At 41.4% G+C, this 72089-nt stretch overlaps 1 protein-coding gene and 1 pseudogene across 1 annotated transcript; both read left to right on the top strand.

The window, feature by feature from the left end:
• Positions 1–26280: 26280 nt before the first annotated feature.
• NIPA1 (NIPA magnesium transporter 1) lies at positions 26281–68889 on the top strand. Its single transcript, XM_059055012.2, has 5 exons — positions 26281–26453; positions 42103–42150; positions 43115–43205; positions 60231–60391; positions 62846–68889. Exons 1-5 carry the CDS (start codon positions 26291–26293, stop codon positions 63355–63357), a joined length of 975 nt encoding a protein of 324 aa, XP_058910995.1. The 5' UTR covers positions 26281–26290; the 3' UTR covers positions 63358–68889.
• Positions 51988–52464, top strand: LOC136793658 (large ribosomal subunit protein eL21-like; annotated as a pseudogene).
• Positions 68890–72089: the final 3200 nt, after the last annotated feature.

Below are 72089 nucleotides of genomic sequence, written 5' to 3'. Positions count from 1 at the left end.
GGAAGCACGGAGTCCTAACCACTGGACCGCCAGGGAAGTCCCTCAGCTCTCTTCTTTACCAACAGTTACTCCCTGGGTGGTGTCATCTAATCCTGTGGCTTTCAATGTGCAAATAACTCCCCGGTTTGACATCTTTCATTAAATCTAAGATGTGTTGATGCCATTATTTTCTTAATCTTACTAAAAGGTGTCAGAGAAGATGTCATAACTGAGTCACAACTTCCACTTGTCTGACAGCCATTGATAACAGGATGCATCCTGATTTCAGAGATATTAATACAAGGGAAATGTGTACCTCAGAATTAAATGAATAAGATGTATAGATCTCCAGTTCTAAATTTCACAGTCCTACATCCAATGACCCATTTGGAAGAACAATATGTATCTCAAATTTAACATGCTCAAAATTGAATGTAGGGTCTCACCTCTCCACCCACTACTCTTCTCAGTAAACAACCTTTCACCCAGGTGCTCAGGCCAAAATTTGTTGCAATAAAAATAGAAGTCAAGGGGTTTTTTTCCCCTGTCCTGAGAACAAGGAAAATAAAGGGCAGAGTGAACAAGCTAGAGAAGAAACATAACGTGGCCTGAAAGAGTTAATCACTCCTAGTTTTATTTTAACCTTCACTAATCTGTAGTGTCTGTAACTAGATTTGTACTCCCTGACGCTATGTAAATTACATTCTGCACCTATCACCCCTGACTCTGTGTGAGTTACATCCTGTGCCTGTCACTCCCTAACCTTATTACATCCTGGCGCGCGAGTACATTCCCTATGTCCCCTTGTAACAAATCCCTGCCCTGTATGTAGCTTTTGCGTTTCAGAAAGAGTGTCACCGGCCCATAAACCAGAGACAAACGGACCCAATTACCAGGCTGCCAGACCCCAATTACCAGGCTGCCTGACGCCAGCTATGACTGTTTTGAAGTAATGCAAGGGAAAAAAAGAATGTAAGACCTTCACTACTTTGATCCTTATAATATACCCGGGACTGCAAGCCCTGTGTATAAAATCTTCTCCGATTCCCAGAGGAGGAGGGCACAGTTCTTGAGGTGCTAGCCTGCTGTGTCTTCCCTTTGCCTGGCAAAGAAAATAAAAAGCCTCTCTATTTCTTATCCTCCAAATCTCTGTCTCCGTATTTCTATTCAGCATCGGTGCACAGGGAGCCAAAACTTGTTGGCAACAAACCTTTGGAATCATCCATAACTCCTCTCATGTCCAACATCCACTCCAAGAATAAATCCCATTGGCTCTATCTTGAATTAGATCATTTCCCATCACCTCCACAATAATGTGATCCAAAACGGCTATGTATCTCACCTGGACCTACACAAGAGCTTCCTAACTGCTCCCCCAGCTTCCATTTTTGTGCCCCTATCATCCGTTCTCCACCCAGCAACCATATGATGCTTTTCAAATATGCTTCAGATTACCTCTCCTTGACCAAAACCCTCTAATGGCTTTTCATCATACTTCTAATAAAATCCGAGGTCACTAGCATACCTACAGGCTATACATGATTTACTCCTGACTCCTTTGTCCTTTCTTCCTTCCACTTTCTTCTTCACCCACTTCACTCCAAGCACAGAGGTCTTCTTGCTACTTCTTCAACATGCCAAACATGTTTCTGTCCCAGGGCCTTTGCACTTGCTGTTCTCTCTACTTGGAAAGATCTTTCCTCAGAAATTTGTCTGGCTTTCATCTGTTTATACATAGCTCAAAGACCCCCACCATCAGTCTGACCCACACCCCAACTTCCAATGTCCAAGAGAGGATACCTCCTTGATTATTCCCAGGCCATGGAGGGGGTCCCTCTCTCTTGAGGCAGGCGTCCACCCTTGGGTCAAGCATCAGAGTCAAGAGGAGAGTCATGTGGTACAAAACACCTACTTAGACCCAGTGCTTCAGCAGAAGCTATAGGTTCGATGTATTTTCAGATAAGATGCATGAGTTGGGTAGGCTCTTGTAAATGTCTATTACAATTTCTTCACCTCTCTGATTGGTCAGGTTTGCAATGATTAAGAGGAAGGGCAGTCAGACTTCTTGTGTCAAATCTTGTTTCTGCCACTTACTAGCTATGTGACTTTTGGTGAGTTATTTTGTCTCATTTTAAAATGAGGATAATAAAAGTATTCACCTCATAGCGTTACTTTGAGGATTGAGATAATTGATGCAATGTGCCTAGAACAGTACCTAGTGAGGTCTTAATTTATGTTAGCCACCATCATCATCACCATCACCATCATCACCATCATCATCACCATCACCATCATCACCATCATCACCATCATCACCATCATCATCATCATCACCATCACCATCATCATCACTATCACCAGCATCATCATTCCCCGTGGCCTCACTCTAGCTCCAGTTAGTTATTCAGAGCTGAAGGAGACCCCAAACTCCAAAACTTATCCCCAAGGAAAAGACAGAGAAGAAAAAGAAAAGATACTTTTATCCCACCAAAATATTCCTCCATGTACTGTAGAGTCAGAGAGACCTGAATTCTGAGTTAGCTACCTTCTATGTGACCTTGTGGAAATTGTTTAACCTCAGTTTCTTTATCTATGGTATGGGGGTATTACTGCCTACCTCTTGGAATGTTCAGCCAGTCAGAGACAATGTATGTGAGGTGTCAGGCAATCTGTAACTACTCAATAACCAGCAATAGCACTGGAAAGAATTCCTCTTCCCTTCCAGGTGTATGGAAGGTTGTATTTCCCCTTGAAGTGAGGTAGTGTCATGTCAATGGGTCACGGGTAGAAGAGGGGTGCATCACTTCTGAGCTGGAACATTAAGTTGCTGATGTGAGACCCGCTAGCATTCTCTTCTTCTGCATGACAATTGTAGGAGCAGGTGCTGAATTTAAGCCTTCATCAACCTGAGTCCCTAAGTGTTGTGAGAGCAGTGGTCCTACTGTCAACCCATATTTGACATGTAGCTTGACCAAGAAACAAACTTTTGTGGGTTTGTTTTTTTAGTTTAGTTAGGGATTCAAGAGTTATTTCTGCAACATATCTTCACCTATTCTGATGATATACTTTTCAGAAGAAGCCAGATAATAAGTGTAGAAGGAATGACATAATTAGGGAAGCATTGTTTTCAAATCCTAATAACATTGACTCAGGTAACTCGCACTAAAACCATTGAGTAAATGATTGGTGGGGAATTGGGCATTCCTACAGCAACACTACCAAATGGCCTTCTAGTCACAGGGGGAAAACCTTAATTGTTCTCACTGACATCATCCTAATCGAGTGGCCACTGTTAGTAACACTTATGAAAGGTCAACTAGATATTTTGAGTCTTCTGATGCAATATGAAATACACAATACTACCCATGATACATTCTAGTTGTTTTTAATGTCTTCATTAAATCTATCAAGTCTTTAGGCTCTTGTAACTTTTAATTTCATTTATTTATTTTTATTTATTTATTTGGCTCTGCTGGGTCTTAGTTGTTGTGTCATGCAGGCTCTTAGTTGCGGCATGCAGGATCTAGTTCCCTGACCAGGTATTGAACCTGGGCTGCCTGCACTGGGAGCATGGAATCTTAACCACTGGACCACAAGAGAAGCCCCATAGCCTCTTATAACTTTTGAGTTATAAGAAACATAGGAATCAGAGGAACAAGCTGAAATCATCACAAGAGAATAATTTGACCTAGTCTCATCAACAAGTCAGTGGTGTAAAGAAAGCGTCTGAATTGGATAAAAAGAGAATTAAGAGATACTTAAGTGATTTAAGAGATCAAATATAAATGCAGAGTCCTGGACTGGATACTTTTGACAATCTCCACTTAAAAGTCATTTGGAGATAAAAATAGATAGCTAGTGGGAAGCAGCCACATAGCACAGGGAGATCAGCTCAGTGCTTTGTGACCACTTAGAGGGGTGGGATAGGGAGGGTGGGAGGGAGACACAAGAGGGAGATATGGGGATATATGTATACATATAACTGACTCACTTTGTTATACAACAGAAACTAACACAACATTGTAAAGCAATTATACTCCAATAAAGATGTTTAAAAAAGAGTGATTATATGTATATGTGTAACTGAACCACTTTGCTGTACACCTGAAACTAACACAGCATTGTAAATCAACTATACTCCAATAAAATTAAAATTAAAAACATAAAATAAATGTCATTTGGAGGACATTAGGAGAAATCTGAATAAGATCTGGGCTTTAAATTATGTGAATGTATACTGATATTGGAAAGGTATATATCATTAATGGGGAGAAAACAAATTGAAAAACAGAATGTATAGGATGAAAACATTTTAGCGAAAGAGTGTGTGTATGTGTGTGTGTGTATGCATTGAAAAAGATCTGGAAATGTACATTCTAAGGGGTAAACTGTGTTAAAATTTGGACAGTGGGAAAGGATGTTATTATTTTCTTAGTTATGCTTATCTGTATTTTTGAATTTTCTAAACATATAAAGATTAAATTGTACTCTAAAAATAAATAAATAAGACTTCACTACAAAAAAAAAGAGTATAAAAATTTCTTTTAGTTAACTGGCAAAATTTTCTTTCTGGAAATATGATAGAATAGTTTTCTGAGAAAAAAACCCTGCCACTTAAAAGCACCTAGACATATTGGAAATGCTATTACAATCTAAATATAACCAAGTTTAAAAACATCAAGAGTATCCCTAGGGTCAAATGCAAATAGAAACTGAGAGCTAAAGCAATGATAGAGTGAGAAAGCCTTTGTGACATAAAAGTAGTTGCCCGTACTTGGAACCTAGACGCCTGGGATCCCAAATCTGAGAGGCAACACTTGGAGTACTGGGAATAAGTGCTTGTACTGGGAGCCTGAGTATGGGATCAACAAGTAGGGGAGATGAGGCTGCTCGCCCTGGGGAAGTTACCCATATTCAGAACTTAAACTCCTGGGATCTACCAAGGGGAAGAAACATAGGCTTGTTGCCCAGAGTAGAGGCTCATTCCCAGAGCTTAGAGACAGGGTATAACAAGTAGAGGAGACAGGGCCTTGACAAACTGGGAGGAGGCAACTCTACTTGGAACCTAGACATGTAGGACCATCATAATCTGAACCTGGAGAACTGGATTCAAACAAGCAGCAGAGACAGCTTTGGTGACCTAGTAATGGTAACCCATACTGGGAACAAGAACCTGAGATCCAACCAGGATAGGACACATGGCTTTTGTGCCTGGCTGTAGAAGATCATACTCAGAACCTGGAGACCTCGTATCCAACAAGTAGAGAAACAAGGCCTTAGTTCCCCATGCATAGAGATATGGAATTCCACAAGCAGAAGAGACAAGGTCTTAATGCCTTTAAGCTAGGTGCCCATATTTAGAACCTCTGCTCATGAGATCAAACAAGCCATAGAGAGAAGGCTTTGGAGCCCAAAGTGTAGTAGTCAACATCCAGAACTTACACTAGGAATCCAAAAGGCAAAGGGGCCTGTGACTCAGTGCCAGGATACTTTCCCATAATCAGAACCTGAGATCCACAGCAAGAAACTAACACAACATTTGTAAAGCAACTACACTCCAATAAAAATTTTTTAAAAAGAGAGAGAGAACCTGAGATCCAACAAGCAGAGAAGGAACAGTGCCCTAGGTGTACTTGCCAGCTCCCAGATTCTAGAGACTTGGGAATCCACAAAGCAGAATATATGAGACCTTCTTGCCTGGGGAAGATTTGCCACTATTGGCAACACACGGACCTGGAATCCAACAAGCAGAGGACACAAGACATTGCCCTGGGAGTAGTTGTTCGCTATCTGAACTTGGAGGCCTAGATTCCTTCAAGCTGGGGAGCCAGGGTCTTTGCACCTTGGGAATGGTTGCTTATGCTGAGATCATAGACATCTGAAGTCAGCTAAGGAGAAGGGACAGAAAGCATGGGTGCCCCTGGTGTTGTTGCCCATTCTAGGATCTTAGCAGCTGGGATCTAACAAGCAGAGGAGCCTGTGCCTCTGTGCCTGGGGATTATTTGCCCATACTCAGAACTTAAAGCTATGAGATCCAACAAGCAGAAGAAAATAGACATGGTGACCTAGGAGCATGTAACAATTTTTGGACTCTAAAGATCTGGGATCCAAAACAGCAGAATATATGAGACTTTTTTGCCCAGGTAGACATTGTCCCAACTCAACATAAAGGTCTGGACTCCAACAGGCAGAGGACACAAGATTTTCGTGCCCTGAGAGTAGTTGCCTGTACTCAGATGAGAGATCTGGGGTGCAATAAGCAAAGGATACACTGCTTTGGTGACCTGGGAGTAGTTCCTAGAAAACTGGGAATTATCAAGCAGGGAGACAAGGTCCTGTGCCTTAGAAGGTATACATACTCTAGACTTAGAAGCCTGGAAAACAAAGAGCAAAGGAGGCAAACTCTTAGTATTGTGGGGGTAGCTCCCTACAACCTGAACTTAGATAACAGGATTCCAACAAGCAGAGGAGATGTGGTCTTGGTGACCCTAAGGTTATGTGCCCATACTGGGAACACAGAGATCTGGAATCTATCCAGCAAAAGAGATGAGGTGCTGATACCCTTAGTGTAGTTGCCATACTTAGAATGTAGTTACCTGTGGATTGACATGTATACACTGATGTGTATAAAATGGATGACTAATAAGAACCTGCTGTATAAAAAAAATAAATAAAATAAAATTCAAAAAAAATGTAGTTACCTGGGATTGCAATAAGGTGAGGAGACAAGACGTCGTAATCTCATAGCAGCTGCCATTCCCAGAACTAGAGACCTGAGACCCGGTAAGGAGAAGGAAACAGAGCCTAGTGCCTTGGAAGTTGATTCTCTCACTCAAAGCCTAGAAATCTGGATTCAACAAGAAGATAAAAAATTTTTGATGCTTGGGGTGTAGTGGATCATACTCAGAAACTAGAGGCTCATTTTTTTTTAATAAATTTATTTCTTTTCTTTTATTTATTTTTGGCTGAGTTGTGCCTTTGTTACTGCACGCGGGCTCTCTCTAGTTGCAGCGAGCAGGGGCTACTCTTTGTTGTGTTGCGCGGGCTTCACATTGTGGTGGCTTCTCTTGTTGCGGAGCACAGGCTCTACGCGTGCAAGCTTCATTGGTTGTGGCTCATGGGCTCTAAAGCGCATCCTCAGTAGTTGTGGCGCACGGGCTTAGTTGCTCCGCAGCATGTGGGATCTTCCCCGACCAGGGCTCGAACCCATGTCTCCTGCATTGGCAGATGGATTCTTAACCACTGCGCCACCAAGGGAAGCCCTAGAGGCTCATTTTTAATAAGGGTATTTGACCAGGTCTTTGTGCCCCAGGAGTATTCTCCCAAACTTGAATAGAGACCTGAGATTCAATACAGAGGAGACAAGGTCCTGTGGCCCATGATTGGTCCCTAAACAGCAGATATCCAACAAGCATAATAGAAAACGCTTTGCTGAGTTGAGAAAAGTAGCCCATATTGGAAACCTAAAGTCCCTCTACCGAAGAACAGACAAGGCCTTAGTCTTAGAATAGTTGCCAATACTTGAAACCTAGAGGCATGAGGTCCAACAAGCAGAGGTGACCAGTCTTTGTGTATTCTGGTTTGTCCCTCCACTGTGAACCTAGACTTTGGTACCAATAAGAGAGGAGGTCAGCCCTGGGCCCCCAGTGAGTAGTTGTCTATGCTTTGAACCTAGAGACTTTAGATCCAACAGGTGTAGATAATTATGCTTGAAATCTTGACCAACATCTTGTTTTGTGGCGGCCCCACCAATCCATAGTGATGCTGTTAGCTGGAAATGCCTGGGGCACTCGCCTGGGCCCATACCGCTTGTGGCGGCCCCACAGACATTTCCCTGATGATACAGTTGGACTGGCCCTTGTGGTTTTTATTATGATCGCAAGATGAACCTCAGCAACAAGCATCAGGTAACTTTGAAAAAGCTAGTTTTATTACTCACAGGTCCTGGAGGGAACACTGCATGTCTGGGGCCATATAGCAAGCTTACAGATAGAGAGAAAGTACATACACATGTGGGGTTTTGCCCAGGGTTTCATGGGTTCACTATCGGTGAATTTAAAACATAAGAGCAAGGATTAAAGTGCAGGAAGGGAAAATCAGGGTTGGCCAGTTATCTAGGTCACCATGGGCTTTCTACAATGGGAACTTCATGGGCGGGCTGGCTCTTTTATCTACTTGGGTAGCTGGCAATATGTTTATTCAAGATGGACGTCTTTGAAATGGATGACTGCAGTCAAAAGCTTAATATCAGCCACTTACATTACATTCAAAAAAGCTGATTGTCAGTCACTGACACTACACATCTGGGATCTAACAAGCAGTGGAAACAAGCTTTAAAGCTCTGGAAATAAGTGTATATACTGGGAACCCAGAGATGTTTATCCAAAAAGCGGTGGCCTTGCTGACCTGGGAGTAGTTTCTCATACTCAGAACCAAAACCTGGGATCCAACAAGCAGAAGACACAAGGAGAAGTGGTCATATTTGGAACACAGAGAACTGTTATTCAACAATCAGTGCGTTGGGTGCCCTGAAGGGAGTGGCCTCCCCGCATCTCACAGTCACAGGAAATGAGGTCTTAGTGCCTGGGGGATTAGTATCATACTTGAATCTTGGGATCTGACAAACTGTGAAGATATGGCTTTGGAACCTCTGATACAGGCATACGTACTTAGAACCTAGAGATTTATCAATATAAGCCAACAAAGAAGGAATAAGGCCCACTTGGAACCTAGAGATCTTGGATGTAAAAGTAGAGAGACGAGGCCTTGCTGCTTTGGGAGTTTCATGTTTCACTTCTTCATGTTCTGGAGACCTCTGAATAGTGAAGCAGTAAGGAAAAGGCCAGGGTAACCGGAAGTAATTGCCCATTCTCACAGTATATATATTTGTTTTCTACCCAACACAGGATTTAATGTCTTGGTGTCCTGGGTGAGGTTGCCCATCGCCAGAACCTAGACCCTCTGGATCTAATGCAAAGAGGAAATAGGGCTTTCTCGCCTAAGGAACGCTGGTCCAGAAGTGGATCCTAGACCCCAGCAATTTCAAGAAGAGCAGGTGTGGTATTGGAGCCCTAGCTGTTTGCTATAGATTGAATATTAGCATCCCCCACCCCAAATTCATGTGTTGAAATGATTTCAGATCTCTAGGTTTTGAGAAAACGCAGTTACTCCCAGATCATAAAGGCCTTGCTTCCTCTGGGTGTTTAATCTCAGGTTATAGGTTCTGAGTATGAACAAGTATCCCCATTGCCCAATGTGATGTTATTGGCATATGGGGCCTTTGGGAGGTGCTTGGGTTATGGGGTTGGAGCCCTCATGAATGAGATTAGTACTTTAATAAAAGAGACCCCACAGAGCTTGCTAACCCCTCCCCCCATAGAAGGATACAGCAGAAAGAGAGCCAGCTGACTTAGAGGAGGTGGACCGTCACCCGACACCCAATCTGCCGGCACCCTGGTCTTGGACTTCTAGCCTCCAGACTGTGAGAAATGAAAATCTGATAACTATAAGCCATCCAGTTTACACTAGCAGAGGATGTTTGCTACAGTAGGTTGAATGGAGTAAGACACATTATTGCCCATATTCAGAACCTAGGGAACTTGGATCCAAGAAGCAAAGGCAACAAAGCCATAGCACTGCGGCAGTAATTGCTTTTCCTCAGAACCTAGAAACATTGGATCCAACAAAAGAGGAGACAAAGCTGTGTTGTCCAGAGAAGAGTTGCCAATAGTTGGATCCTGGACGTTAGAGAAATGACAAGCAAAGAAGACAAGATTTGGTGTCCTGGGAACACTTGCTCATACTTAGTACCTATAACTTGGGATTCAACAAACAGAAGAAACAAGCCCGTTAGGTCTTGGGAGTAATTGCCCGTACTCAAAACCCAGAGGATTGAAATAGAACAAGCAGAGGAAGAATGGTTTTCTTGTCCATTACAGAGAGTAGTATTCATACTCTGAACCTAGAGATCTTGATTCCAAGAAGCAGAGGAGTCAAGGCCTTCTTGCTCTATAGTAGCTGCTCTTTCTTAGAACTTGGAGACCTGGGACCCAAAAGGGAGAAGAGACAAAGTTGTAGTGCTTTGGGAGTGGTTTCTTCTGCTTGGAACCTAGAAAACTAGAAGCCAAGAAGACTTTATCTCTTGGAGTAACTGCTCAATTGCTCATACATGCAACCTAGAAACTGAGATGCAATCAACTAAGAAAGGGTCTATGCCACCTGGAGAAGTGGAATTTAGACAACCCCCCACACACGCACACAGGAAGCCACAAGGTTTGTAGGGATTTGAGACTTGTAGACTAGAAAAATTCTGCCTGGTGCAGAAAAAAATAACAACTGTTTTAGCATTAAATTTTTAAAAAGTTTAAAATCTCATCTAAGAATTTTTTAATATAGAACTACATAGTTTTGAGGTTTGAAATTGACACTGTCTTCATGGCCTGGAAAACTGAAAGTCAAGCACTTGTCCCATATAAACAGCACCTTTGGGAGCCTGGCAGAGCCAAACCTAAGTCCTCTGTGGAGGAACACATACTATGAATTCATTGCCCTCGCTAGTCCCACAGGTCAAATCACCCAAACACAAACTGCAAAATTTGTATAATTATAAATTATAAAATACACACGGAAACAAACTACTATGCATAATTGTCCAAAGATAAACAAACTGCTGATTCTGACCATGAAAGACCACAGATATGAAATTTATCAGATAAAAAATATAAAGGAAATCTGTTTAATATAGTTAGAGAAATTAAAGTGAAATTAAAATTCTGAGGGAAGTTCCCTGGTTGTCTAGTGGTTAGGATTCTGGGCTTTCACTTCCATGGCCCAGGTTCAATCCCTGGTAGGGGAACTTAGATCCTTCAAGCTGTGTGGCATGGCCATAAATAAATAAATAAATGAATAAAATCCTGAGAAGACAAGACAGTTTAAAAATAAAAATCCTAGAAGATATGAAAAGGAATGGAACTTCTGAAAATAGAAGTGAAATCACTGAAATTTGAAGCTCACATAATGGTTTAAATGAGCAAACTATGACGTGTGGGTTGGCTGCCTATTTCTATGAATAAAGTGCACTGGCACACAGCCACACATTTTTTTTGAATATATTGTCTCTGCTACTTTTGCACTAAAACTGCAGAATTGAGCAATTGCAACTGCACCTGTATGTCTAAAAGTCTAAAATAATCACTGTCTGGTCCTGTAGGAAAAAGCTTGCCAATCTCTGATTTAAACAGATTGTACATAGCTGAAATAAACTAAAAGTTCAAACTGAAGTTATATCTGATGACAGCACCTAGTATATGGGATGGAGGCAAGGAGATCTAGGATTCAAAAGGTTAGAAAACTTTGAAGAAAAAATGAGATTGTTTAACATAGGGGCCAGCAAACTTTTTCTGTCAAAGCCTACGTAATAAATATTTTAGGGCCATATGGCCTCTGTCACAAGTTCTCTCCCCTGTTGTTGTAGTGCATAAATATCCACAAAACATACATAAATGAATAAATAATGCTGTGTTCCAACAAAACTTTATTTACAAAAATAGAAAGTAGACTGATTATGGTCAATGGGCCATAGTTTGCTGACTCCTGATCCAATACACATACAAGTGGAGTTTTTAAAAAGGAGAAAAATTAAATTAAATGACAGGCATTATTTGAAGAGATATTTGAAAATTTGCTGGAATTGATTAAAATACCATGAATCATCAGATTCAAAAAGTAAAGCAGATCTCAAGAGGAATAAACATAAAGAAACATACATTGTTGTTAACTGCAAAATATCTAGGACATAATGAGATCTAAAGCATAGCAAAAAAGAAATTACATATTATCTCAATTATGATACTATCTACTATCTCAGTGAGATAATAGAACATTCAACAACATGGATTAATTGCACAGATATTAGGTTGAGGGAAGAAACCAAATACAAGGGAGAATCCACTGTATACTTTCACTTATATGAAGTTCAAGAAAGCAAAACTAAATGATAGTATGAGGTTATAGAATGGGAAGGAACTTTCTGAGGTCCTAGAAACCCTCTATATCTTGATCTGAGCAGGCCAACAGATAGGTAGATAGATAGATAGACAGAACAAGATGTACACTTAAGAAAGATTCCTGTTAGTAAATATAGAAAAACTGATTGAATTATAAAATATCACCATTTCACCATATTAAATTAATTTCTTTATTCAAGGAAAGATTATCAGTGTTTGATACTATTAGTTGAAAGGATGATGGGGGAGCTTAGAGTAGAGGGGTCAGGTTCTCATCACCTGAACCCACTGACCTTATCAGGCATTGGGTGCCTCCAGATTTGATGCAACAGAAATAAAATCACTAGCACTATCTATGTCATAGTTTTAATATTAAAAATCAGAAATGGAATCTAATCAAACATGTAGAAGTAACATCCAGTTTACAGAAAATATGGAGGATAGAGGAACAAATAAAATTTTATCACAAAGAAACTAGCAAACTTCATTAGTTATCTATTGCCGCATAACAAATTACCACAAACTTAGAGGTTTAAAAAATATTTATTATCTCAGAGTTTCTGTGGGTAAAGACTCAGTGTGGCTTAGCTGGGTCCTCTGCTTAGGATCTCACAAGGCTGAAATCAAGATGTTGACTGAGGCTCTTTTTAACATTAGAAAACTCATCTACTTGGAATTTATTTGGCTATACGTTATGATAAATGGATCCAATTTAATGTTTTCTATATGGTCACCCAGTTGTCCTCAACCTATCTATTAACATTTTCCACCAGACAATAGTTTAGGCAGTTCTGATCAAGTTTACAGCTTGCCAGTTCTGTGTGTAAAATGAGTAAATAGTTTTTCTGAGTGAGACTTGAGTTCCTCCTGCTTTTAAGATTAGATATGTAGTTTATCTATTCAAATACCTTTTTTGAGCCTACTTCCCTGACTTTAGTTGATTTCTGGTGTGAAAGAGGCTATTACTGCAAACACACAAGAGAAAAAAAAAGAAGGAAAGAAAAAAAGAAAGGATGAAAGAAAGAAAGAAAGAAAGAAAGAAAGAAAGAAAGAAAGAAAGAAAGAAAGAAAGAAAGAAAAATAAAGAAAGGAAGGAAGGAAAGAAGGAAGGAAGGGAGAAAAGAAGAAGACATACAGGCAGATATATAGATAGAAATAGATGATAGATGATAGATAGATAGATAAAGAAACAGTCCTGAGAGAGGCCTGCTTGCAAAGTTTTCCCTTGGCTGGCCTCTGGGAACTTGGATTTAGTGAGGCCTCTCACAACTCCATTATTATCTTTTTCCCTGATAAGAGTGGTTCACCATGCCTAAACTGTACAAACAATATGGTTCATGCTGAACACTTGCTTTTCTGTAGGGAGTCTTGAATTTTGGTGTGTGACTGACCACAGAGAAAACCTCTGGACTCCTAGGCTCAGGCAAGTTTTCCTGGCAGATAGCATTTCATACATATTGTCATAGTTTATCGTTGAAGGAATTAAGCACATGCTGCATGAATTCTTTGGAAAAGAACTCTTGGAAGCTCACTCCTGGTTTCCTCCAGACCTCGACCCATGTACCTTTTCCCTTTGCTGATTGTATGACTATATGCTGAGTCCTATGAGTCTTCCTAGTGAATCATTGAACCTCTGAGTGTTCTTGGGAACCCCTGACACAGATGCTTAATAAGAATATAGAATCAATGAAAGAAGAACTCAGATATTGGATAACAAGACAACAGACAAAATTAAAAAGAAAATTTCAGAGCTAAGGAAATAAACAGAACATCATCTATTAGTGGTTTTAGACATAGATGATATATAGTGAGATAATTAAGAAAATAACAGATAAAATACTATTCAGCATAAGGATAATTGGTGCCTTTAAAATAGAGAATTTACCTGATGGAACCTAAGAAGAGGAGGGGTAGTTAGGGGATATTTTAAAACACAGTGGTAGAAAATTGCCTGAAAGAAGGAAAAACAACCTACAAAAGAAAGGATATACTGTGGACTAGGAAGAATGATATAGATTGAGCAATTCTGTAGTATGTCCTGATTGTGTTATTGAGCTTCAAGGATAAATAATTCTGGAGGCACCAAGCAGAAGAAAGACAGGTGAAATAAAAGAGAGCCTCTACTACTACCTATTTCCTTAAAATATTTGAAGCAAACAGCAAAATAATAGGATTAGATAGATTTGGAAGAATGAATGCATGGAATTTTAAAAAATATTCTCTGTACTTTTATGTACATTTGAAATATTTTATGATGAAGAAAAACAACAGATTTTTCAATCTTTCCTGATTTCTCATTTGCATTTCTCGTTTGCATCACTGCCCATGAGGGACCAATGCCCCCACCTGAAGCTGACCTCGCTCTGCCTCTCCTCTATGTGAGTAAAGTGTTCCACCCAGTGCCTATGTGAGTCCTGTCTCTCTTGGCAACCCTGACATCTACAAACCGTGGGGAGAGTAGACATCCTGGGACTGCTACTCTTGGTGGCAGGCATTCTTATGCTATTTGCTATCTTCCATGCAGTAGGACTTTTCCCCGGGAGTGGTAACAGGTGTCATTTGCTTGACAAATCCATTTCCACACATGCTCACACACTCATTTTTTTTTCCTTGTGAAATTAAAACAATCAAATCCGCAACATAATTATTTCTCCTGTAAACAAATTAGTAGTTGTCTGTAATAAAGATATTAATGTGATCACAATTACATTATATAATGTAATACCATACCCAACAAAATTAACAGTCATTCTTCAACATTATTTATACCCTATTTGTTTTCAATTTCCCCTGACTGTGGCCTCAGACTTTTAAATAACATTGAATGTCACAAGACAATGGGACAATGCATGCAAAGTTTTTAGGAAAAGAAAGTATGGTCTGGAAATATTAGACTTGTCCATTTTGTAGTTCAGGCAAACTTTCTATAAATAAAAAAAGCTCAAAGATTATAGCACCCATGGTTGTTTATTTATTATTATTATTTATTTATTTATGTATTTTTTTTTTTGGCTGTCTTGGGTCTTTGTTTCTGTGCAAGGGTTTTCTCTAGTTGTGGCGAGTGGGGGCCACTCTTCATCGCGGTGCGCGGGCCTCTCACTATCACGGCCTCTCTTGTTGCGGAGCACAGGCTCCAGACACGCAGGCTCAGTAGTGTGGCTCATGGGCCCAGTTGCTCCGCGGCATGTGGGATCTTCAAAGACCAGGGCTCGAACCCGTGTCCCCTGCATTGGCAGGCAGATTCTCAACCACTGCACCACCAGGGAAGCCCTGGTTGTTTATTTTTAATATATACTCATGGAAAAATTTCCAGTGAATTAAAGATGAATGGGAAAACTTGGTAAAAGGACAATATGAACAACAAACCCACTTTCTTAAGTGTTTAAGATAACACAAATATAGAAGTATAAATACAGAGTAGTCTCTAAATGTTATATGCCTCGACATATAAAACATTTTCAAGGAGCTGGAAAGTAAGCCAATTTCCTCACTTCTCATTGCAAGGAGTCAAATGATGCTGTCTAAATTTGAAACATGGAGTTAAGAGAAACATAATAACTCCCACCTCTTAATGTTTTTTACTTACTTTAATTATAGTGGCATCTTTTAGGAACTAATATCTCATGGTAAAATAATATTTGTCTCAGCTTTGGTAGTTTCTTTAGTTTCATTTCAGTTTTTGTTTGTTTGTTTGTTTGTCTTTATGGTACATGGGCCTCTCACTGTTGCAGCCTCTCCCGTTGCGGAGCACAGGCTCCGGACGCGCAGGCTCAGCAGCCATGGCTCACGGGCCCAACCGCTCTGCGGCACGTGGGATCCTCCCGGGCCAGGTCACGAACCCATGTCCCCTGCATCAGCAGGCAGACTCTCAACCACTGTGCCACCAGTGAAGCCCCATTTCAGTTTTTTAAATGTTATATCCAAGTAATATATATGTGCCTTCCCATCTGATAAAATGTCTATCCTCTTACCCATATACCGGAAAAATGTTTGGAGTGCAGTTCTTAATGGTAATAATAATTACTTTAGTGTGATGAAATTTGGGGTGATGTCTTATATTCTTTGGCATTTACTGAATTTATTGTTTTTTAAAAAAAAACTGAGCATGCCTCTTTTTGCCAAAAGCACTTTAGTCTTTAATTTTTTTTACTGGTGTTATTAGAAAAGTAAAACATTATGATTATGTTCGCAATGCTGTTGCTGCTGTGTCCACCTGCTTGCTTCTGCTGAGATTTATGATATGTTATTGCTTATGTTTCTAGAAAACATCACTGATGTTTAGAAGTATATTTTAAAAGAATAGGCAACTGTTTCACACCTACTAGGATGGCTATTTAAAAAAAGACAATGGGAAAATAACAAGTATTGGTGAGAATTTGGAGAAATTGGAACCCTCGTGTATTACTGGTGAGAACATAAAATGGTGCAGTGGCTGTAGAAAAGTTTGGCGGTTCCTCAAAATCTAAACATTGAATTTACCATATGACTCAGCAATTCCACTCTTAGGTATATATCACAAAAAATTTAAGTCAGAGCCTCCAATAGACACTTTCACACCAATGGTCATTGCAACAACATTCGCAATAGACAAAAGGTGGAAACTACCTAAGTGTCCATCAAAAGATGACTAGATTAAAAAAAATGTCGGAGAGAGACCTTCAAGATGGCAGAGGAGTAAGATGTGGGGGTCACCTTCCTCCCCACAGATACATCAGAAATACATCTACATGTGGAACAACTCCTACAGAACACCTACTGAATGCTGGGAGAAGACCTCAGACTTCCCAAAAGGCAAGAAAATCCCCACATACCTGGGTAGGGCAAAAGGAAAAAGGAAAAACAGAGACAAAAGAATAGGCACAGGACCTGCACCAGTGGGAGGGAGCTGTGAAGGAGGAAAGGTTCCCCCACACTAGAAGCCCCTCACTGGCGGAGACGGCGGGGGCAAGGGGGAAGCTTCAGAGCCACAGAGAAGAGCGCAGCCACAGGGTGCAGAGGGCAAAGCAGAGAGATTCCCGCACAGAGGCTCGGTGCTGACCAGTACTCACCAGCCCGAGAGGCTTGTCTGCTCACCCGCCGGGGCGGGCGGAGGCTGGGAGCTGAGGCTTGGGCTTCGGAGGTCGGATCCCAGGGAGAGGACTGGGGTTGGCGGCGTGAACACAGCCTGAAGGGGTTAGTGCGCCACGGCTGGCCGGGAGGGAGTCCAGGAATAAGTCTGGAGCTGCCGAAGAGGCAAGAGACTTCTTCTGGCCTCTTTGCTTCATGGGGCACGAGGAGAGGGGATTAAGAGCGCCGCGTAAAGGAGCTCCAGAAACGGGCGCGAGCCGCGGCTGTCGGCGCGGACAGTACAGACGGGTGTGGGACGCTAGGGTTGCTGCTGCCGCCACCAAGAGGCCTATGTGCGAGCACAGGTCACTCTCTACACTGCCCCTCCCGGGAGCCTGTGCAGCCCGCCACTGCCAGGGTCCCAGGATCCAGGGACAACTTCCCCGGGAAAACGCGCAGCGCGCCTTGGGCCGGTGCAGGGTCACGCCGGCCTCTGACGTCGCAGGCTCGCCCCGCATCCGTGCCCCTCCCTCCCCCCGCCCTGAGTGAGCCAGAGCCCCCGAATCAGCTGCTCCTTTAACCCCGTCCTGTCTGAGCGAAGGGCAAACGCCCTCGAACGACCTATACGCAGAGGCGGGGCCAAGTCCAAAGCTGAACCCCAGGAGCTGTGCGAGCAAAGAGGAGAGGGGGAGGTCTCTCCCAGCAGCCTCAGAAACAGCGGATTAAAGCTCCACAATCAACTTGAAGTGCCCTGCATCTGTGGAAAACCTGAATAGACAGCGAATCATCCCAAGTTGAGGAGGTGGACTTGGGAGCAAGATATACTATTATTTTCCCCTTTTTTTTCTTTATCTGAGTTTGTATGTGTGTGCTGCTGTGTGAGATTTTGTCTGTATAGCTTTGCTTTCACCATTTGTCCTAGGGTTAGACCGACCCGTTTTTTGTTTTGTTTTTGTTTTTTAATAGAAATTTTTCTTCTTAATAATTATTTTTTATTTTAATAACTGTATTTTATCCTACTTCGTTTTGTCTTCTTCCTCCCTTCCTTCCTCCCTTTCTTCCTCCCTTCCTTCCTCCCTTTCTTCCTCTCTTCCTTCCTCCCTTCCTTTCTTCCTTCCTCTCTTCCTTCCTTCCCTCCCTCCCTCCTTCCTTCCTTCCTTCCTTTCTTTCCTTTCTATTTTTTCTCCCTTTTATTTTGAGCCGTGTAGATTAAACGCTCTTGGCGCTCCAGCCAGGCATCAGGGCTGTGTCTCTGAGGTGGGAGAAGCAACCTCAGGACACTGGTCCACAAGAGATCTCCCAGCTCCACTCAATACCAAATGGCGAAAATCTCCCAGAGATCTCCATCTCAACACCAAGACCCAGCTTCACTCAAGGACCAGCAACGAACAGTGCTGGACACCCTATGCCCAACAAATAGCAAGACAGGACTACAGCCCCATCCATTAGCAGAGAGGCTGCCTAAAATCATAAGAAGGCTACCAACATCCCCAAACACACCACCAGACGTGGACCTGCCCACCAGAAAGACAAGTCCCAGCCTCATCCACCAGAACAGAGGCACTAGTCCCCACAACCAGGAAACCTATTCAACCCACTAAACCAACCTTAGCCACTGGGGACAGCCACCAAAAACAACGGTAACTACAAACCTGCAGCCTGTAAAAAGGAGACCCCAAACACAGTAAAATAAGCAAAATGAGAAGACAGAAAAACACACAGCATATGAAGGAGCAAGATAAAAACACATCAGACCTAACAAATGAAGAGGAAATAGGCAGTCTACCTGAAAAAGAATTCAGAATAATGACAGTAAAGATTATCTAAAACCTTGGAAATAGGATAGACAAATTGCAAGGAACAGTTAACAAGGACCTAGAAGAAATAAAGAGGAAGCAAGCAACGATGAACAACACAATAAATGAAATGAAAAATACTCTAGATGGGATCAATAATAGCAGAATAACTGAGGCAGAAGGACGGATAAGTGACCTGGAAGATAAAATAGTGGAAATAACTACTGCAGAGCAGAAAAAAGAAAAAAGAATGAAAAGAACTGAGGACAGTCTCAGAGACCTCTGGGACAACATTAAACTCACCAACATTCGAATTATAGGGATCCCAGAAGAAGAAGAGAAAAAGAAAGGGACTGAGAAAATATTTGAAGAGATTATATTTGAAAACTTCCCTAATATAGGAAAGGAAATAGTCAATCAAGTCCAGGAAGCACAGAGAGTCCCATACAGGATAAATCCAAGGAGAAACACGCCAAGACACATAATAATCAAACAGTCAAAAATTAAATACAAAGAAAACATATTAAAAGCAGCAAGGGAAAAACAACAAAAAACACACAAGGGAATCCCCATGAGGTTAACATCTGATCTTTCAGCAGAAACTCTACAAGCCAGAAGGGAGTGGCAGGACATATTTAAAGTGATGAAGGAAAAAAGCCTACAACCAAGATTACTCTACCCAGCAAGGATCTCATTCAGATTTTATGGAGAAATTAAAACCTTTACAGACCAGTAAAACCTGAGAGAGTTCAGCACCACCAAACCAGCTTTACAATAAATGCTAAAGGAACTTCTCTAGGCAAGAAACACAAGAGAAGGAAAAGACCTACAAGAACAAACCCAAAACAATTAAGTAAATGGTAATAGGAACACACATGTCGATAATTACCTTAAATGTAAATGAATTAAATGCTCCCACCAAAGACACAGACTGGCTGAATGGATACAAAAACAAGACCCATATGTATGCTGTCTACAAGAGACCCACTTCAGACCTAGGGACACATACAGACTGAAAGTGAGGGGATGGAAAAAGATATTCCATGCAAATGGAAGTCAGAAGAAAGCTGGAGTAGCAATTCCCATATCAGACAAAATAGACTTTAAAATAAAGACTATTACAAGAGACAAAGAAGGACACTACATAATGATCAAGGGATCGATCCATAAAGAAGATATAACAATTGTAAATATTTATGCACCCAACATAGGAGCACCTCAATACATAAGGCAAATACTAACAGCCATAAAAGGGGAAATCAACAGTAACACAATCATAGTAGGGGACTTTAACACCCCACTTTCACCAATGGACAGATCATCCAAAATGAAAATAAATAAGGAAACACAAGCTTTAAATGATACATTACACAAGATGTACTTAATTGATATTTATAGGACATTCCATCCAAAAACAACAGAATACACATTTTTCTCAAGTGCTCATGGAACATTCTCCAGGATAGATCATATCTTGGGTCACAAATCTAGCCTTGGTAAATTTAAGAAAATTGAAATCGTATCAAGTATCTTTTCTGACCACAACGCTATGAGACTAGATATCAATTACAGGAAGAGATCTGTAAAAAATACAAACACATGGAGGCTAAATAATACACTACTTAATAACGAAGTGATCACTGAAGAAATCAAAGAGGAAATCAAAAAATACTTAGAAACAAATGACAATGGAGACAAAATGACCCAAATCCTATGGGATACAGCAAAAGCAGTTCTAAGAGGGAAGTTTATAGCAATACAATCATACCTTAAGAAACAGGAAGGGCTTCCCTGGTGGTGCAGTGGTTGAGAGTCCGCCTGCTGATGCAGGGGACACGGGTTAATACCCCGGTCCAGGAAGATCCCACGTGCCGCGGGGCGGCTAGGCCCGTGAGCCATGGCCTCTGAGCCTGCGCATCCACAGCCTGTGCTCCGCAGCGGGAGAGGCCACAACGGTGAGAGGCCTGTATACCCCCCCCCAAAAAAAAGAAACAGGAAACATCTTGAATAAACAACCTAACTTTGCACCTAAAGCAATTAGAGAAAGAACAAAAAAACCCCAAATTTAGCAGAAGGAAAGAAATCATAAAGATCAGATCAGAAATAAATGAAAAAGAAATGAAGGAAACAATAGCAAAGATCAATAAAACTAAAAGCTGGTTCTTTGAGAAGATAAATAAAATTGATAAACCATTAGCCAGACTCATCAAGAAAAAGAGGGAGAAGACTCAAATCAATAGAATTAGAAATGAAAAAGGAGATGTAATAAGTGACACTGCAGAAATACAAAAGATTATTAGAGATTACTACAAGCAACTATATGCCAATAAAATGGACAATCTGGAAGAAATGGACAAATTCTTAGAAATGCACAACCTGACGAGACTGAACCAGGAAGAAATAGAAAATATGAACAGACCAATCACAAGCACTGAAATTGAAACTGTGAATAAAAATCTTTCAACAAACAAAAGCCCAGGACCAGATGGCTTCACAGGCGAATTCTATCAAACATTTAGAGAAGAGCTAACACCTATCCTTCTCAAACTCTTCCAAAAGATAGCAGAGGGAGGAACACTCCCAAACTCATTCAATGAGGCCACTATCACCCTGATACCAAAACCAGACAAAGACGTCACAAAGAAAGAAAACTACAGGCCAATATCACTGATGAACATAGATGCAAAAATCCTCAACAAAATACTAGCAAACAGAATCCAATAGCACATTAAAAGGATCATACACCATGATCAAGTGGGTTTTATTCCAGGAATGCAAGGATTCTTCAATACATGCAAATCAATCAACGTGATACACCATATCAACAAACTGAAGAAGAAAAATCATACGATCATCTCAATAGATGCAGAGAAAGCTTTTGACAAAATTCCACACCCATTTCTGATAAAAACCCTGCAGAAAGTAGGCATAGAGGGAACATTCCTCAACATAATAAAGGCCATATATGACAAACCCACAGCCAGCATTGTTCTCAATGGTGAAAAACTGAAACCATTTCCACTAAGATCAGGAACAAGACACTCTCACCACTCTCACACTCTCACCACTCTTATTCAACATAGTTTTGGAAGTTCTAGCCACAGCAATCAGAGGAAAAAAAAGAAATAAAAGGAATGCAAATAGGAAAAGAAGAAGTAAAGCTGTCACTGTTTGCAGATGACATGATACTATACATAGAGAATCCTAAGGATGCTACCAGAAAACTACTAGATGTAATCAATGAATTTGGTAAAGTAGCAGGATACAAAATTAATGCACAGAAATCTCTTTCATTCCTATACACTAATGATGAAAAATCTGAAAGAGAAATTAAGGAATCACTCCCATTTACAACTACAACAAAAAGAATAAAATATCTAGGAATAAACCTATCTAAGGAGACAAAAGAGCTTTATGCAGAAAAGTACAAGACACTGATGAATTAAAGATGATACAAATAGATGGAGAGATATACCATATTCTCGGATTGCAAGAATCAACATTGTGAAAATGACTCTACTACCCAAAGCAATCTACAGATTCAATGCAATCCCTATCAAACTACCACTGGCATTTTTTACAGAACTAGAACAAAAAATTTCACAATTTGTATGGAAACACAAAAAACCCCGAATAGCCAAAGCAATCTAGAGAACGAAAAATGGAGCTCGAGGAATCAGGATCCCTGACTTCAGACTATACTGCAAAGCTACAGTAATCAAGACAGTATGGTACTGGCACAAAAACAGAAATATAGATCAATGGAACAGGATAGAAAGCCCAGAGATAAACCCACACACATATGGTCACCTTATCTTTGATAAAGGAGGCAAGAATATACAGTGGAGAAAAGACAGCCTCTTCAATAAGTGGTGCTGGGAAAACTGGACAGGTACATGTAAAAGTATGAAATTAGAGCACTCCCTAACACCATACACAGAAATAAACTCAAAATGGGTTAAAGACCTAAATGTAAGGCCAGACACTATCAAACTCTTAGAGGAAAACATAGGCAGAACACTCTATGACATAAATTACAGCAAGATCCTTTTTGACCCACCTCCTAGAGAAATGGAAATAAAAAACAAAAATAAACAAATGGGACCTAATGAAACTTAAAAGCTTTTGCACAGCAAAGGATACCATAAACAAGACCAAGAGACAACCCTCAGAATGGGAGAAGATAGTTGCAAATGAAGCAACTGACAAAGGATTAATCTCCAAAATTTATAAGCAACTCATGCACCTCAATAACAAAAAAAAACCCAATCCAAAAATGAGCAGAAAACCTAAACAGACATTTCTCCAAAGAAGATATACAGATTGCCAACAAACACATGAAAGAATGCTCAACATGACTAATTAGTAGAGAAATGCATACAAAAACCACAATGAGGTATCACCTCACACTGGTCAGAATGGCCATCATCAAAAAATCTACAAACAAGAAATGCTGGAAAGGGTGTGGAGAAAAGGGAACCCTCTTGCACTGTTGGTGGGAATGTAAATTGATACAGCCACTGTGGAGAACAGTATAGAGGTTCCTTTAAAAACTAACAATAGAATTACCATATGACCCAGCAATCCCACTACTGGGCATATACCCTGAGAAAACCATAATTCAAAAAGAGACATGTACCACAATGTTCATTGCAGCTCTATTTACAATAGCCAGGACATGGAACAACCTAAGTGTCCATTGACAGATGACTGGATAAAGAAGATGTGGCACATATATACAGTGGAATATTACTCAGCCGTGAGAAGAAATGAAATTGAGTTATTTGCTGTGAGGTGGATGGATCTAGAGTCTGTCATACAGAGTGAAGTAAGTCAGAAAAACAAATACCATATGCTAACACATATATATGGAATCTAAAAAAACAAAATGGTTGTGATGAACCTAGGGGCAGGACAGGAAGAAAGATGCAGATGTAGAGAATGGATTTGAGGACACAGGGAGGGGGAAGGGTAAGCAGGGACGAAGTCAGAGAGTAACACTGACATATGTACACTGGCAAATGTAAAATAGATAGCTAGTGGGAAGTAGCTGCCTAGAGCAGGGAGATCAGCTCAGTGCTTTGTGATCACCTGACGGGTGGGATAGGGAGGGTGGGAGGGGGTGCAAGAGGCAGGGGATACGGGGATATATGTATACATATAGTTGATTCTTTTTGTGCTACAGCAGAAACTAACACAACATTGTAAAGCAGTTATATTCCAATAAAGTTTGTTTAAAAAACATGTCATACAGTAGTCCCCCTTTATCTGCAGGCTATACCCTCCAAGAGCTCCAGTGGATGCCTGAAACCTCAAATAGTACCGAACTCTATATATACTATTTTTTTCCTATACATACAGATGTACGTACATACCTATGACAATGTTTAATTTGTAAATTCGACACAGTGAGAGATTAACAACAACACTGATAAAACAGAAGAGTTATGACAATATACTGTAATAAGTTATGTGAATGTAGTCTCTCTCTAAATATCTTATTGTACAAATTTAATGCCTCTTTCATCTTAACTAAGCACTTATCATGCACTGTGGCCATAACTTTTGCAGTCTGAGGTGTGACAGCGAAACTAGCACAAATTTCTTTTTCCTTCTTCACAGTTTATGGATAGAAGATTCTAAGTGTAGATCTTATTGACCTCAGAATACAATTTTTTTCTTTCCTTTCCTTATTAATTTGAAAACTTTCACCTTTTCACTTAAAGGAAGCATTTTACAGCTTCTCTTTGGCATATCCAAACTGTCAGCATCACTACTCTTGCATTTTGGGGCTGTTATTAAGTAAAATAAGGGTTGCATGAACACGAGCCCTGCGGTACCCAGTAGTCGACGTGATAACTGAGTCGCTACTAAGTGACTAAATGGACGGCATACAATGGGCAAAGAGATGATTCATGTCCCGGGCAGGATGGAATGAGATTTCATCATACTACTCAGAACAGCATGCAATTTAAAGTTTATGAATTGCTTACTGATGGAATTTTCTATTAACATTTTTGGACCACGTTGACTTTGGGTAACTGAAACCGAGGAAAGTGAAACCTTGCATAAAGGGGACTACTATATTTACATACAATGGAATATTACTGAGCCATAAAAAGGAATGATGTTCTGACGCTACAATATGGATGAAGCTTGAAACATTATACTAAGTGACATGAGCCAGTCACAGAAGGACAAATATTGTGCAATTTCACTTATATGAAATATCTAGAATAGGCAAATTCATAGAGGCAGAAAGTAGGTTAGTGATTAGCAGAGACTAGGGGGGAGGAGAAATGGGAGATAACTGCTTTATGGGTATAGAATTTCTGTTTGGAGTGATGGAATAGTTTTGGAAATAGACAGTGGTGAGGGTTGCACAACACTGTTAATGTAATTAATGCCACTTAATTGTACATTTTTAAATGGCTAAAATGGCAAGTTTTGTTATATATATGCTACCACAACACAAAAAAGAATAAGCAAAGGACTAGATTCATTCAGCATAAAAGTTTTCATACAGAAATAGTATTTGATTTTATATTGCTTCACAAACAGTGGTGCATATAGGTATAGGTTGATACTCTTTAGTTTTTTCAAAATTTACGAAGACGTTCATCACTGCATCACTTATAAAAGAAAAAAAAATGAGAGCAACCTAACATTCAACGACAGCTGAACAGTTAGACAAATTACGGCAATTAACTTTATGGGAAATTATACCGTCATTAAAATAATCATTATGTAGCAACGTAAAAACTGATGATGATATATTAAATAAAAAGGATATTTTGTATATTGTCATTTCAATCATACTTTAGGTGGGAAAACAATAACTATTAGGCTAGGGTTGTGGTATTGAGTAATTTTAAAATATTGTCCCATGTTTTCTGTAATTTTGGTATATTTTATTAAAAATAAATCAGTAAATTGGACGGTGCGATCACGAGCTCACTGCTCCAGTGCGGAGACAGATGACTTCCCTTCGTTCAGCGGTCCCATTCGAGATTCCACAGCTGACGCGTCTTGGTTTCAGGCCCCAGGGGCGGTTCTCTGCGGGCCCACGAACAGCTTTGTGAGGGACCATGATCCCAGCGAACACTGCGTCTTTAGGACTGGCGCTCTTCCAGTCCTAAATAATCGCATGGGACACCCACCAAAACCCATCTGTTTACCTGGGAGGCAAACTTAACTGGGGGCCCTGTATTTGCACGGCCAAGTCTGAAGCTCGGCCTCTGCGCCCACCCACCTGCCACCTCACCCCACTCCTCGCCGCCGCCGCCTCTCCTAACGCGCTCCTCCCCCTCCTCCCCCCTCTCACCCCCTCCCGGAGCCCGGGCTCCACCCCGCCCCTGCCGAGCCCCGGTCCCCCGCACCCCAGTGGCTCTGGGCCGCGGAGCCGGCCCCCGCCTCCAGGCCCGGCGGGCGAGCGCGCAGGCGCGGAGGGCGGGCGCGGGCGGAATGGGGACTGCAGCGGCTGCAGCGGCGGCGGCCGGGGAGGGGGCGCGCAGCCCGAGCCCCGCCGCCGTGTCGCTCGGCCTGGGCGTGGCCGTGGTGTCGAGCCTGGTGAACGGGTCCACGTTCGTGCTTCAGAAGAAGGGCATCGTGCGCGCCAAGCGGCGAGGTAGGGCGGGTCGCGGCCCTGCTCGGGTGGGGGCGGAGGCGTGGAGGGGGAGCAGCCGCGGCCCGTGGGGAGGGGAGCAGCCGCTGGGGGGGGTGTTCCGGTCGTCGCCGCGGTGGGGTCCGGAGACGGGGCGGGGCACCTCGGAGGGCCAGCTTCGCGGGCGCGAGGCCCCTAGACCACCCGCAGCGCAGGCGTGGATGCGGTCCTGTGCGCCAGAAGCGCCGCCACCGCGGCCGAGCCTAGTCCTCCAGCAGCTCCGGAGGCGGCCTGAGAATTAGCTGGTGCACCCTGAGCGGTGGTAGTTGTGTCGCCGCCACGGTTTTTCTCCCTTCCCAGCGCCGGCGAAGCCTTCTTCAGTTTTATAAGGTTTCTCCAGCTGACTTCTTTCCTCCCTCCCAGACGCAATCGCTTTGCAGCCGTGCATGCCACCGACCTGCCCTCTGGTTGGCGCCCAGACGTCCCTGTCACCCGCACCCACCGGCTGCTAGGGAAAGCTTCCTGTTTGCAGTATGTCCCGAATGGTCAGAGCCCAGTGCCTGCTCAGAAGGAGCGACGGGCCTCCCGCCTTTGCTGTGACTCCAGCCTGGGGTGCAGTTGGAGGGCAGGACCTGCTGACTTCTCGCTCCCTGCAGTGGCCACACCAGTGCAGAAGTAAGAGCTGTGTGCTAGGCAGGCCGGAGTGGGACCTGCGGGGCAAGGAGGCGCTCGCTCTCAGGGTCGAGCAAGAGGTCTGACCTTTCCTGTGGTTTCTGTTCCTGGGGTCCTTGATTGAACCATCTCTGGTTTAGATTTGACCCATCTGACTACAAGTGACCTTCAGTGTGAAGAACACTCAAGGAAGATTAAAACCACTAAAAATGGGCCAACTGAGTGTTCCCTGGGTGGATAAGCCACCAAACACCACTGCTTATCAATGTGCAAAGTGTAAGGTGTAGCAGAGTTCTTTGCCAGTGTTCTTCGGTGCTAAGAGAGGCCTGAGACAGTTTACTGAACGCAGGATGTAGCATGCTTTGAAACTGAAAATGAACGTGTCCAGAAGGACTGAGAGAGTCTTGTGTTTGTTCTACAAGAATAGTGTTAGGAGCTCTCTGGGAAAGAGGAAACCGCCAGGTCATGGGTTTAAGAATAAGTAAACTTATTTAATAGTTCAGATTCTACAATGCAAGTGAAACTCTCTTGAGTGCCCTGGATGATCAGCCAGGAGTGAATTGAGGAAAGAGATAAAGGGGCCTACAATCTTGAGTGAAAATATAAAATCATAGATATTTGTTAAAGAATTCAACTTCGAAGTGGAAACATTGCATTCTGTACATAAAATCTAAATAAAACCAAGCGTGGTTTCCCTAGGATGCAGATGTATCTCTAAGGTAACAATTGGACATCTGGCAGTAGCACACTTTTCAGGGAGCACCTGTCAGTTTGAGGGGCTCCAGGGTGGGTGACATGTTGGTCATGATTCAAAAATAAACAACACACGTGCCCTTGATAGGATAGGTACATGATCTCCAAAACCCATGACCCCAGTCTAACCATGAGAAAAACATCGCACAAACCTGAATTCAGGAACAGCCTGCAAAATACCTGACCAGTCCTCCTGTCAAGGTCGTAAAGTCTGACAGACTGTCGCAGCCAGGAGCCTGAGGACACATGGCCATAAGACATAAGGTAAAATCTAAGGAAACCTGAATATAGACTTCAGTTAACAGAAAACTAATTATTGAGTAAAACTAAATATGTTATTTCAGCTCAGCTTATGTGTTCAAGGGAATTAGTGACTAAGAAAATGAAAAACACAGAAACCTGAAAAAAAAAGATTATTCACGCTTTTATTTATACCTGCATACTATGCCCTTAAATAAATGAGTGAAAATATGATATTTGCTGATTTCATATTTCTCCAGTTACTACCAACCACTACTAACTCAAGCTACCTGGCTTGTTCATAATGGTGGAAGACAGACATATAGTCTTGTTTTGATAAATTTAGTTTTGATTTGTCCAACAGATATTCAGGAAGCTCTTATTATGTGCCAGGCAATGTTGTAGGTATTGAGGATGCGTAGTTTTAGCATCTACTCCCCCTGAAACCTTTTTCTACCTCTGCTAATAAGCAGCGTAGTTGGCCGTTGTGAAATGACTGAAATGGGGGAGATGGGAGGAAAGAGGAGGTGGCTAAAAACTGGGGAGTCAAGTTCTTGTGCTAAGGGAGACCTGATAGTCTTACACTGTAAAAAGCTGTCTCACTGAAAGTTTCAGCTTTATTGCATTGCCATGCACCAGCATTTCTTTCAAGTCTCAGCTTCAGGAGAGCCAAGTTCTGGCCACAGCCCTTCCTTGGTGGGGGAGGAGTTGGGATGCAGCTTTCTCTGTTACCAGCTTTCACTCACTCTTGAAAGGACCTTCCCAGTGAATGGAATATCATTCATGGAATGGAATGGATAGGCTAGAAGCACCATCCACAACACAGGCTCAAGGTGAACTGCCTCACTCCTGGTGTGGCTTTGAAAGACCCCGAAGATGGGAAGAGCGCCGGGGACACCTGGGGCCACAGGTCATTGATAGTATGTTTAGTGTTAGAGCCCACTTGAAGCAGAGCTTAGAAAAGAGAAACAAGGTGACCATCAAATCTGAAGATAACTTGTTGAAAGCCAGTTGCAACATTAGAATTCTGTGCTGGTGGATAGGTGAGGATGGCCTGGGAGCCTCTTAACTGGGGGGGATGATGTCCTGCCCTCAGACAGACATTGTGGAGATAGCCTCAGGAGAGTCAAGGAATTGCATAGGTGAGTAACTCTATGTAGAATGTCCTAGGCCAGGAAGAACCATGATCTTTTTAAAATCCATTTCATCAAAACTGGAAGATACCACCTAACACACATTAGGATGGCTATTTTTTTTTTTTTTTTTTTAAGCAGAAAATAACAAGCATTGGTGAGGATGTTGAGAAATTGGAACCCTTGTGCACTCTTGGTGGGAATGTAAGATGGTGCAGCTGCTATGAAAAACAGTAGGGAGGTTCTTCAAAAAATTAAATGTAGAATTACCATATGACCCAGCAATTCCACTTCTGAGTATATATATCCAGAAGAAATGAAAGCAGGGACTTGAACAGATATTTGCACACCCATGTTCATAGCAGCATTATTCACAGAAGAGAAAATGTGGAACAAATTGTGGTTTATACGTTCAAAGGAATATTACTTAGTCTTAAAAAGGAAGGAAATTCTGACACGTGCTACAACATGGATGAGCCTTGAGGACATTATGCTGAGTGAAATAAACCAGTCACAAAAGGACACACCTTGTATGATTCCACTCATATGAGGTGCCTGGAATAGTCAGATTCACAGAGACAGAAAGTAGAATGGTGTTGCAGGGGGCTGTCTGGAGCGGGGATGGGAAGTTAGTGTTTAATGGGCACAGTCTATGTGTCTGTTTTGGAGGATGGGTTAGTTCTGGAGGTGGATGGTGGTGATGATTGCACAACAAGGTGAGTGTATTTAATGCCATGGGACTGTACACTTAAAAATGGTTAAAATGCTAAATACTATGATTATATTTTAACACCATAAAAAAAGTCCTTTCCAGATTTCATAGTCTCCTTCCTGAGAGGAGTACAGCCTAGTGGCGTAGTCACACTTTTAAGATGCTCGGAAGGTGAGTCAGTTGTCTTGTGAGACTGGAAACTGGGATCCAGGCATCCCACCTGCTGGTCTCAAGCCTTCTGTACTGATTTTGAAGGGCATGTGCTCTCTGGTCATGGAATGTACACGTTTTCTCCTTGCCTCGCTTGCCATTCCGAGGCACACACCTAGGTGCGTGTACCCCCAAACCCAGAGCTGAGACAGACACATGTTATCTTCGCCCCTGCAGCCCTTTGACCCTGTGGTTAATTTCTCCAGCTTCTGTAAACCCTCCAGACCCTGACAGACGGGGTCAGCTTCCTCTCCTGCCGTGTGTCTTCTTGGTGCCTGTCTTCAGCCCCTTCCTGCCCCTGAAACCTGTGGTATGATGGCTTGTTCACTTGTCTGTGCTCCCCCTGGATCCTGGCTCTTCAAGGCAGGGCACATGTCCTGTCCACTGGGAGGCATGTGGTGGACACTCAGTAATGCTATCTAACTGGCCATGAGTAACCCTGGAGTAAAGAGGGTAAAACCAAACCTCGTCTTTTATTTCTGAGCTTTCTTCCAATTATTCAGAGCTGACCTCATTTACCTGTGGCCTCTACTAAGTAACAGAATCCAGAGTTACTGCTAGATCTGAAAATCTGTAACCCTGATACCTATCTAGATCCAAGGGGAGATCGTTGATAAGGAACGTGGTGAGAATAGGGCGAGTGTTAAGAGCATTTGAATGGCTCCACAGCCTGTACATATCTGGTTTACTTGATAGTATTTCCATGAGAAGAGAAGATAAAGAAGGCTGCTACTTACAGAAGACTTATGATGTCCCTGACTCATGCATCTGTCATGTTCCATGGGCTGACTGGACTCAGATGGGCCCCGCTTCCTTGGGGTCTCCAGTGGATTGCGGTCAGATGGTGGCTGGGGCTAGAGTCATCTGAGATGACTTCTTCATCACTTGTCTGGGATAGCTGAGACAGCAAGATGGTTCCTGCGCTACCTCCCCCCACCCCCCACCACCTTTTTTCATCCCTCCACAGTGTCTTCACACGTGGCTACTGTGGGCTTCCTTACCCCACAGTGGTCTCAGGGAAGTCAGACCCCTTACATGAGGGATAGCTTCCCCTAGACCAAACCTTCCAAAGACTAAGGTGAACGCCGAATGCATCCCTGTGACCTAGCCTTGGAGGTCTGGCTATACTGCTTCTGCCACATTCTGCTGGTGTTCTCAGGGCCAGCCCAGGTCCACCGTGGGAAGGGATGGCATAGGGACATGGATCCTAGGAGGTGTGATACAGGAGAGGAAGTTGAGGCATGCACCCGATACAGGCACCAGGATTTGAACCTAGCTTGGGCTGACTTGGAAGGTGGTTTTTCTCTCCTGCTCTCTGGGGGAAAGGTGAGGGGGAAGATACATAAATTCACCTGTAGATAAGACTTTTCTGATGAGGGGCTTCACAGTCTGTGTGGAAAAAGCTGGTACTCGGGTACTGGTTTATTATAAATAAGTATAATAATACCTCAAATATTAAGTATAAATAATACCCCGAAACGAAGGCAAATAAGAATTTCTTAACCATTTTCATGTGACAAATGTGGGAATAGATCACTAATATAAATTCCTACATGAAATACCCTTTGGTCTTAATGAATTTCTGTTGGACAGAGTATATTTTTTCTTCAAAAATATTTATACGTAAATAGTATAAATATAATGTAATTTATATTTCCAGCCCTTAAAGTCCTCAATGAGTAACCAGCCAGTCCTTTTTAAAAAAAAAAAATGTAGCCGTGAGCGGCTAAAAAAGACCACATTTCAAGAATATGCTCTTCCTGGCCAGGAAGCTGTGACGGTAAACTGACCCCTTTTAGATTTTGCCTGGATCAGCCAGGGAAGGTGGGCAGGCAGAGGGTTTGCCTTGCATGTTCATGCCCAGTCAGAGCTCTTTGGTATGATATGATTACTCAGCAGAGTATATCATGAATTCCCAGAACCTGGGCATAGTCATGCTTTTAAAAGAGCATCTTCTTCTTGGTTATAGAAATATGGTCATTGTTTAAAATCTGGGAAGTACATACAATTCACAAATAGGAAAATAAAAAGCGTTCATCTCCTCACCTTCAGGTAACCACTGTTACAATTAGGGTGTGTTTCTTCCTAGTCACATTCAATACTTACAATTCAAAATTGAATTTTAGTGAATACATCCTGTGTGCAAAATATATATAACACATATGTAGGGTACAGAGAAAAATAAAATAAACACCACCTATCAGACATTCCAAAAAAATTATATATATCTTTAAAATCTTTAAAAAAACTTTTTACTATGGAAAATGTCAAACATATACATAGAGAAAATAGTGTAATAGACGCCCGTATACCTATCCCCCAGCCTCAGCAATCATTAGTCTGAGCCAATCTCATTTCATTTATTTCCCAGTGCCCCTCCTCTGCCCCCACCCCAGTGGAAGTTTTGACACAAATTCCAGGCAGAATACCATCTCATCTATGTATTTCAGTGAGTATCTCCTTGTTAAACACAACTGTAATACCTTTATTGCACCTAAAAGTTAATAATAACTCTTTAATAGTCTCACATACCTGGTCAGTGTTCAAATTTCTGTGATTATCTCATCAGTTTTTCCCAGTTTATCGTTTAGAACCAGGATCCTGTTTTGATCCACACATTGCTATTGGGTGGTACACGTCTTCCATGTACTTTGAAAATTGTGTGCCAGTTTACGTCCCGGAATTGCTCTCAGTCTGTCATCCCCATGCTGTTAAATATCCTTTGAAAAAACATTCAGTGGCTGCATGAATGTTACCATTCTCCTTTTGTAGGACATGAGTGTCCAGTTTCTTTGCTAGTATAATATGCTATATTGAATATCTTTGCATATGAATGTTTGGATAGCTCCCTCAAAATAGAGTTTTAAAAGTGGTGGTGTTTCAATAAACTGTGTGTGTGTGTGTATATAGTATAGTACGTGTGTGTGTATAGGAGTCATGACGGAGAGCTCATTTTCTTAGATTGTTCTGTTCACATCAACAGAGCTTGACAGTGCAGGTATAAATGCCTGACGTCTACCTGTCGTGGAAACAGGAATTGGCCACTTTGGCTTCTCTGTACTCAGGGTGAGTGGGGGCAGCCCTGGTTTCAGGGAAAGGGAGAGGGAAAATGCTGCTGTAAAGGTGAGGAGGAAGGGAACACTTTTCAAGGGCAGACACCATGCCCTGGGAGTCTTTATAAGTCTTTATATTCACCAAGGAACGTGATACTTCCAGTAAACATTTGATAGAGAGCTTCCCTGGAGGGCGTATGTGTTAATATATACTGGACTTATTCCCTGTGAAACATCAAATGTCATTTCCCACAGAAACTGTGAGAAACTGTCACAATGTTTATTGCATTATGGTCAGCATTGTGTGGGCTAACCTAGAAGTTTAGCTGTTGTTTATAAATTATTTTTTCTTTTCAAATACTGGAGTATAATTACATATAGTCAGCTGCGTAGATCTTAAGGGTCAGTTTGGTGAGGTGGTTTTTTTTTTTTACAAGAATGATTTTTTATATATTTATTCTTTTTTATTTGTTTATTTTATTATTTATTTTATTTTTGGCTGCATCGGGTCTTAGTTGCCAAGCGCAAGATCTTCGTTGCGGGCTTCTCTTTAGTTGTGGCGTGAGGGTTTTCTCGCTCTAGTTATGGCGCACACGCTCCAGAGCATGTGGGCTCTGTAGTTTGCGTCATGCAGGCTCTCCAGTTGAGGTGCGCTGGCTCAGTAGCTGTGGCGTTGAGGGCTTAGTTGCCCTGCGGCATGTGGGATCTTAGTTCCCTGACCAGGGATTGAACCCGCGTCTGTGGCCTTGGGAAGCAGATTCTTTATCACTGGACCACTGGGAAAGTCCCAGTTTGGTGAGTTTTGACAAATACATATACCTGTGTAACCAACACCATGGTAAAGAAGTTGATTATTGCTGTCACCCTAGAAAGTTATCTTGTGTTCTTTTTCATTCTGTCCTCCCTACACCAGAGGGTCTGCTCTCCTAGTATCCATCTGCATAGATTGAATTAGTTTTGGCTGTTCTTGAACTTCATATAAATGGAATCATACAGTATGTATTCTCTTATGTCTACTCTTCTTTCTTTCTTTCATCATGGTTTGAATATTCATCGTGATATGTGTATCAGTCGTACTTATATTGCTAAGTAGTGTTCCATTGTTTGAATATACCACAATTTGCTTATCTATTCTGAAAATTTGGTTGTTTCCAAATTTTTGCTGTTTGAGGAAAGCTGCAGTGACAATTCTTACATAATTCTTTTTTTGACTTAAAGTCTTCTTATCTTTGGGGTAAATACCTTGGAGCAGTGCTGGATCATGCAGTGCTGGATCATGGAGTAGGTATATAATTAAATTTTAAGAAACTGCTGAACATTTTTGTGTGTGTGTGTGGTACGCGGGCCTCTCACTGTTGTGGCTTCTCCCGTTGAGGAGCACAGACTCCAGATGCACAGGCTTAGCGGCCATGGTTCACGGGCCCAGCCGCTCCGCGGCATGTGGGATCTTCCCGGACCGGGGCACGAAGCCGCATCCCCTGCATCGGCAGGCGGATTCTCAACCACTGCGCCACCAGGGAAACCCCTGAACATTTTCTAACTACGGTTGTACCATTTTACCCTCCCATCAGCAATGAATGAGAGTTCCAGGTGCTCCACATTCTCTCCAACATTTGGTGTTGTCATCTGTTTAATTTTAGCCAGTCTGGTGAATGTACAGTGGTATCTCATTGTGATTTTTTTTTTTTTTTTTTTTTGCGGTACGTGGGCCTCTTACTGCCCTGGCCTCTCCCTGCGGAGCACAGGCTCTGGATGTGCAGGCTCAGTGGCCATGGCTTACGGGCCTAGCTGCTTTGCAGCATGTGGGATCTTCCTGAACCGGGGCACGAACCCGTGTCCCCTGCATCGGCAGGCAGACCCCCAACCACTGCGCCACCAGGGAAGCCCTCTCACTGTGATTTTAATTTACATTCCCTTGATACCTAATTATATTGAGCATCTTTTGATGAGTTCATTGGCCATTTGTATACACTCTTTTTGAGGTGTCTTTTCAAGACTTTTGCCTCTATTTTACTGTATTGTATCTTTTTATTATTGATAGTGTGCATTATATATAACATGTATGTATAATCTGGATACAAGTCCTTCGGCAGATTTAGGAATTGCAAATATTTTCTCTGAGACTTGTCTTTTCATTTTCTTAATGTTTCCTCTTGAAGAGCAGACATTTTTAATTTAATTTTTTTTTTTTTTTTTTTTTTTTTTTTTGTGGTACGCGGGCCTCTCACTGTTGTGGCCTCTCCCCTTGCAGAGCACGGGCTCTGGACACGCAGGCTCAGCGGCCATGGCTCATGGACCCAGCCGCTCCACGGCATGTGGGATCCTCCCAGACCGGGGCACGAACCTGTGTCCCCTGAATTGGCAGGCAGACTCTCAACCACTGTGCCACCAGGGAAGCCCAGAAATTTTTAATTTTGATGAAGTCTAACTTATCATCTTTTTCCTTCCGTGTGGTTAGTACTTTTTGATTTCTGCCAAAAAAAATCTTTGTTTCTCCTCAGGTCACAATGGCATCCTCCTGTGTTTTGCTCTAGGAGTTTTATAGCTTTAGCTTTTACCTTTAGGTCTGTAAGCCATCTTGAGTTAATTTTTGTATATGAGTGAGGTATGAATCAAGGTTCAGTATTTTCCCTACTGGTATCCATTTGGTTCAGCATCATTTGTTGAGGAAATTTCCCTATTGAATTATACTGTTGCTTTAGTCCATGATCTGACTGTACATGTGTGAGTCTATTTCTGAACTCTATTCTGTTTTATTGTATATGTCTATCCTTATGCCAGTCTGTATTGATTATGTAGTTTTATAATCTTAAAATCAGATAGTATAAGTCATACAGTTTTGTTCTTTTCTTTCAAGATTGCCCAACTATTTAGGAAAATAAGTTCTGCATATCTAATAACCAGCATACAAAAGAACAAGTACTAAATCCATTCATAAATTGGTGCATACCAAGTGCTCAAATTGAGTCTAATTAATGCCCTCATCTAGCTGTGTTGGTGTCAGGAAAGAAATTTTCTTGATAGTCCTTTTTTAAGAACTCTGTAAAAACTATGTAGCATCTTTTTACACATTTTTTAAAGTTAAGGCATTAATTAATTCGCAAAGGACTTAGTGATCCACTCTCGCTTTGCTGATAGGAGCAACTCTGTTGTTGCTGTCCGGATCGCACCCGAGTGGAAGCGGTTTTGCTGTGGTATAATCAGAAAGTGAATCAACTAGACGACTGCCTGTACTTTTGTGCTAGAAAGTCATATTTTAAGGACATTTCTGATACACATTTAAACCTAAATGGAAGGTTTTAAAAGCCACGAGTCCATGGTTGGACGACATCAGTGCCAATTGATATTATCATCCTGACAAGTCTCTTTTGTATTTTCACAACACTTCTTTGTCTTGTAGTTCAGCTGTTATAAACAACCGTTCAACTCTCAGTTAGCATCGAAGGTTTCCAGTATGAGGGGGAAAAAAATTCGAAACTTTAGGTATTGCTACCTTTGCAACCCACACCTAGGAGTGGAGGGGAGGAGGCATGAGTATAGTCAAATAAACAAACAGAAAACCAGTGTTCTACAATTCTGAGGTTCCTTGTTCTTGCTAAGGCCAGAGAACTTGAAAAGTCCCAGGCATCAGCTGGGAAGAGGATGAGCATGGACATAGGCTTGAACAGGTGCCTCCTGAGGGTGTCAGGTGAGTAACTTTAGGATTTTTAGGGACAGTGATGAAGGTGAAACTGTGAAGAAACCAAGTCACTTTAGGACATACGAAAATAATATCTATGACAGGGCCAATGGCTAACATGGAATGCAGGTTCCTAGGAATTCCTGGCTGCAGGAGGATGGAACCTGGGGCAGCTAGCTCAGTGAGGGTGCTGGGCACAGTGGATGGGCAGGAAGAGCCGTGGGCTACTTCTGTGGGCACTGGGGATATTGCTGAACTGGAGCCCTTGGGGACCATGTGGAGCAGTATCACTTTGATCTGCAGTTAGGGCTTTGGGGCAAGTATCCAGACAGAAAATCTTAACTTACTTAATGTCCATGGAAGCAGAAAAATTTTGCCTAATATTGGCTTAAAAGGTGAGGGTGATCGCAATACCTTTGGATTTCAGTAAACACAAGCTCCACCTGGGGAGTGTATGAGTGGAGGGACCCTAAACACTTGGAACGAACCTGTACCCTTTGACTGAAGGGAGACCAAAGGCTTGTTATTTCGCTCTCCCTGGGGACGTGGTATCCCAGATTCTTCCCCATTTTAGTGACAGAGTCCATTTCAGACTGTCAAAAGCACGTGCTGTATGGCAGTTAATGGTGTGGGTGAAACGATAGCAGTGAAAGAGGAGAGCCTCAGTGGGTCCCATTGTGCTGGCATCCTTGGACGAGCTTTCACCGCAGGAGTGTTGCCCACATTCTAGCTGCTGCTGTAGCAGTGATCCCATGACTTCGTAAGCACTCAAGACAAAATGTATTCATCACAGTAAAAGGAATTGGCCTTTCCCTGCCCCCAGCATAGACCCCCAACAGAAAAGATTGTGACTGATTCCTTGATCTCAGAGGCCCTAAAATCTTTTGAATATTATATATAGAATTTTGAAAAGCTGTTGAGTAAATTATTGTGTGCATCTGCTATAAAAACAAGCTTCAAGATCTAGAATGAAATGTGTTCACAGTTATTTTTAAATAATAAGCAAGAACATTTACTTATACACAAAAGAGAGCAGGAGTGGCCATGCTAGTATGAAACAGAACAGACTTTAAGGCAAAAATTGTTACTGTAACCAAAGAAGGACATTTTTTTTTTTGGCTGCGTTGTGTCTCCGTTGCTGCGCAGGGGCTTTCTCTAGTTGTGGAGAGCGGGGGCTACTCCTTGTTGCGGTGCATGGGCTTCTCATTGCTGTGGCTTCTCTTGTTGTGGAACACGGGCTGTAGGCACGCGGGCTTCAGTAGTTGTGGCTCGTGGGCTCTAGAGTGCAGGCTCAGTAGTTGTGGCACACGGGCTTAGTTGCTCCGCGGCATGTGGGATCTTCCCGGACCAGGGCTCGAACCCGTGTCCCCTACATTGGCAGTTGGATTCTCAACCACTGCGCCACCAGGGAAGCCCAAGAAGGACATTTTATAACAATGAAAAGGTCTACTGTAAGTCTATACTTGATTTCCTTTGTTTTCTAAGCTTCTTTAGGATATAAAATAACAAAGTTTACATTACCTTTATTATAAGTTACAACAATATATTGTTGGGTTTGTAACATAAAAAATGTAACATATATAACAATAATAAAATAAAGACCGCTGATCTGTTCTTTGTATCTATAAATTTTGTTTTGTTGAAAATTTTTTAAATTGAAATATAGTTGATTTGCAGTATTAGTTTCAGGTGTTCAGCAAAGTGATTCAGTTATTTATATGTATTTTTTCAGATTATTTTCCATTATAGGTTATTACAAGATATTGAATATTGTCCTCTGTGTTATACGGTAAATTCTTGTTGCTTTTCTATTTTATATATAGTAATGTGTATCTGTTAACCCTATACTCATTTATCTGCCCCTCCCTTTCCCCTTTGGTAACCATAATTTTGTTTTCTGTGTCTGTGAGTCTGTTTCTGTTTTGTATATAGATTCATTTGCATTATTTTTAGAGTCCACACGTAAGTGATATCATATAATGTTTGTCTTTGACTTAACATCACTTAGTATGATATTCTTTAGGTCTATCCACATTGCTACAAATGGCAATATTTCATTCTTTTTAATGGCTGAGTAATGTTCCTTTGTGTGTGTGTGTGTGTGTGTGTGTGTGTATGTAAACACACACACACACCCCACATCTTCTTTATCTGTTCGTCTGTTGATAGACAGGTTGCTTCTGTGTCTTGGTTATTGTAAATCATGCTGCTGTGAACATCAGGCTGCATGTATCTTTTCAGATTAGAGTTTTCATCTTTTCCCAATATATAACCAAGAGTGGGATTGCTGGATCATATGATAGCTCTATTTTTAGTTCTTTAAGGAACCTCCATACTGTTTTCCATAGTGGCTTCACCAATTTATATCCCTACCAACAGTGTAGGAGAGTTCCCTTTTCTCCACACCCTCTCCAGTATTTATTATTTGTATACTTTTTGATGATAGCCATTCTGACAGGTGTGAGGCGACACCTCATTGTGGTTTTGATTTGCATTTCTCTAATAATTAGCAATGTTGAGCATCTTTTCATGTGCCTGTTGGCCACCTGTAAGTCTTCTTTGAAGAAATGTCTATTTAGATCTTCTGCCCATTTTTTGATTGGGTTGTTTGTTTTTTTGATACTGAGTTGTATAAGCTGTTTGTATATTTTGGAAATTAAGCCCTTGTTGGTTGTGTCATTTGAAAATATTTTCTCCCATTCCGTAGGTGTCTTTTTGTTTTGTTGATGGTTTCCTTTGCTGTGCAAAAGTTTTTAAGTTTGATTAGGTACCATTTGTTTATTTTTGCTTTTATTTCTTTTGCCATGGGAGTCTGATCTAAGAAAATATTGCTACGATTTATGTCAGAGAATGTTTTGCCTGTGTTCTCTTTTAGGAGTTTTATGGCATCATGTCTTATATTGAGGTCTTTATGCCATTTTGAGTTTATGTTTGAACATGGTGTGAGGGAGTGTTTTAATTTCATTGATTTACGTGATGCTGTCCAGCTTTCCCAACACCACTTGCTGAAGAGAATATCTTCTCCATTGTATATTCTTGCCTCCTTTGTCGAAGATTAATTGACCATAGATATATAGGTTTATTTCCGGGCTCTCTATCCTGTTCCATTGATCTCTCTGTTTTTGTGCCAGTACCATGCTGTCTTAATTACTGTAGCTATATGTAGTATTGTCTGCAGTCTGGGAGGATTATGCCTCCAGCTTAGTTCCTTTTCTTCAGGATTGCTTTGACAATTCTGTGTCTTTTTTTTTTTTTTTTTTTTCAGATTCCACATGTAAGTAAAAGACATGCTCTAAAATAGCCACAGTGTGATTAGCACATTTGGGAAATTGAACAAGGATTCTGTACTAATAGTTGATCATTGTTCTGCAGTGTTCACTGCAGGGCATTCTTCAGCTCAGCTCTACTTTCTGATATGTAGGACATCATGGGCCACATTTGTATCAGACACACTCAGAAGAAGGACATGGGACAGGAGCCACAGCCAGTGTCAGGCCCTCTCTGTTGGAGCCTGGTAGCAGAGGCAGAGCATGGTTTAGGGGCCCAGAGGCAGAACTGCAGCAGACAGTGCCATAGCTGCCCAGCCTTACAAGCCTCATGCCCTCCAGTATAAAGTCATAGAGGCAGAACTCCCAGGCCCTGAAAAAGCTGTTCCTATTCTCAGAGGTGTTGCACTACAGGAGCCCAACCTCCAGTCAGATGCCATTTTCCCATCAGAGGTCATTTTTACCTTAAGTGCTGTCCCCTGGCCACATGGCTGTCAGCTTTATAGTCGCATTCTGAAGCAAGAAGTGAAGGGGTTTTGTTGCTCAATTACCTACCAACAATCCATACTGAAGTTTTGCCAGTTGCCCCAATGCTGTCCTTTATAGCAACCTTTTTTCCCATCTAACATCATGTGTTTAGTCACATCTCTTTAGTTTCCTATCATTTGCAACAGTACCTTAGCCTTTGTCTTTCATGACCTTGCCAGTTTTGAAGCGTACAGGCCAGCTGATATGTGGACCATTTCACAATTTCCTCATGATTAGATTCGGGTGCTGCACTCTGGCAGGAGCACTGCAGATGAGATGTTGTGCCTTTCTCAGTGCACCCTCCGGAGGCGCAGCCTGTTGGTTTGTCCTACTGCTGATGATGTCAACTTTGACACCACTTAGTTAAGCTAATGTCCATCGGGGTCTTAGAGTACTGTAAAGATAACTTTTTCTCTTTGTGATCAATAAAAAAAGCTGGTGGAGGTGATTCATGGAGATTACGTGGCAATCCCATCCCTCAACAAACTTTCATTCACTTATTTTTGTCTCCATGGATGGTTCTTGCCTGAATCAGTTTTTACTGTGATGTTACCAAATGGTGCTGTTTGCACTAGACCATTCCTTCCGCTCTATCATTACTTATTGGTCTCATTTTCTTAAAAGTACTTCTTAAATACCTGTAGCTCTGCTCCTCAAAGAAGCAGCCTGGCTTCCTATGTTCATTATACCAAATTACTGAGAATTAAAACATCCAAATAGATCAGGTGTTTTCGTCTGAAGTGAAAATATCCTGTGAGACTAGGAGCATTTTGACATACCTGAAGAAGGACAAAGGGAGGGATGGATGTGACGAGGAGACCTGCTCCCATCTCTGCGTGCCCTGGCATGCATTGGGACATAAGAGGGTAATCCAGGAGAGTAAAGGGGAAGCCACTGTGTACAATGTCCGATCATCGACTGAGTGTAAGGGTCTGCTTTCAACCATCTTCACATGGTTGCAAAGAGAGCCATGTCACAAAGGTTCTACATTATGAAACTGTTTAAGTAGCAAGTCACAGAACCCTATACTAGAAGAATTATCATATAAATGGGTTTCAGTAAATGCATGAGAGAATTGGACTTTGAAGATCAAATCTAGTTTGAAATCAACATATAAAAAGTTACTCCAAAGAATACTTGTCTCTAGGTGATGTGTTGAGCCCCGCTCCCCAATAAAGGACAATTTATAAAGATTTTATTTGCTTGGGTCAGCTTGTGTTGATTGCAGAAAGTATTTTGCTGCTTTTAATCATTTCTCATGCTGCTCTTTATAGACTTCTTTAAAGTTTCTTTGTAGGATGAATAAAAGTATGGCATTCATTATTCTTTTCAATTTTAGTTTTATTTAAAAATTCCTCTTTTAAGTACGAAGCTTGTAAACCTCTTGGTTCGTACTTTCCTGATGTTTTTGTCTCACTCTTTTACAGGTACCTCCTATTTAACAGACATTGTGTGGTGGGCAGGAACCATTGCAAGTAAGTACTCTTTGTGGTGAAGAGCTTGGTCTCCTTTTGTAAGATCACTGGTTTGTCTGACAGGGCTAGATGGAGGGGGTGGGATAAGCTTAGCTTGTTCTTTGGAATAAGGACCGGGATGGTGGGAGACAGTGGAGGGTGAAGGCAGAGGATCCTGCTGCCTGATGTTAGCCCTGAATTTTGTCCAGGTCAGACTGTCCTGGGTCTGAAGAAATTAAGCAGCTCCTGCTTCCTCATCTGTAGTTGGGCTGTGGGCATTTGGTGAACTTTTGCTCCACACAACTGGTTTTACAAAGGAGAGTTTCTTCACTCAGCCTTAAGTACCAGATCAGAGGTCATGTGTTATAATATAAAAATAATAAAATTAGAGTTTAGAACTTTACATGTATAAAGAAAAATTATGTTAGATATTTCAGATATATCTTGAGGTCTTTTTGTCACACATTGTCTTTTGGGCAAGAAATTTTCTAGCAGATGTTGATTCACTGAAGAACTCATTTTTAAGCTCTATTTATCTATCTATCTGTCTGTCTATCTGAGTGCAGCCCCAGGCACAGCCCTGTGCAGGCAGTAGTGTTTCCACTTGATGTGCCAGCAGCGTGTCACTGGAATAGATCCCAGGCCACTTGAAGGGACATGGAAAGCTCTACATGATCTATCTTAAAACAGGGATGTGTTAAGAAGAAAGTGGAAATATACTCTTGTACCCACTGTCAGTCACTGCTGGTTAGACTGGGAATTTCCATAGAGGGTTGAAACTAATTGGGCCAGTGATACTGTGGGGCCTGCTCTCCTCTGCCCTCAGGACTCTTAATCATGCAAATGATGCCCCATATTTCCTTCCTCACCAGTAATGAAAAAGAAGTAGCCCTTTCAGAGCACAGTCTTGCAAAATTCAACTCTGTGATGAATGCTCAAAGAGATTTTTGTAATTGCAGTGATATGCTTGTGATTCTCTTGACAGTGGCTGTTGGCCAGATTGGAAACTTCCTGGCTTACACGGCGGTCCCCACAGTCCTGGTGACTCCTCTTGGTGCCCTTGGAGTGCCATTTGGGTGAGAGCTGGGGTTCTGGGTTTTGGTTTTTAATGTGTAGTTTAGGTATAAGAAAACTTTTCATTTTAAATGTTTCTGTGAAAATAATAAAAGGAGAAGTGTAACTGAAGATATGTCTTCAGTATTGTACTCCATATGGTTTAATTTTTATCCCTTCAGATTTAGTTGTATGAACTATTAACCCTCTCTTAGACATTTGCTTCAGTATATTTCAAATCCTAACTTATTCGTGGATACCAACATGATGTCATCACTCTCCTGGTCTTTGCTCTGGAAGACTTCCTAGAGACTGGAGTCTTCCCAGCTCCTTGGCAAGTGATTCTGAGAAATCAATGAGCAAAACTAGTCAGTTGGTGTTTTATTTGGGTCCCTAGCATCCCCTGCTGGGTGCTGGGCTGTCCCCTATCTCAGGAGATTATGGAGGTTGGGACACATGACAAATGGGCTCCAGTGGGTTGTGTAAAAGGATTCACGACTCACAACAGTCAATAGCAAATGTATCACCTGAGGAGAAGGCTCTGGTTTGGTCTGGGGTAGAACAGGAGCAACGCGGGGCCTTGAGTTCTTATTGCAGTTATGAAGTGAGCCAGGTGGAGGTTCCCATGCTCAGCCTGGGGCTTACATGGTTTGAAATTTTAGTGCCAAGGGCCTGAGGGTGTGAGCTGTCCTTCTTATCAGGTTGCCCGGATGTGGGGCAAAAGGGAAAAGAGAGGACTGGGGACACGAAAGCAGCCAGCCACCACAAATGGGGTCTTTCTCTCTATTACACTTGGCTTCCCTATGAAAATTATTTTATGAGACATTTATTAAATATATTAACACATATCCTCTTGTGAACCTATTTATATTATTTTACCTTTGAAGAAATCATTAATAAACAGAGATAGAATAGAAGCGAAATAGCGTCCAGGTTTCTAATTCATTGATATATTGGTATTCTGCTGTATTCCAGACAGAGCTCCAGATCCTTGCCAGAGAAGTGTGTCTATGATAGATGTATTTAATTGCGTACCTTAACGTCGCTTAGGCTTTAAGGTTCCGTGGCCTAAAAAGCACAAAAGCGTTTTCCACGTGTGAACCTTTGAAAATGTGTTTGTAGTACATTGTTCTAATCCAAACATATGCTTAGTATCACATGTGGCTTAACGTGACTTTGTATTTTGGATGGCCCTGAAAAGCTTAGATTACATGGGTGGCACTCTCATTGGGGAATCACTATTTCAGCCTCTCAGAGCCCAGCCTCACTCTCTGTTTCCTGAAAAATAATCAGGCAAATAAACAACCCAACCATATGATCTTTGCACATTTAATGTGCACATATTAAAATGCCTTGCTTCATTAATTTCCAAAGAACTGTCTATTCTTAAGGACTTTGATAATTCAAAGACTCCTCACTAGAAATGTTCACTGCTCCAGGTCTTCAGGAGACGTTTCCCAAAGAACCGTGTGAGATAGCATTCTGGATTAAAAGAATGCTTTCAACTCAGGATCCCAATAAGAGGTTTTTTTAAAATAAGAAAACAGATTAATTTGGAAAAAGTAAAGATATCAATATGTAGGTACATATGTATATGTATATTTAAAAGAAGTTCTTTTTTGTTAATGGGATGAGGTTGCTAGAATTACATAGAAACAGAAATGAAAAGAATGTGGCACTGGGAAAAAAGATGTCTAATATCAGTGAAATAGAACAGAGAGTGCCCAAATAGGTCCACTTTTCACTGTAGTGGTTTAATGTATGATAAAGTAATCATCACAACAAAGTACTTTTAAAAAGCCTTTTTAAAATGTTTTATTTGGAATTAATTTACAAATTACAGAAAAATTACAAGGTTAAGAATAATTAAAACAGCATCCATATACACCTCACCCAGATACATCGATTGTTGACGTTCTATCCCACTTGCTCCCTCATTTCCTTTCTCTGTATCAGGGTTTTTCAACCTTGATACTATCACCATTTGGGGCCAGATAATTCTTTGTTTGGGGGGGCTGACCTGTGCTTTGTAGGGTGTTTAGCAGCATCCCTGGCCTCCACCCATCAGATATTGGTAGCTCCCTCTCCCCAAAATGTCTCTGGACATAAGCAAATATCCCCTTGTGGGGAAAATCACCTTTGTTTGAGAAGCACTTTTCTATTATGAATGTGGTGTTTGTTTTGTTTATTGGATTCTTTTTGATCCATGTGAGAATAGTTACATATATCATGATCCTTTACCCTTAAACACTTTGACTTGTATTTCCTAAGACGAGAGACATCCTCTCCATAACAATAGTATAATCATCAATTTTGATAAATTTAACATTATTATAATAAATTATCTTTTCTAATCTGCCTTCCCCATTCCAATTTTGTTAAGTGAACCATTATACCATTATTCTATACCATTATCCTTATACCACCATCCTTTATGCCATTATTTTTCCTTCTAGTGCAACATGTAGTCTAGTATCTGCATTTAGTTGTCATATCTACAGTTTAAAACACAGGGTTTCTTTTCTTTATTTTTTTTGTTTTAATAAATAGTTTAGGGAAAACTGGTAAACAATTTGTAGGAACATCAGTTTAAATCCTAATCATAGCACCATGAAAATGTGATCTAAGTGAATTAAGCATTATGTACAGGATGGCCATCCAAGTGTGAAATAGAAACAAATGCAACATTGGATCATTTGTTGATACTACATTCAGTGCCTGATTTGTGTAATGACATTATTTGATATGTTGAGGTGTGTTATCTCACTCAGCAGTGTAGAGTATGCTATGTAAAGCAGAAGTGGACCCAGTGTGTTAACTAACATCTCCACTAATACCTACCTGAGTATCTGTGGCATGTAGCTACAGATAGTTTATGTCTCTGATTTTCATTGAACAAATCTCTAGCACAAACCAGAGTAAGTCATATAGAGATTTTATCTGTAAAAAAGGAGAAAAAAAAGTTTAGCTATGTACCTAGAGTTTATGGTCCATGTATAGGAAAACTTTTAATGTGTTTCAGATCTTAGAAGGTTAAGAAGTTTCAAACATTGGAAGCAATAAAAATGAAAAGGTTAATTTTCTACACTGAAAGATAAAATAAGAAGGATGGAGAAACGATTTCAATATGACAGTAATTAAAGTGATAATATAAAGAATTTCTTGGACTTCCCTGGTGGCACAGTGGTTAAGAATCCGCCTGCCAATGCAGGGGACACGGGTTTGAGCCCTGGTCCAGGAAGATCCCACATGCCACAGAGCAACTAAGCCCGTGCGCCACAACTACTGAGCCTGCACTCCAGAGCCCATGAGCCACAACTCCTGAAGGCTGGGTGCCTAGAGCCCATGTGCTGCAATAAGAGAAGCCACCGCAATGAGAAGCCTACGCACTGCAACGAAGAGTAGCCCCCACTCACCACAATTAGAGAAAGCCCACACACAGCAACAAAGACCCAACACAGCTAAAAATAAATAAATAAATTTAATAAATTAAATTTAAAAAAATAAATAAAATGTATATATATTTTTAAAAAGAATTTCTTAAATCAACCAAAATAATATGAAAACCCCAATAGATAAAATGACAAAGGGCAAAAAGTGCCACTTTATACATAGGAAAATAAATTTATTCCACTAATGTTAAACCTCATTTTCAATAAAATGCACATAAGGAAACATTTAATAAACACCATATATGTGTGTGTGTATACACACACACACACACACACACAGGAAGAGAGGAAATAGAACTGTATAAGAGTAACATTATTGTATCTCACTGTAGTTAAGTTAGTATCAATTTGAAATGTATTCTCATAAGCCTTAGAAAAATCACAAGGAAAATAACTTAAAACAAGTAGAGTGAAAAAAATCATTAAAGGAATTAAAATGCCACACTGTAAAGATTCACTTAATGCAGAAGAAAGCAGTGAGAAATAGGGAACAAAAAAAAAGACGTGAAACATAGAAAACAAAAAGTAAGACGGCAAACATAATCTAACTATATCAATAAAAACATTAAATGTCAGTGGATTAAATTATCCAATTAAAAGGCAAAGATTGTCAGGTAGGATGAAAAACAAGATCCAGCTATATGCTTTCTACTTCAGACATACTTTAGATTCAGAGATACAAATAGATTAAATGTAAGAGGAAGGAAAAACATATATTATGCAAATAGTAACCATAAGAAAGTTGGAGAGGCTATGTATCAGACAGAATAGACTGTAAAACAAAACAAAAGTTACTAGAGATGAAGAGAGACATTTTATAATGACAAAAGGGGCAGTCCGTTAAGAAGACATAACAATTATAAACAAATATGTACCTAAAAACAGAGATCCAAAATATGTAAAAGAAAACCTGACAGAATGGAGAAATAGAAAGTTCAACAATAATAGTCACAGCCTTCAATACCCCACTTTCAATAATGGATAGAAAAACTAGGCAAATGATCATGAAGGAAATAGAAGACTTGAATGACACTATAACCAACTAGATAAAATAGACATCTTTAGAACACTGCACCCAGCAAGGGCAGAATTCACCTTCTTCCCAAGTGTACGTAGAACATACTTCAGGATAGACCATGTGGTAGGCTGTTAAAATCATAATAAAGTTGAAAGGGTTGAAATCATTCTCTGACCACAGTGGAATGAAATTAGAAAGTAAAATCAGTGAACTTTGTGAAATTCACAAATATATGGAAATTAAATAACTTACTACTAAATGATCAATGGATCTGAAAAGAAATCATGGGACTTCCCTGGTGGTCCAGTGGTTAAGAATTGGTCTTGCAATGCAGGGGACGCCAGTTTGATCCCTGGTTGGGGAAATAAGATCCCACGTGCCGTGGGGCAACTAAGCCCACATGCTGCAACTAGAGAGTCCGCATGTCATAACTAGGGAGCCCGTGTGCTGCCACTACTGAGCCCATGCACTCTGGAGCCCATGTGCCGCAACTAATGAGCCCGCATGCTCTGGAGCCCGTGCGCCATAACTAGAGAGAAACCTACACGTCAGAAGTAGAGAGAAGCACACACACCACAACAAAGAGCCCGCGTGCTGCAACTAAGACCCGACACAGCCATTTATTTTTTTATTAAAAAAAATAAATCACAAGGGAAATTAGAAAATACTTTGAGATGAATAAAAATGAAGAAACAGCATGCCAAAGCCTTTAGGATTCAGCTAAAACAGTACACAGAGAGAAATTTATATTTGTAAATGCTTACATTGAAAAAAAAAAGGAAAGATCTCAAAATCAACAACTTAACCTTCCATCTTAAGACACTGGAAAAAGAGTACAAACTCAAATAGAAGGAAGGAAATAATAAAGATTAGCGCATAAATTAATGAAATAGAGAATAGAAATACAATAGAGAAAATCAATAAAAGCAGTTAGTCCCTTGAAAATATCATCCAAATTGATAAGACTTTAGCTGGACTGACAAAGCAAAAAAGAGAGAAGACTGAAAATACTAAAATCAGAAATGAAAAAGGAGTATTACTACGAACTGTACAGAAATGAAAAGAATTATAGGCAAATATAAACAACTGTATGCCAACAAGTTAGATAATGTACGTGAAATGGACACATTCCTAGAAAGACACAAACTAACAAAACTGTTTTGAGAAGAAATAGAAGATCTGAAAAGACCTATAACAAGTAGATAGATTGAATTAGTAAATAAAAAAATCTACATCAGGGAAAAGCTTAGGTAAACTGGTGAATTCTACCAAACATTTAAAGAATTAATAGCAATTCTTCACAAAGTCTTCCAAAAAATAGGAAAGGAGGGGTTCCTTCTCAGCTCACTCTATGAAGTCAATGTTACCCTGGTAAGAAAACCAAACACAGTGCAAGCAAACTACAAACCAATTCTTTTACAAATATAGATGGATAAATCATCAACAAAATACTCTAATTGAATACAGCAATATATGAAAGGGGTTATATACCGTGGCCAAGTGGGATTTATCTTAGGAATGCAAGGTATATTTAACATCAAAAATAAAATAATGTAATACACCACATCAATAGAATAAAGGGTGAACACCACATCTCAACAGACACAGAACAATTATTTTATAAAATTCAACACCCCTTCATGATGAAAACAATCAATATGCTAGGAACAGAAGGTAACTTCCTAATCTTGCAAAGGACCTCTATGGAAAAGCCCCAGCTAACATCATACTTACTGGTTAAAGGCTAGATGCTTTCCCCCTAAGATTAGGAACAAGACAAGATGTCCAATTTTTGCCACTTCTATTCAAAATTGTACTGGAGGTTCTACCCAAAGCAGTTAGTCAAGCAAATGCATTAAAAGGCATCCAGATTGGAAAGGAAGAACTCAGCTTCCATCTCCCCAAAATAATTAACAAGTAGCTATCCATTAATGAAAACAGTTCTGGGAGAGCTCCGGAGTCCACTTGAGAAAACTTAGTGATACAATGGAACCAAAAACCTGAGAATAACTGCAGGAAAAAGAAGGAAGAAGACAGCTTCATTTTGACTGCATTATCCCTTCCCCCAAGTTGGGATTGCTCAGAGCCATGAGGGAACTTGCCAGATAGGAAGAGTTCCCCTGGCCAGGAAAGGAAGAATGGAGGAAGTGACCAGTTTCCCCAAGACTTTCAGAGCACCACACGAAGCTCCCACCCAAATTGGCAAAACTGAAGTGTATTGAAATGGCTAGGAGCAAGGAAGAAAGGCAGGGGATACCAGTGGCAGCCGTGCAGTGGGAGTGAGTGTGGTTCTCAGTGACCTGCTCTGCAGAAAAACTTAGCAGATTTCCCCACCGTGGACACCTGCATATTTCAGCAGCTTTTGCCCTAGAGGTATTCACCTTCACTGATACCAGAAGCCTGAGTCCTTCCTTGCTCCGTTTCCCCCACTCTCCTCCCCTGCACTTGGGGAGCCTGGGAACCACACGGGCAGCAAGCAGCGCTCTGTGGTCGTGTGAGTGCAAGATAGCAGCCTACACCTCCACAGCTGACCCCACCACCACGTGCTTCCTTGCAGCTAGTGCCTCCAGCTATGCCCTTCCACACTGCAGGCCTCCACTGCAGTGTGCAGGTTGGGAGCAGGTATCCTGGCAGCCACAGGAGAGCACTCCGGCTGCCAGCCCCCACAGCTACGTGTTGGTCTGGATCAGGCCCTGTATTCTGTCACTAGCCTGCACCGCTGCATTGACCTGCCACCAGCTACTTGAGCTATGCACGTGCACACCCCTGGCCCAACCCCTGTCACCAGCCTCCATTACACTGTGCATGGCTTGTGGGCCTGGGAAGTGTGCAGCTACCGCAGGGCCATGGTAGGAATCCCGCAGCTACTAGTGAGCTTATAGTTGGTCCCAGCCCTTGCTGCTTGCCTTGGCCCCTACTGCTGTCTGTGTGTCTGCAACTGGCAGGCACTATATAGGCACTTGAAACTATATAGGCACCTGCAGTTGGCCCTCAAAGCTGAGTGTGTGCACATCATTGGCTCTGGCCACCATCTCTGCCTATCCTGGTCTCTAGCCGCTTGACCCCAAGTGATACCATGGACCCCAGTACCCCTTGTGGCCACTTTGGACCCTCACAAGTATGCACCATGGAACACGCAGTTGCTGATGATGTAGACCCTAGCAGCCTGAGCCAAAAGACATTATGCCCCATCGGACCTGGTGCCACTGTATGCGCCTGCTCTTGGTGCCCCGCACCACTGACCGAGGGGCACAGCGCACTCCAGCATGCCCCCATCCCTAGGTGAAAGTCTTCCCTTACCCGTAAAGTCTGGAAAAGGTGACTGCTTCTTCAAATGTGCAGACATGCAAAGCTTTAGGAATCATGAAGAATCAGGGAAACATGACTCCACCAAAAGAACCTCCAGTAATGCCCAACGAAATAAAGCTCCTGAATTTCCTAACAAAGAATTCATAATAACTGTTCCAAAGACTCTCAGCTACAAAAGAACACAGATAAACAATTTAATGATATCAGGAAGACAACACAAGACCAAAATGAGAAGTTTAATGAAGAGATAGAAGATGTAAAAAAAGAACCAAACAAATTTTGGAGCTGAAGAATTCAACACAGAGCTTTAACAGCAGACAACCAAACAGAAGAATCAGTGAGCTTGAAGGCAGATCAATTGAAAATATCCAATGTGAGGAACAAAAAGAAAAAACGAAAAGGAATGAAGAAAGCTGGTGGGACTTACATGACACCATTAAGAGAAACAATGTAAGCATCATTGTAATCCCAGGAGAAGAGAGGAAGCAAGGAGTTGAAAGCTTATGTAAAGGAAATAATGGCTGAGAACCTCCCAAACCAGGGGAGAGATCTGGACATCCAAGTTCATGAAGCTCATAGGTTACACTAAAATTTCAGTCCAAAATGATCTTGTCCAATACACATAATAATAAAACTGTCTAAAATCAAAGACAGAGAATTTTAAAAGCAGCAAGAGAAAAAAAAATCATAGAAGGAAACGCCCATAAGGCTATCAATGGATTTCTGAACAAGAGACCTTGCAGCCCAGAAGAAAAGGGATGATATGTTTGAAGTGCTGAAAGGAAGAAACTGCCAAGAATACTATACCCCGCAAATTTCCCCTTCAGAAATGAAGGTGAGAAAAAGACTTTCCTTATGCACGTGGATCCAGGAGCCTCCTGTCCCTCCCTCTGTCCCTCAGGCATTCTTCTCACCATTTAAAGTGAAGTGTGCATTCATTGTAACAGTGATTTGACTTTGATGGGTTATCTGAAGCATTCTTCGGTCTCCTTGCCACACAAATTATATGAAAAAGTATTCACCAAAATGACCAACACAAAGGGGCACCTGCTACAAATTCTCTAGGCCTTTTAGAAAACATGGAGTTGTTCCTTTGGCCACATATATGCGAATCTACAAGAAAGGTGATATTTTAGATATCAAGGGAATGGGCACTGTTCAAAAAGGAATGCCCCACAAGTGTTACCATGGCAAAACTGGGAGAGTCTACAGTGTTAACCCAGCATGCTGTTGGCATCATTGTAAACAAACAAGGGCAAGATTCTTTCCAAGAGAATTAATGAGCATATCGAGCATATTAAGCACTCTAAGAGCCAAGATAGCTCCCTGAAATGGGTGAAGGAAAATGATCCGAAAAAGAAGGAAGCCAAAGAGAAAGGTACTTGGGTTCAACTGAAGCGCCAGCCTGCTCCACCCAGAGAAGCACACTTTGTGAGAACCAATGGAAAGGAGCCTGAACTGTTGGAGCCCATTCCCTATGAATTCATGGCGTTATGGGTATAAAGAAAATAAAAGACCTGGACTGTAAAAAAAAAAAAAAAAAAAAAAAAAGACTTTCCCTAACAAATAAAAGCTGAGGGAGTTTATCACCACTAGACCTGCCTACAAGAAATGCCTATAGGAGTTCTTCAAGCTGAAATGAAAGGACACTGGTTGGTAACATGGAAATATATGAAAATATACAACACACTGGCAAAAGTAAGCATATCGTCAGATTCAGAATACTGAATACAGAATAATGTAATATGGTGGTGTGTTAACTACCTAACTCTAGTATAAAGGTTGAAGGATAAAAGTCTTCAAAAAGAGCCATAGCTACCACAGCTGATCAATAGGTACACAGTAGAAAAAGATGTAAATTGTGGCATCAAAAATATGAAAAAAAGGAGGGAATAAAAGATTAGAGGTTCTGTGTGCAATAGAAGTTAAATTGTTATGAGTGTAAAATAGACTGTTATATCTCTAAGATGCCTTAATGTAAGCCTCATGGTAACCACAAAACAAAACCTTCAGTAGATTCACAAACAAGAGAAGGGAATGAACAGATATCACAATGGAAAATCAGCAGTTCACAAAGGACGGCAGCAAGAGAGAAGGAAAGGGACAAGGGAACTCCAGTAAGCCAGAAAACAGTTAATGAGATGGCATTAATAAGTCCTTACCTATCAATAATTACTCTAAGTGTTAAAGGATTGATTTCTCCAATCAAAACACATAGAGTGGCTACATGGATTAAAAAATAGAACCCTTGGGCTTCCCTGGTGGCGCAGTGGTTGAGGGTCCGCCTGCCGATGCAGGGGACGCGGGTTCGTGCCCCGGTCCGGGAGAATCCCACGTGCCGCGGAGCGGCTGGGCCCGTGAGCCATGGCCGCTGAGCCTGCGCGTCCGGAGCCTGTGCTCCGCAACGGGAGAGGCCACAACAGTGAGGCCCGCATACCACAAAAAAAAAAAAAAAAAAAAAAAAAATAGAACCCTGGTACATGCTTCCTACAAGAGACTCACTTCAGTTTTAAGGAAACATACACTCAAAGTGAAGGGATGGAAAAAGATCTTCCTTGCCAGTGGGAACCAAAAGAGAGCAGGAGTAGCTATACTTATGTCAGACAAAGTAGACTTTAACCTGAAAACAGTAAGAAGGTCATTAGACAATAATAAAGTGGTCAATTCATCAAAAATATAACAATCACAAATATATTCACACCCAACATCAGAGCATCTAAATATATTAAACAGATATTAACAGATCTGAAGGGAAAAATAGACAACAATGCAATAATGGTAAAAGACTTCAATACCCCACTTTCAACAATGGATAGATCATCTAGATAGAAAATCAAGGAGACATGGAACTTGAACCCTATGTTAGACCAATCTAACATATACAGAACATCCTATCCAACAGCAGCACAGTACACATTCTTCTCAAGTGTGCAGGAAACATTTTCCAGGATAGATCTTATGATAGGTCACAAACAAGTGTTAGCAAATTTAAGAAGATTGAAGTCATACCCAGTATCTTTTCCGACCACAGTGGTATGAAACTACTAATCAATAACAGGAGGGAAGCTGGAAAATTCACAAATATGTGGATATTAAATAAACACTCCTGAACAACCAATGTGTCAAAGAAGAAATCAAATGGGATATCCAAAAGTATCTGGAAACCAATGAAAATGGAGACCTAATATATCAAAAGCTATGAGATGCTGCAAAAGCAGATCTAAGAGGGAAGTTTACAGCAATAAATGCCTACATTAAGACAAAAGAAAGATATCAAATAACCCAATTTTTTACCTCAAGGAACTAGAAAAAGAACAGACTATCCCCAATGTAGGCAGAAAGAAGGAAATAAAAAGCCAAGCAGAAATAAATGAAATAACATCCATAAAAACAATAGAGATGCTTAACAAAACTAAGAGCTGCTTTTTTAAAATTAGAGAAACAAAATTGAGAAACTTTTAGCTAGACTACCTAAGGAAAAAGAGAGAAGATTCAAATAAATAAAATCAGAAATGAAAGAGGAGACATTACAACTGAACGACAGACATAGAAAGGATCATGAGACTATGAACAGTTCTACACCAACAAATTGGATAACCTAGGAAAAAACAGATAAATTCCTAGAACATGCAACCTACTAACATGCAACTAACTAACCTACTGAATCATGAAGAGATAGAAAATCTGAACAGGAGAAGAAGATTGAATCAGTAATTTAAAATATCCCAGCAAAGAAAAGTCCAGGAAGAGATGGCTTCACAGGTGAATTCTATCAAATATTTACAGGAGAACTAATACTAATCCTTCTCAAATCTTCCCAAAAATTGAAGAGGAGGGAACACTTCCAAACTCATTTTACAAGGCCAGCTACTGTGACACCAAAACCAGACAAGGACACTACTAAAAAGGAAATTACTTACCAATATCACTGATGAATATTGGATGCAAAAATTCTTAACAAAATATTAGCAAACTGAATTCAACAATACACTAGAAAATCGTATACCATGATCAAGTGGGGTTTGTACCAGGGATGCAGAGATAGTTCAGTATCTACAAATCAATAGTGTGATATACCACATTAACAAAATGAAGGGTAAAAATCATAGCATCATCTCAATAGATGCAGAAAAAACATTTGACGAAATCCAATATCTATTCATGACAAAAACTCAACAAACTGGGTACAGGGGGAACATACTGCAACATAATAAAGGTCACATAAGACAATCCCACAGCTAACTTTATACTTAACAGTGAAAAGCCAAAGGCTTTTTCTCTAAGATCAGGAACAATACAAGGATGCCCACTCTTGCCACTTTTATTCAGCATAATACTGGAAGTCCTAGCCAGAGCAAGACAAGAAAAAGCAATAAAAGGCTTCCAAATGGGAAAGGAAGAAGTAAAACTGTCGCTACTTGCAGCTGACATAATATTGTATATAGAAAACTCCAAAGACTCTACCAAAAAACTGTTATAACTAATAAATAAATTCACTGAAGTTGTAAGATACAAAATCAAAGTACAAAAATCAGTTGTGTTTCTACACACTAAGAAAAACAATCAGAAAAAGAAATCAAGAAAACAATCCCATTTACAGTTTCATCAAAAAGAATAAAATAGGGACTTCCCTGGCAGTCTAGTGGTTAAGACTCTGAGCTTCCAGTGCAGAGGGTGCGGGTTCAGTCCCTGGTCAGGGAACTAAGATCCTGCATGACATGTGGCGTGGCCAAAAAAATAAATAAATAAAATACCTAGGAATAAATTTAACCAAGAAGGCAAAAGACTTGTACACTGAAAACTATTAACACATTGATGAAAAAAATTGAAGAAGACACAAATAAAGGCAAAGATATTCCATTCTTATAGATTGGAAGAATTAATATTGTTAAAATGTCCATACTACCCAGTGCAATCTATGGATTCAGTGCAATCCTATCAAGATTCCAGTGGCATTTTTTCACAGAAATAGAACAAACAATCCTGAAATTTGTATGGATCCATAAAAGACAAAGGTAGACAAAGCAATCTTGAGAAAGAGCAAAGTTGGAGGCATCAAGCTTCCTGAGTTCAAACTATATTGTAAACTATAGTAATCCAAACAGTATCGTATTTATTTATTTATTTATTTATCGTTGGCTGTGTTGGGTCTTCATTGCTGCATGCAGGCTTTCCCTAGTTACAGCGAGCGGGGGCTACTCTTCATTGTGGTGTGCGGGCTTCTCATTGCTGTGGTTTCTCTTGCTGCTGAGCACAGGCTCTAGGCACGCGGCTCTAGAGGGAAGGCTCAGTAGTTGTGGTGCACAGGCTTCATTGCTCTGTGGCATGTGGGATCTTCCCGGACCAGGGATCAAACCAGTGTCCTCTGCATTGGCAGGCGGTTTCTTAACCACTGCACCACCAGGGAAGTCTCAACAGTATGGTATTGGCATAAAAACAGACACATAGATCAGTGGAGCATAATAGAGAACCCAGAAACAAACCCACACATATATGGTCAATTAATTTAAGACAAAAGTGTCAAGAATATAATGGAGAAACGATAGTCTCTTCCATAAAACTGGTCAGGCCACATGTAAAAGAATGAAGCTGGATCACTATCTTACACTGTACACAAAAATCAACTCAAAACAGATTAAAGACTTGAACATAAGACCTGAAACTATAAAACTCCTAGAAGAAAAACATAAGGAGTAAGCTCCTTGATATTGATCTTGGCAATTTTTTTGATCTGCCATCAAAAACAAAGGCAACAAATGCAAAAATAAATAAGTGGGACTACATCAGACCGAAAAGCTTCTACACAGGGACTTCCCTGGTGGTCCAGTGGTTAAGACTTCACCTTCCAATGCAGAGAGTGCACGTTTGATCCCTGGTCAGGGAGCTAGGGTCCCACATGCCTCACAGCCAAAAAACCAAAACATAAAACAGAAGTAATATTGTAGCAAATTCAATGAAGACTTTAAAATAAAAAAAAAATCTTTTAAAACATCAGTAAAAAGCTTCTGAACAGCAGTGGAAACCATCAACAAAATACAAGGACAATTTATAGGATGAGAAAAAATATGTACAAATCATAGATCTGGTAAGGGGTTAATCTCCAAAATATATAAAGAAATCTTACAACTCAATAGCAAAAAAATCACAAACAATCTGATTAAAACATGGGCAGAGGAACTGAATAAATATTTTTCCAAAGAAGACCTACAGGTGGCCAATAGGCACATGAAAAGATGCACAACATCATTAGTCATGGGGGAAATTCATATCAGAACCACAATGAGCTATCACCTCACACCTGTTAGAATGGCTGTCATAAAAAATAAAGAGATAAGTGTTGGCAAGGGTGTGGAGAAAAGGGAACCCTTGTGCACTCCTTGTGTAGTGTTTCCTTCTTCATTCATCTGTCAGTGGACACTTGAGTCGCCTCCACACTTTAGCTATTGTGTATCATGCTACTATGAACTTGGGTATACAAATTTCTCTTCAAGACCCTGCTGTCAATTCTACAGCACATTTTTTGTTTGTTTACTATTACTATAAGTTTATTAAGATAGTTTATTGACTCTCTCTTGGCATTCAGTTTCTTTCCCCCTCTTTGCATTGCCTTTTATCCCACTGCTCTCCAGTCCACTCTCCCACCTCTGCTGTACTCCCCAAGCCCTCCAGTGAGGATGCTGCACCTCTATGCCGTTGTGGCCCTGATGCCCACATGTAACTTGTGCCTCCACCTCAGGCCAGCTCTCCAGATAGATGTGTGATTAGTTCTGTAGATCATTTAACTTAGGGAGGGGCCACCTTTTTCTGTAAAGGGCCAGATGGTAAATATTTTAGGCTTTGTGGGCTATGTGGCCTCTGTTGCAGCTGCTTGCCTCTACCGTTGTTGTGGAAAGTAGCCAGAGACCAGACTAACTGTGTGGACACGGCTGTGCTCCAGTAAGATGTTCTTCACAAAAACAGGTGAAGGGCTGAATTGGGCCTTCAGCCATAGTCTGTGGACTCCTGATTTAAGTCAGAGATTTTGTATGCTTTTTTGTTGTTGTTGTTTTATTTTTTTAACACCTTTATTGGAGTATAATTGCTTTACAATGGTGTGTTGTTGTTGTTGTTGTTGTTTTGATGTATGCTTTTTGTTTAATCTCAGCTCAGAAGGTAGCAGGCTTTAGTTACTGCAGCCCAGGAAAAGTGAGAGGAGAAAGGTTTTGAGCCTAGACAGCTGGTGGATTTCCTGCTGGGGAAGCCTGTTAGGTAGATGGCCCCTATTCCAGTCACCCTGGGGTCATTCATTCCCAGCCACAGAGGGGAGGCAAGGACCAGTTCTCCATGAGGAGCATACTCAGGAGGTAAGCAGTTGCCCACGTCTTTATACCATGTCCTTAAATGACACGGTACTCTATTGACCTCATGTGTGAGCATCTCTAAACTGGATGTCCTAACACCTGCCCTGCATATGCCTATGCCGCACACGCCTCGTTCTGGACAGCCCGGTCCCGAGTCACCTGCCTTGGTTCACGTGTCCCTTGGCATGCTCACCTCTCTCTTCAGGAGGAGCTCTCTTGCTCCGGCATGCGTTTCAAATCTAAACCAACCGATCCAGAGCTCACATCCCAACCACCTCCTTTCTTGGACTCTCGCACTCCTGCCCACTACCCACCTGCGCTGATCCCCCAGGACCAAGTCATAGACAGCTAGGGACAGCCCGTGCTCAAGCACCACTGAGCTCTTCCCTCTGGCCAATGCTAAACTGCTTGCACTGCCTTACACACCCCTTCCCCCAGAGACCACAGTGAAGTAAAGGCTCTTGCTACAGCCCTCTGCAACCCGCCAGCGCCTCCTGACCACCGCTAGCGCTTCCCTGTGCCGTCCTGCCTCGGGCGCTATGGCCCTCGGCTCAGAGACTGTGAACAATAAACTGTCTTTTTCAATGGCAGTTGTTTCCTGATCTGTTGGCCTTAGCATCCCTCAAGTTTTCTGTTACGCACTCTGTTTTATAGCAGGGCTGTTTAATTTGTACTCTGGTATAAGACCAGGAGTGGAATAAGACGTGAGTTGGCCTCGCGGTGCGGGATTACCCTGCCCCTTTCTTCCGTATGTGTGGCATCCCTCTCCCCCGGCATAGGCCCACCCATTGTTCCAGGCTGACTCCAGCCCACCTCTTATTCTCGGAGCCACCCACTCCTCTGTTGCCACCTCTCCGTGCAGCTGTGTGGAGCCCCCCCAGTTTAACATCCAGGTCTGTATTATTATATCCTATATGGTTTCTTTCAGGGATGTTGCTTATTTTCCCAGCTACACTGCTGGGTCTCCTTGGGGACCAGGCTGTCCAGGGCCTGGGACACAAAGTGCTGTAAGGGAAAGATGGAAGCTTTGACCTCTCCATGGCTTCACCTCTTGTTAGCTTTGTGGCCTTGGGTTCAGTGCTGATCCTTTCTGAGGTTTGGTTTCCTTATCTGTGAAATGAGGATGAATGGAAATAGTCCCATGTATATATATATATTGATATCTGGGTCTGCTGTGCCCTCCCCGTGGATCTTCATGTTCCCTGAGTGCCTTTGGCTTGGACGCCAGTAGATTGACAGTGGCCAATCCCATGATTTAGAAAAAGCCCAGGTTTCCCGATTCAAATTATATACTGATGTTATGCAGGGAAATAACACTATTACCAGTCTTAAGATTACAGATGTTTTATGAGGAATGCGCTTTTTTTTTTTTGCATTAAATAAGTAATGTGACCACATTTTAAAAGTTTCCATATTAGAGAAAAGTAATCACCCATACTCTTTCTACCATAATTCAATTACTATTAGCATTTTGATTTTTTCTTATTTGTGCATTTTCTCACTTAATTTCTTTTAACTTAAGTGTTCTGATCATGAATTACTTGTAATTATTTTAACGATTTTAATATCCTGCTTTCCTACTTAACATAGCTTTTTTGGACTGTGTACTTTTAAAAATATGGAAGCAATATTTTTATTTTTGATCAATCATAAAACTTATTTTTCTACCCTGGTATATTTCATATCTACTGAAATAATATAGTGGTATGAGTTAAGAGTGTCATTATGTACTGGCTATGCATGGAATTGGCATGAAGATCCTATTTGTACTGAAATAGCAACTTCAATAAATTCCTAATCTTTGTACGCTTAAAGACTAATTTAAAAATAAAATGTGACTGTAAAGAAGATGTAGCTTTAATAACATCTGCAGTTAGAAGAAACAGGTCAGATAGTTTGATTTAATCATATCTTATTTTAAAATTGAAGGTCCATTTTAGCTTCTTACCTTCTGAAAGAGAAGCTCAACATCTTGGGCAAGTTGGGGTGTCTACTAAGCTGTGCGGGTTCTGTCGTGCTGATTATCCACTCCCCGAAATCTGAGAGTGTGACCACTCAGGCCGAGCTGGAGGAGAAGCTGACCAACCCAGGTAACTCAGCGCTGTGGTGCCAGAGAGCTTGCCACCTCTGGTGCGGTTCTCCCGGCTGGAGCTGTACCCTCCTCCCCGCTGTGGTCTGTCCTCCAGGCCCTTGGTTCCTCTTTGCTCACCACTGTCCGCTGCTGCCCCACCGGGGCTGCCCTGCTGCCCTGGCCCCTTTATCGCCTCCTGGGACCTGGATCTTGTGCATGGATGCCATCCCCTGCCCCGCATCTGTGGTGCAGCAGGAGGCGCCCATTCTGCGGGATTGGCCCCAGGCTGCCCCTCTCAGGACCACCATGTGTCCAGGCCTCCGTGCTTCCCTCTGAAGTGAAGCTCTCAGAGAGCCGAAGTCTGATTTAATTCATCTTTAGAGTGCCCGCAGAGCCCTGTCCTTTTTTTTTTTTTTGGTATCTACTTTTGACATAATTTCTTTTTTTTTCATAACTGCAATCACCACCACCCCTTCCCCTGATGAGAGAAAGCCCAAAGTACTGCACACTCAGGCCCAGCTGGTTTTTCTTTTCTTTTTTTTTTTTTTAAATTTATTTATTTATATATTTTTGGCTGTGTTGGGTCTTCGTTTCTGTGCGAGGGCTTTCTTTAGTTGCGGCGAGCTGGGGCCACTCTTCATCGCGGTGCGTGGGCCTCTCACTGTCGCGACCTCTCTTGTTGTGGAGCACGGGCTTCAGATGCTCAGGCTCAGTAGTTGTGGCTCACGGGCCCAGTTGCTCCATGGCATGTGGGATCCTCCCAGACCAGGGCTCAAACCTGTGTTCCCTGCATTGGCAGGCAGACTCTCAACCACTGTGCCACCAGGGAAGCCCCCCAGCTGCTTTTTCTGAAATAAAGCCTGCACACTTGCATTCAAGCTACTTCTGATTTTTCCACAAACACAGCCCACACTTTGGCAGTATTTTACGTTTGCGCGTGCTGCTCTCTGCCCTCCACTATCCCTTTCCCAGTTTATAGGTCAGGCCCCCAGGCAGCTTTCAGCTGTAGTGTCTTCCTGAATCTTCCCCTGCAGCAGAGCTCCATAGTCTTTTTCTTATCCTTGGGGAAGAGGGGCTCCCACCACCTGCTTGCTGATACACATGTCCAGGCTGTCCCCAGCCCTCAGGCCCAGTGCCTGGCACCCCTTTTACAATCTGGGAATGAAATTCATGGAAAATACAACTCCTTGTACATATAATAGAAGTCAACATAATGCCCTAAGAACAGTACTTTGGAATAACATAGAATGCTCAGGTACAACTATAGGAGAAGACATATTAAGCCGGCAGACCTCACACCATGTGCTGTGAATCTGGCAGGTGCAGAAGAGACTGACGTGGAGGTGTTACGTTATTGACTCATACACTAAGGATTTTGCCATCAGCAATGGGATCTCCCCCCCCCCCCCCCCGGCTATGTCAGGTGGCCTGCCGGATCTCATTCCCTGACTGGGGATTGAACCAGGGCCCTGCCAGTGAAAGCCCGGAATCCTAACCACTAGACCACCAGGGAACTCCCAATAATGGGATCTTCTGAAATGGAGAATAACTCTTGAAGTTCTGAAAAATTCAATGTATATTAAATCCTTGCCAAATTACTCTGTTTTACACATAAAACAGGTTCTAGGCTCTGATTATTATAAACATTTTCCACTTTCCTGTCCAAGGTGACATTCCGAAGTTGTGAGAACAGGATGATTTTTCACTATGTGGGACCGTCTGCACATCCCAGTACCCCTGGCCTCTGCCCACTGTGTGCAGCCCCTGGTTGCTGCAACAGCCAGAAACAGCCCTACAAGTTCCCTGCGTGTCCTTTGAGACCCATGTGACTCTCTTTCTCTCCCACCCCACACATAGGAGCACTCTCTGCCTAGTGTTTGTTGAGTTGACCATCTTGTGAAATGGTTTTAAAAAAATTCTCAGGACTTCCCTGACCGTCCAGTGGTTGGAACTCTGCCCTTCTGCTGTGGGGGGCATGGTTTGGATCCCTGGTAGGGGAAGTGCTGCGTGCCGCGCAGTGTGGCCGAAAGAAAAATCTCAAAGCATCTGCGTTGACTTGTATTGCTATAAAAATGTTACTAATAGGGCTTCCCTGGTGGCGCAGTGGTTGAGAGTCTGCCTGCCAATGCAGGGGACGCGGGTTCGTGCCCCGGTCCGGGAAGATCCCACATGCCGCGGAGCGGCTGGGCCCATGAGCCGTGGCCGCTGAGCCTGCGCGTCCGGAGCCTGTGCTCCGCAACGGGAAGTTACTAATAGAAGAGTTACTTATTGACATGGAATATGTAGGAGCTATGAGTGTTTTAATGGTGAAAAGGACGATGGGAGTAACTTGTGTGGAGTGAGCTCAGGGGCTGTGGTGAAGCACAGCCGGAGCGGCAGGGTGTCCGGTGAGGGCGGCAGGGCGGGCGGCGGCCGCGTGGCGCGGGCTGCCCCGCCCCGCCGCCTGGGTCACCGTGCGCCCCCTCTTGTCCAGCGTTTGTAGGCTACCTGTGCGTCGTGCTGCTCATGCTGCTGCTGCTCATCTTCTGGATCGCGCCGGCCCACGGGCCCACCAACATCATGGTCTACATCAGCATCTGCTCCTTGCTGGGGAGCTTCACCGTGCCTTCCACTAAGGGCATTGGGCTGGCAGCCCAAGACATCCTCCACAACAACCCGTCTAGTCGGCGCGCCCTCTGCCTGTGCCTGGTGCTCCTGGCCGTGCTTGGCTGCAGCATCATCGTCCAGTTCAGGTACATCAACAAGGCCCTCGAGTGCTTCGACTCCTCTGTGTTTGGGGCCATCTACTACGTTGTGTTCACCACTTTGGTCTTGCTGGCCTCGGCCATCCTCTTCCGGGAGTGGAGCAACGTGGGTCTGGTGGACTTCCTGGGCATGGCCTGCGGGTTCACCACTGTCTCCGTTGGGATCGTCCTCATACAGGTGTTCAAAGAGTTCAACTTCAACCTCGGGGAGATGAACAAATCTAATATGAAAACAGACTAGGATGTAACAGGGGGTCGGATGGCTTGAGGAACAGGAAATGGATGTGGCTTCTGGTCCTGATTTGTTGTGAAGTAGAAGAGACCGTAAATCGTTGGTGTTGGAGTTGCCTGTATATTAATGGATGGGCTGGTGGAGAGTGAGGATGCGTTGCTCAGCACTGGGGTGGGGGCCCAGCCTTCTGTATTCTGAAGTTGCTCAGTGGTTGCCTGGGTGTCATCTCTCTCTGATGAGAGGAATCTTATGTTCATTGCCATTAACCTGGAAGCTTTCGTGAATACTCTTTGCTTTTAAAACACTTCATCATTATTTAAATAGAATGGGCCTTTTCTGATTAGTCTTTGCAGAGGAACAGATATTCTTACTTAGAAGCTTACTTTGGAAATGGGAGAAATTGTCTTGAAGTCTGACTCTACCGTAAATGTGTCTGTAGTTTTGTTATTTTGCATTCAGCATGTATAACATTCAGGTTTCGGATCCAAATCAGAGGTATATGCATTTAATTGGTTTTAATCCTCTGATGTGTTGACTCTCCTACCCCCAACTCCTAGATATTTAATTGCAAACAGAGAGATAAGAGTGAATGGAAATGATATACTGTTCCATTTGCAGGATGATTTTCAATAGCTCAAATCAATTTCAGTGCCTTTATTACTTGAACGATTCACTTAATTTGACTATTACTGTATGTATGTTCTCTTAGATTAGAATAATGCAGCCTCCTTGATTATACTTTAATATTTCACTCTTCAAAATATAAATGTTCAAAGCAGTTAGAAATTATAGTATATTCATTCACTGGAAGAGAGTCAAGACTAAGGGCACATTGGAGTAAATCAACCCTTTCAGCATGTAGTTATAGTCCAATTAAAGACAATTGACTTAAGTAGCATGAGGTATTTTATTTGCATTCAGTCTAATGTAACTGGGATCCAGTATTAAATATATCCATATTCTCTTTCGGCAAGCATTGTGGCCATTAAGAAGAAATAAATTATTTAACTTGATAATAAGGCTGTTAAATGAGAGAGTAACTGTTCAATAGCACATATGAGTTCCCTGTAATTCAGGAACAAGTTAAAGGACACAATTAAGCTTAGGCTATATTCTACAAACTGGAACACACATAATTTTCAAAAGAATTTCTAGCAAAAATGAAAACAATTTTTAGCCATCTCCCTGTTGTTTGAGATGGCAGAGCAACCTACGATTCCTCACCCAAACTTCTGAAATGCAAAATAGCCATTAATTATTCCAGTATTTGGATCAAAGAGGTCATTTGGTTATCTATAGTAACCTTACATATGTATTAAGTGGGAACAAAGCACAGAGTGATGCAGATATTCATCAAGATATCACGTACTTCATTTGCAGTGGTTCTCCCACCCCTGCACCATGCGGCATGACGGATCTTAGTTCCCTGACCAGGGATCGAACCAGTGCCCGCTGCAGTGGAAGCTTGGAGTCTTAACCACTGGACCACCAGGGAAGTCCCATGTGTACTGTTTTATCTAAATAGGAAGCTATGCCAAGTTGAAAGATGGGATTGGGCAAGGTAGATTTGGTGATACCCAATTAAATAGTACCCAATTAAAATTACTAAGGAATGTCAATAGGAAAAAAAAAAGTGTTTTTTCAGACAAAAAGAACATTTCTAAAGACCTAAGGAATAGTTCCCTGAAGTGTTGAACAAAGAGACTAAATAGAATGAGGATAGTTTAACATAGAGAGAAAAAGCACCTTTTCTTTTTTTTTTTTCTTTGCGGTACGCGGACCTCTCACTGTTGTGGCCTCTCCCGTTGCGGAGCACAGGCTCTGGATGCACAGGCTCAACAGCCATGGCTCACGGGTCCAGCCGCTCCGCGGCATGTGGGATCCTCCCGGACCGGGGCACGAACCCGCGTCCCCTGCATCGGCAGGCGGACTCTCAACCACTGCGCCACCAGAGAAGCCCCAAAACACACCTTTATGAATTAAAAGTACATATGATGATCATGGGTTGTCAAGTGACCTGTGAACTAACAACAGCAAGAATATTTAAAAATTTATTTAAATCTTATACTAACTGATAGTTAATAAATGCTGAAAAAATCCATTACTCTTTTTATCAGCTTGTGAAGGTTTGTTTTTTATCATCAGTATTTTTACGAATGCAGGCCTTAATTGATTGAACTGAACTTTCTGAAAGTATAATGCAGGAGTATAAATATACTTTTAGCCATAAAAATAGTTTCTAGGTAAGGAGTATGAGATATTCAAAGAATACATGTGGCTATACAAGTATAATGAGAAAGTCCATGTGTCATATGGAAATTACCATTTTTTTGTTTACAGTTTACATGTGAAGCTTAGTTTATGTAAATTCATCTATTGATGTTCCTGATTGCAGTGAATCCATGATTATTCCATAGATACTTAGAGGTGATATTTTCTGGATTATCTCCCTATGATTTTTTTAGAGTAAAACAAAATCTCAAAGTATTAATAGTTTGTCTCCTCTTGAAGGTGATAAGTCCCACAACAGTTAGACTCCCCCAAGTTTATATCTGTTCAGCAAATTACCTTGGTAGGATGCACAGCTTTCCTTCCAGTGGAACACAGTTCATATCGTCCATTGTATTCCAAAAGTGTGACTGTAGCCTGGAAGTAATCGACATGACCAGCAGTCTAACTGCCTAATTTTCAAGTTTAACATGGAGCGTTTAACATCTGACTTACAGTATTTATTTTACAAATTCATGTTTTTATAATTTGGAATTACAAAAAAAGACTTCAAAAGTAAAAGCTTTGAAGGGTACGGCCCAGAATGGGGATAGGTCTTATATTGGTCTTTCCAAAAGTAAATACATATAAAACATTTTCATTATTATGGTATTCTTTGGGTTTTATCTTCAATTAAAGCAAGCCTCCTCTAAAATCATATGTCTGTGATCACAACTTGCAGGCTTACTCTGGATAGACACTTAACTAGGCCATTTCTCTCCTGTCTTACTTGGACAGTGCCTTGTTTTCTCATCTGAATCTCTGCATTTAAAAAGATCGCTTCCCGTCCTGCTCAGTGATCAAGTGTAGGGCCTCTTAAGGATTCTAACCCAAACCCAGCACGGCGACCACCCTGGGTGTTTTGCTGTTCTGCAGGACTGCTCCAACTCTGCAAAGAAGGATCCGGAGAGAAGGGCCGTCTGCTCCCTGTCACAGGGGGAGCAAGAACTGCCCACGGCTGGACCTTCATGGGGAATCATCACTCAGATGTTATTATGGTCTTCTCACATTAGAAAGTTAGTGAAACACACTTTGCTGCTCTTGGTTCAGCAATAAGACATATTCTTTCAAGCCCTACTTCTCAGGCCAATTTGATTTATGCAGTTTTATTTCCAGAGGTTCATTCCAGCTGTAGTAGATTGGTCTTCGGGGTTTTCTTTGGGTGTCACGTCTGATAGAAGAGAGCACTGTTGAAGTATGCAGTCACCTCTCACCTTTCTTCTTCCTCGACTGCTTGGCTCTTTGTAAATACTGCGCTCACTTCTAGAGGCCAGTTCCTAGACCTCCATAAAGTGCTCGAGATGCACTGTCTACGGGCGTGGATGAGTCCATGGAGACTGAGGTGTTGATCACAGGCCGCTGTCGTGCTGCCTAATATTCTTGTTGGGAGATGACACCTCTCCTTTCTAAGCTGCTCAACTAACCCAGAAGAGCCATCTATGGAGCTATGCCCATCTCTCTTCTTTGATGCCTACTTGATCCTGACTTAGACTTCCTGGGACTGAGTAGGAACTTGGAAATAGAAGAAGCTTTAGTTTAGATCTGTTCATGACTGTCTGATTGGCTTCAGTGGCCTGAAGAAGTTGTCCTTACTGTGTCTGACACCACGGAAGTAGTTCACCTATCAAGCAGGATTAGATGGAATCTTGGTGTTCCACCTTCTCAGGGACCAAAAACGTAACATTAATTCCTTAGCATTGACCTTCCTCCCAAGGACATGTCTGTGTTAGTTTTTCATATGTTTTACTCATATTCATAGCTAGAGGTCTGTTAGCTTGAGTTAGGAAGAGAAAAGATCAGTTTGCACACCAGTCACACCATAAAACAGTTTATCATATAAAATACCTCAACTATATGTATTCCTCACTTCCGCCTCACAGTTGAACTGGTGATGAATTTTAAGGTGATTTTTCACATCTGGCCAGATTCTTATACCTCCATCATATACTTGAAAAGATTAAGAATTTTAGGAATGGGAACAAGAATTTGGCCCAATATCTACTCATTTATTTTCATACACATTTCTCACATGCTCTTAAATGCAACAAAGAATTATATTTTAAGAAAATGTAACTTTGTGTTACATCAAAAACATATTGTCTAGTGAAAAGTTGATATTCATTAGAACAATGATCATGTAAATAAACATCTATTTCAAATGTACCCAATGTGATAAAAAGCATAGTCTAGGGCCCAGTGCATGAGCCGGGGAGGATTTATTTGTTCTTTTCTCTGTTTTTCCTTGAATTGTGCAACTATAGGTGAGTCACTTAACCTTTCTGTGCCTCAGTTTCTCTACCTCTAAATGGTGGGATGGGTCTCCAAATCTGTGTTAGAGCACTCACATGTTTAGTTTGTGCTGGTAGCCTCAGACCAGAGCGCATGTGCAGGACTCCTTTGGAGCGATGCACCATGCATCCTGTCTGCTCAGGACCATGCTGTAGACACACAGCTTCGAGCACTGAGTAAGCAAAGGAAGCACTGGGTGTAAAGTTTGCATGATTCCATGAAGCTTTAACTTTCCTTTTTTGTTTTAAAAGGCAGGGTTTTATATTTTCTGTTGTAAAATATGGAAATTAAGCAGGGACTTTAAAAACCTGCACTGAGAGATCACATTCTGATGGTATGATGAGCTTCTCTGACATTCTGCAAAGGTTTATGTTCTGCAGAAGAATCAATGACTTGTGAACCAGATTGATTCTGTTGTGTTGAATTTGTAATGAATGATGCTGAACTTCCAGCTTCCAACCGGCTCAACCCTGACCATGAACTACCTGACACCAGGTAAATGTCAGGAACTTGCAAACCACTAGTGCCAAAGGGTCACATTGAAAAGTATGGAATATTTCTTTTATTTGTCAGACTATAATAATTTGCTCCCCCCTGCCATGTCAGTGTTTTTGCAGTTTGGAAAAATTTAAGGGTACTGTTTTTCAGTAGCATTCCTGAGTGTTTTTGCCTTTTTAAATGATAACTATTACTTTCTTGTAAAATGGAATATAATTGTGAAAGAGAGGAAGAAGACTAGATAAAAAAATGTAAAATGTTGATTGGTTGCATAAAATTTTTTTCATGTAAATGTATCAGGGAAGCTTCCAATTAGCACACACACCCATTTGTCAATGACTAAGACTTGCTTATATTTTGCTTTATAGAAGTAGTCATAGCATGTTGTAATTGCCTTATGTAAATAAAATGCTATTTATTAAGTTTTCCAATAATATTTATTAATCTGTATGTGTTTTAAAATAAAATAACTTATTTCTAGCTGAACACTCGTTGCTTTTTTGCCCTTTACATGAAATGCTTGTGTGGTCTCAGGTTCCATATCATCCTAATTCCTCAGTCAAATGCTTCCCATTTTCTTTGTAGAAACCAATAGCCAGGTCTCCATCACAGTGTAGAAAATGTCCACCCGAGCATATCTTAGGGAGAAAATCCATGATGTGTGAAGGTTTCACCATCCAGTGATTACCTTCTGATATAATGAAATGATGGTATTAAAGAAAACCAGCTATATTTTAATAACTTTTACATGTTTTGGGGGTGTATAACATATGTTTTAAACACATGGAAAATTCGAGAATCATAACACATTTTAATACTCCAAGTGTCATGAGAAATCTTGTCATTAATCTTTATCAGTGTCCTATAAGTAATTTTATTAAATGAAAAAAATATTTGACCAAAAATATTTTTCCTTAGGCTCTATCCAAAAAGATTTGATGACTCATATCTTGATCAAAATATACCTGTATAGAAGTCAGGAACAAACATTTTAAGAAACCACTAAATGTTTCTATGGATAACCCTTTCCACACAGGTTGTGGTCATGAAATATATAAGTGCCAAATTCTACAAAAACCTGCCTGGGTTGGTTACTATTAACAAAACTGTTAGTTGTAGCTGCTAGCCAAGCACAATACTGTTGAACCTGAGCTCTACATCTGGTTCTGAGGAGTACAGAAAATCAGGCATTCTCCCTACCCTTTACTTCCTTTGTTGATGAGTCAGGTCCCTGTCAGGTGGCCCTTAGGCATGACATTGTCAGCATCTTTGATGTAATATTAATCATACCATATTTTGAACCTCATATGGTAGGTAGTTTCAAAAAGGCTTTTCGTGTTGGAGAGCTGAGGCACAGTCAAGAAATAAAGAGAAATTAAAAGATACCTCTATCTATATTAGCAGTTCAGAGAAGACAGGTATTAATTCCAGCTGAAAAAATTTGGAAGAATTGCGATTGGAATTGCACCATGGCGAGCAAGGTAGGAGAGATGCCAATCTAGTAACAAACACAACAAATCCATGTAAAATAGCTGGGATAACAGGCTGGAAGGTGGAGGAAAGGGCAAACTACATCATCTGTTAATAAAATGGAATCTTTTTATTTTGGCTGAAGATGTCTGGAGGATCTCAGTGTCCTCTTTACCCTAATTTGGCATGCTTATTCACTGTATTGGTTTTCTATTGCTGCTCTGACACATGACCACAAACTTCATGGTTTACAACTACACAAACTTATTATCTTACAGCTACGGGGGTTAGAAGTCCAACACAAGTTTACCTGGACTAAAGTCAAGGTGTCGGCAGAATTACATTCCTTGTGGAGGCTCTAGGGGAGTGTCTTTTCTCCGCCTTTTTCAGTTTCTAGAGGCCTTGCACATTCTTTGGCTTGTTTCCCTTTCTCCATCTTCAAAGCCAACAATGTTGCCTTTCTCTGACTTTTCTCCCATTGTCATATCTCATTCTCTGACTCTGACGCTCCTGCTTCCCTCTTACAAGGACCCCTGTGATCATTTTGGGCCCACTTGGACTACCCAGAATTATCTTAAGATCCTTAACTTAATCATACCTGCAAAGTCCCTTTTGCCTGTTAGGTAACATAGTCACAGGTTCTGAGGATTAAGACTGGACATCTTTGGGAGACCATAATTCTGCCTACCAGATTCACTCACCATTTCGTCAAGTGAGGCAATTATTAAAAGCCAACTCCTGGCTTTTAATAAATACCCCCAGTGTTATACCCAAATTCATTTCAAGTTATTACTGTCTTTTTCAGAGAGCTCTCCCTTCTCGCTCCAACATTTTTGGAAAATGCCCTACTACATATGTAGATCACCTACAGCTAATACTAAACTTTTAAAATGCTAGAGAAAGTCACTATTCACTTTGGAAGGAAAAAGGGCAGATTTACTGATAGGGGGTTGAGCTAAAGAAAAAATACATTATCTGTAGTGCTGTTGTCATGTTTCTGGCTGGCATCTGGTAACAAAACCAAAACAGAGGAGAGTAATTGGAGAACAATTTATACATGAGAAAACAATTTGATTTAGTAATACATGATTTTTAAAAATACTATTTTAATAAGAAGTCTTGCCTCTACTTCTATAACAATGATAAAAAGTAGATTTTACCAGTTTTAATTGCTTTGATATGCAATAAACTGCACATATATATACAATTTGGTATATTTTGATGTATGTCATATGATGGAAGCATCACCATGAGCAAAACAGTGAACATACCTGTCACTCTCAAAGTTTCTTTTTACTCCATTGTAATCCCTCTATCCTCCTTTTGATCCCTCCACTCCCAACCATTCATCTGCTTTTTTTTTTTTTTTTTTTTTTCGGTACGCGGGCCTCTCACTGTTGTGGCCTCTCCCGTTGCGGAGCACAGGCTCCGGACACGCAGACTCAGCGGCCACGGCTCACGGGCCCAGCCGCTCCGCGGCACGTGGGATCTTCCCGGACCGGGGCACGAACCCGCGTCCCCTGCATCGGCAGTGGGACTCTCAACCACTGCGCCACCAGGGAAGCCCTCAGCTGCTTTCTGTTGCTACATATTACCAACCATTTCCTAGCATTTTATATAAATGTGATCATTCAGTATATACTCTTTCTTTGGTCTGGCTTCTTTCACTTATAATTATTTTGACATTCTGCCATGTTATAGCATGTATCAATAGTTCATTCCCTTTTTTTGCTCAGTAGTATTCCATTATATGGACATACCATAGTTGTTTATCCATTCATCTGTTGATGGACATTTGGATTGTTTCTATTTTTTCGTTATTATAAATAAAGCCGCTATTGAATGTTCACTTACATTCACATTACATTCATTTACATTATATATTTTAATGGTATATGCTTTCATTTCTCTCGGGTAAAAATACCCAGGAGTTGAATAGCCGGGTCATATGGTTGTTATATGTTTAATTTTTTAAGAAACTGCCAAACTGTTTTACAAGGAAGTTGTACCATTTTACAATCCTACCAGCAATGTATGAAAAGGCATTCAACTTTTAAAAGTTTAAAAATATCTATGATCCATACTTGAACGCTTCCGGTATATAAGATGTGCAACATCATGTGCTGGAGAAGTTATCTGGGCATTTAAGGAGCCTGCATCACAATTAGCAAGGAATATTACATACACTTATAAAAACAATGCACTGTGCAATATGA

This window comes from Kogia breviceps, chromosome 2 (genome assembly GCF_026419965.1).
Source record: "Kogia breviceps isolate mKogBre1 chromosome 2, mKogBre1 haplotype 1, whole genome shotgun sequence".
In the NCBI taxonomy this organism is placed as follows: Eukaryota; Metazoa; Chordata; class Mammalia; order Artiodactyla; family Physeteridae; genus Kogia; species Kogia breviceps.
This window is presented reverse-complemented; position numbering and strand designations above follow the sequence as displayed.

Bases quoted from the DNA above. Each gene is read 5' to 3' on its own strand.
- NIPA1 (XM_059055012.2), top strand. From the start codon at position 26,291: ATGGGGACTGCAGCGGCTGCAGCGGCGGCGGCCGGGGAGGGGGCGCGC. The intron at 26,454-42,102 runs GTAGGGCGGGTC...ACTCTTTTACAG, and splicing joins CGTGCGCGCCAAGCGGCGAG to GTACCTCCTATTTAACAGAC. The intron at 60,392-62,845 runs GTAACTCAGCGC...CCTCTTGTCCAG, and splicing joins GGAGAAGCTGACCAACCCAG to CGTTTGTAGGCTACCTGTGC.